The 72,089-nt window shown below is 37.7% G+C and overlaps 1 protein-coding gene across 1 annotated transcript; it reads right to left on the minus strand.

Annotated features, from left to right (window-relative positions):
• Positions 1-39,124: 39,124 nt before the first annotated feature.
• Positions 39,125-49,529, minus strand: GALR1 (galanin receptor 1). Its single transcript, XM_085052406.1, has 3 exons — positions 48,667-49,529; positions 42,001-42,066; positions 39,125-39,776 (listed from the first exon to the last, which is right to left on the minus strand). The coding sequence occupies exons 1-3, from the start codon at positions 49,366-49,368 to the stop codon at positions 39,459-39,461; spliced, it is 1,086 nt and encodes a 361-aa protein (XP_084908532.1). The 5' UTR covers positions 49,369-49,529; the 3' UTR covers positions 39,125-39,458.
• Between the last annotated feature and the right edge of the window lie 22,560 nt (positions 49,530-72,089).

A 72,089-nucleotide genomic window follows, 5' to 3' on the forward strand; every position in this document is an offset into this window, starting at 1 on the left:
TTCAGCCTTGACAGTAGATATTGAAACAGAAAACTGCATCTGTTTTTCTAAAATATTGCTTGTTTTCACAAATTATTTATCATTGCTAGTGTATTAAATTACAACCCGAAATTGCCCTTCCCCATCTGTGTACAGAACCTCCCCAGGCAGACAAGCAGCATGCCCAGACTCCAGAGGGAGGAAAATATGAGCACTGGGTGAGTTATGTAGGATTGAGGAGATGCACAGTGTCTCACTGCCCGAAAAAAAAAAATATTTTCTCCAGAGCATACTGCAGGGAGATTTTAACAAAACCAAATGTATTTACTGACTCTCCCTCAGCGTTCTGAAGGAGGATTTCTTAAACCTGAGGCAGTTCTCAGCTGTGTGATCTTTTGGGACAGTGCTGCAATGGAGCAATGGAGAAGGATTACTGGCAACAGCAAGCAGTTGAGACAGGAAGGTGCAGGAGATATTCAGGTTTCTGCTTGCAGACACTCCTTACCTATTTGTCAAGCCAAACTCTCAATCTGAGTTGGTTTCTTGAAAGTGCAACAGATAACCATTTTCCATTTTTGAATTACGCTATGTGATTTGATTACTCTTGCTCCTTCAAGAACGTTCTTCTTGGATGACATAGGATGGGATGGTTTATTAAAAAAAAAAAAAATAGTCAATTTCTAAGCCAGAGCAAGACCAGATTGAAATTCAGTAAATCTGTCAGGTGTTTACTGAGGAATTTCAGAGTAACATAATATCAATTAGGAAAAAAAAAAAAAAAGGAGGGGTGAAGTTTTTGGTTATTGAATATGCAGCCGTAATGTTCTAATGTTAAACATTAGTATCCTCAGTGGTTTCATTTACAACTGAGCATGCTACTTTCAGTTCCAGCTGCTCAATATTATGACCAAATATTGATATCACAAAATCTGAAGAATAATTCTGTTCACTGTATTATTCAAACGAAGTATCTGGCTATCAATAATAAGTATAAAAAATAACCCCAAACTAATGCTAATAAAAATTCCATTAAATTTGTTTATTACAGAGAAGAGAGATCTAATTATTCTTTGCTGTATTCTTTCTATGAAGCTTTTTGCTTTTTGCTTTATAGCGATAGGACATCACTTGTTACAATGATTAACGTCAAGAGAGTTCTTCTGATATTAAATATAAAGCATCTCTTATGCCATGTAGGTAGTTCAGTATATCCAATAACCCAAAAACATTGTTTTGGTTTCCATGGTTACTCAGAGAATGCTAGCATTTTTCTTCAACACCATTGGTTGCCAAGAATACAACAAGTCATTAAAAAACACAGCAGTTACAAGTCCAGATTGCAGGGGTGTAGTTCTGTATTGGGAAATTGTATGTAGTAAATCTTGTTTGGTGCAACATTTGAATCCAGCATGTATTGTTGGCAGCATACTTCTTTGCATTAATCAAGATACTAAGACTGAAATAAGAAGCAAAAATCTTAGAATCCTTTATTCATAGAATGGTTTGGGTTGGAAGGGACCTTTGAGATCATCTAGTTCCAACCTCTCTGCCATGGGCAGGGACACCTTCTACCTGGAGGCTGCTCAGAGCCCCATCCAGCCTGGCCTTGAACACTTCCAGGGATGGGGCATCCACAGCTTCTCTGGGCTACTTTTTCCAGTGCCTCATCACCCTCACCGTAAAAACTTTTTCTTAATATCTAATCTAAACCCATCCTCTTTCAGTTTAAAGCCATTCCCCCTTCTCCTATCCCTGCATGCTTTTGTAAAAAGTCTCTCTCCAGATCTCTCATAGGCTCCCTTTCAATATTGGAAGATTGCTATAACTGAACTGTGTTCTGAAATAGAAATTCTTAAGGATCTGTATCAGATCATATACAAAAACTACATGCCAATTATTCCTAATGTTTTGCTTCAATATAGTCAAAACTAAAATAATTACTTTTCATTAGAACAAATGATGCCTAAAATTTAATTTTTTATCTAATTTAGAAGTGGAATAAGAGAACAGCTTTACTTTTCACACCCATGTAACCCAACACAACTTGCCAAACAAACACTTGCTGAAATAATTTCATATTGTGTAAAGACTAAACAATTTCTGCAATGGGCTATAGCACATGATACAGACCTAACACCACTAACATTTATTTTTGCAAAGACAAAGCAAAGTATAATTATAGGCAGGAACATAAATGCTGCTGTTGTCCAGAACTACAGATCACATATCTCAGGCATAATAAAACTTTGCTTAACTACCATGAAAGAAAAGCTTTTTTTTTTAAATGAAACTTCAGTCTTTTGCCTTTACAAAAAGTTGTAGAAGTGCTAAATATCATGTATCTAAAATAAAATCCTGAGCATTTTTCTGTTCTGGCTGGAGATTTTTTTGAACTGTGCTTGTCTTTGGATATCTCCTTAGGTCCTTTATAAGATAGCATATTTAAATCTCAGTTCGCGTTTTCAGTTCATTAGTCCATTAAAAATGCCTGTAGCCAGCTGATTAAAGAACTACATGAAAAGATCACAATACTTTATCTAGAACTGAACTAATTTTCAGCTGAAATTTATGCATTACTTTTGTTCTATTAACTGTAGTTGGGGATTGACTTCTTACGCTACCAGGGTAGCCTTTAAACCTAAGGCGTTAAAACAGCATCAGCAATTCATTAGACAATTGCAATATTTAGGTGGGAGCTGATCCCCAGCAGACCACAAACAAAGCAGAAAATGTTCTGGTAGTCCTATAGTGCTAATATAGAGGGTAGAGGTAAATTTTTGCTATCTCTAAGACTGTCCAGAACCTGGAAAACAGATCTGGATGTTTAGCTGTATTAGGACTACACCAGACTGCTTTCGAGACCAGGATTTTGTTGTGACCTATTATTTAAGAGCTGCCTGGAACCAGATTAATGGAAGAGTTGCACTCTATTTCATGAAACATGCTTTGTTGCACAGAAAATAGCTGCATAAACAATACAGTAAATATCACACACTGCAAAAACTCAGCAATATGGTGGAAAATTGTACAAAACAGGAAATTCTCCACAGTTCATGGTGTGATGTTTAAGACATTTCTGATGCCTTTTTTGAGTTATTTCTTTGAAAGTTCACCCTCCCTGTGCTATCAGCTATCAGTTTGTGTGGGTTTGCTGCTACCAGGCTTTGTACCTTCTTACCAAAGGATGGCATGGAAACACAGAACCAACCCTGCTATGAATTCACAGACACCACAACCAGCTCATGAACCCTCGGCCAAGCATGGCTCAATGCCAGGTAAATATTAAAGCTACAACACATAATTTTCCCTGGCCATCTGCTTTTGGCAGCTATATGGGACAGGATACTGCATCAGCTAAACTTTTGTTTTGACTGCACTTATGTAAGAAATATTTGAAATTTAATTGTAATGAGGAGGTCACCAACGTAAGAAAGGGCAAGAATGAGTTTGACATGAATGATTCTGCTCAAGATAAATTTATACTGTGAGATACAAAAACACCTGAAACTCTCTCTGGTTAGTTGTAAGTATCTTGTGTTTTCTTTTCTGGGCCCTCCATCACTCCCTATAACTATAAACAGTAATAAAATTAGTCAAAGTGAAGCAACTCCTGCTCTTAGGTCAGGCACCCTTCTTCCCTCCTGGCCTCAACAAGCAGCTCAGGCATATAATAAAAATATATTTAAACACAGCTCTTCATTATTTCTGACTGTTTGAAGGGCCAGCATATGACAGCATTTAAAATATTGCCATAATAATTTAAAGGAACTATTCTCAGCATGTCCAGAAAGCTTTTCAGCAGTAACACTGGGCTTAGGAACACCACCGTGAGCTCTCATGAAGGCTAAGCCAGAAGACTTACCACTTGATTTATTCAGTTGTGTTCCCAAATAACTGAAAGGTCATAAAATCCAAAGATACATATCACTTTTTATGGAAAACTCTCAAACATACCAGCAGAAGAGAGAGTATTTGGGGTGGTTGCTGTTGGTTTGGTTTTCTTTTTTTTCCTTTTTTGTTGGTTTTTCTTTTAATTTTGAAATGTTTTTATGTTTTCTCAGACTTGTAAGACAAATGCTGATGAAAAGAAAAGAAAAAACGTGGGTATAACCTCTCTTATAGTTTCCCACTTAGCCAAACTATATCCTTTTTTTTAATGCATGCTTGTATTTTACACAGTTCACCACACAGCATATCAGCAGGAAGTACTCCCTTAACCTAGGCGTGTTTTTACAGGAAGAACCTGATATTTGGTTCAGCTATTCCCCTCCCCCTCCCCTCATCCCATTTAAAGTGATTTGGAACATTTAAATGTTAAGTTGACTGCACTGAACCCTGTGGAAAAAACACTGTTTCCTTTGTTTTATTTCATCATGTAACAAACACTAACTCCATAAAAAGCTTTTTAAAAATAAACTAGACTTGCCAATACGGATCCTATTTTCCTAAGTTTAGGAGTGTTGACATTCAGAATTTCAATTCCTTGTAAAATTTAGTAGCAATCCTTCTGAAACTGGAAAATCACACTTGCATCAACAGAGTTCAGGTAAGGGTAAAAGTTCAGAACCTGGAGACAGTGTCCTTTCTCTATTTCTTCCCAAAGTGAAGAAATTTTAAAAATGAGAAGACTTTGTTTAGTTTTATCTGTATAAAGTAAATGAATTAGCAGTGTGCAGACTCCTATTTCATTTAAAGTCATAACGGGTTGAGCTCTTATCTCAATGTAAACAAACTACAACAGATTTTTTTAAAGTTTTCTCTTTCCCCCCTAATAAAAGTATGCTGTAAGCTCTTGACTTTTTCCATTATTATGACCTCTGTACACTCCCAATGATTAACTATTTAAGCAAATGTTTTTCATGTCTCAATCTGATAATGTTTGCAAAGTGCTGCTGCTGTGATAGATGAACAAACAACAATTTAATTGCAAAAATGACCACAATGACATTTCAAACATCTTTTTCGTGGAAAGCAAACAATTAGAACATCAGCTTTAGTCATTAAAACCATATTGTTTGTTTAGTACATTAACATCTTTTTTTTCTTTTTCCAGAAGAATAAAAATTAATATCATTATAGCAGTAGAAACCAGGAGGGTCTTACCTACCTAACAGCGTTGCCTTAGCCTTGGTCAGCAAACAAGTGTTCCTGCACAGAGTCTAAGGTGGGGACACTGCCAGGACAACACACCTTCTGCTTCTAAAGCTGGCTGAGCATTCGTGCTTTTGTTTACCTGATAAAGACACAAATTCATATCCTGCACATCTGAAAGCTGCAAGCTTTCACGATGAGGGTACTTGATTCTTGCACTAACAGTTCTGCAATATTTTAAAATTGCAGTTCCACATATTTTAAAATATTTAATACTACTTTCCTCTTTTCTTTTCAATACATATTTATAACTGTGAAATAATTTAATGCTTATTTAAGGCCTTCTATTACTTTATCTCAAATAGTTGAACCTTGAGTTGTGATTATCTCAGGGAAACAGGATAGTCGTATCAGAGCAATAACAAATTTTTCTGGACACTGCTTGATGGACACAAGCTTTTGAACAGCCAAAACCATCCTCCTTTTTTTCTTTGGGTTCCCCAAAGATATGAAGTTCATATTTTTTGAGATGCGTGAGCATTACATTAAGTAAAAATAATATTCTTGCCTCTGTACAAGCTTGAAATTATTTTTCTGTTGGTGTGGGACACCCTATAAGTAGATTGCAACTAGGAATTACTGTGAATATATAGAAGAAGAACAGATTTTATTAGATTTTGTTATTGACTGCTTATGTGTTACTTTCCCTACCAAATATGCCCCAAACCACTGGAATTATAAATAGATTACTTGAAATGTTATTTAGAAAAGATTGTGTTACTGCTTTCTCAAGCAAACCTGCATTGCTGGATACTTTCTATACATTTTCCCAATGTTTGTGACAAAACAAGGTGGCTGAGAATAGATTCTTTCATTGTAAGTATTACACAGAGTTGAACAGAAGAAATGGAGAACATATTTACTCATCAAAATACCTTTGTAATTTGCAAATTAATTATTTTGGAGTCATAGATTTTGTCATAGCCTACTTTAAAGAAATCCCTTGCTTCATAGCAACTTTCTTGCTATGTATGTTTTTTAATTCTTTACTCCCCGAAGAGTTTCAATTCTGTCTTTGCATAGCATTATAAAGCTACAAGAAAAAAAACAAAACATTGTTTTACACTTTTATTATTGCCTGATACCTGTGCATATATAAGTATGTGCATTTTTGTGTATACGGTCAGAAAACACTGAGCAATCCAAAATATCTTAATGAATTTGTAGCTGCATTTCCCTTCCCTTCCCTTCCCTTCCCTTCCCTTCCCTTCCCTTCCCTTCCCTTCCCTTCCCTTCCCTTCCCTTCCCTTCCCTTCCCTTCCCTTCCCGTCATAATAATGTAATTATTAAACATGTAATTATCAGATCCAATGGCTGGATCTGATGCAGTAATTTTTCAGTACTCTACCAGCAGCTACTAATGACTGAAAAATCATCATTTTGCTGTCTCATATACTGTGATAGACAAATGCTGATCCATTTTGACATTCCATTACTGGCTAGATTTTGTGGTTACATGCAGCCTGAATACCTCTTTGCCTGTGGCTGTGCCATGGTCAGAGACACTATGGCAATTTTCCATGCTCTGAGCTGCTGTATAACACAAGTCACTGTTATAGAACATAAAGTATCTGCTTGGGGGGAAAACTAAACCATGCCTTTCTCATCCCTAATTTCTCAGTAAGTATTAATCTAAAAAAAAGCCCTACTCTATCCTTCTTTAAGTAGTCACATTCATTTAGATGGGGTAAGATTGGATTGTGAACTTTAAAAAATTTATTTTTGTGTTGGTGGCAAATACAGTAAATCAACCATAAATCCTCTGTTTACCTACAAAAATGATTAATATTCTGTATGTTGAAAAGGACGTTCACTGAATTTTTTTTTTTGCTGTAAACATTGATTGCCCTGTAGGAAAGGGCAAGAACTTTCCGGTGCCCATTAATATAACATTTGCAGTCTAATGCTATTAACACAAATAAATTACATCCAGTTGTCCAGGAAGGCAGAGTGAGGGAGGGCTGAATTTAATAAAGCCTCCCACTACTTTACTGCTGCGTGCTGTGTTGCATTTTTGCATGAATGTATCTGGAGTTAAAGAAATCCAGTACTGCAATACCATTTCAGAGACTGAACCCTTTATACTCAAGGCTCTAATACTACTGAATACCTATTAAGTGGACAAAGAATTTCAGAATCAATGTGGTGATGCCAGAATGATTTTTGCTTTTATATTTCCTTCATGTATATTTGCAGTTCTGTAGACTATTGTTGTATAGTTATATAGCTCCTGGCTAGCTCCAGTACTTTTTCTTATTTTTTCCCTACTCTGGTAGGCAGAAAGACAAAACATATTCCAGAGGTTCCAAACCCTGGGCGTCAAAGGCCCCTATCCTATCTTGGTTATTCCTGGGAGCTAAGGCTGAAACCAGTGCTTTGAGACACATTTTCATAAAAAAAGTTTAGTTCCTATCTAAAGGGGAGCTCAAGAAGAGGTGGTACCAAAAGAGGGGAATTACTTCATCGCTTGTACCTCTAACTGGGGATTCTTGTCAATTATGCTAATTTGCTACACTTATAAAACTGTATTCACCCTATGCAGGGGTGGGCATTTTTCTGTATTTGCCCCTGGAAGCCTACAATGAAGACCAGTCTTTTTATTACCTCCTAGACTAATATTGTCTCAAAAGTGTGTAGTTTTATTTCTAGGTTTTTAAGGCATCCGTAGAAGCCTTCTTTTTCTCTCTATCTCATGTCTCCACTTACACGTTTCTATGATCTGCCACATCGACAAGATTACCTTTATAAATGTTAATGCACTTCTGGTTAGACACAGTGTTTGTTTGCAACAGCAGCCAAGACACTTAGGTAATTACATATATTCAAGAAATACTGTAGAGAAACTTTTCCAGTTTATAACTGGAAGGAGTACCATGGGTGATTCAAAAGTACATCTTGAAATATATTTCATCATATTCTTTTGCTGAAGTTTAATTGCCTCAAAACTTATGCAGTGCCTTTGAAGCTAGAGTTATCTAATGTGCCATATCTTGAATGTGGAAACCAAAATTTGTATACCTTACCAGGACAGAATGGAAAGTGTGAACATTAATTTTTGCATAGACTGAAACAGACCATGGAAAGATTAACTGTACTGAACCCCACAAGCAAGGAGGTTGTTTCTAGATGAACAGTCATGAATTTATGATTCAAGGTAATAACTAAACCAGAAGGTCTTTTGGCAGTCCTGCTTCTGCTCTTATCTATACCCAGTTCATACTGTAATTATAAAAATAAATATTTCTTCATCTGTCAGATCCAGACAATATCATGAGGATCATTATTGGTCATTTGCTGAATGTGGAAAAGAGAAATTTCACTAATCCAGTTTTTTCTGAACCACTGACCAAAGAGCTTAAATGTAAACAGATGGAAACCTGCAATGTTAATTTTTAAAAGACCTTTTCAGGGGAAAATCCATAATGAACTAATGAAGGAAGTATTCAGCAAGGCTAATAATTCAAAACACATTTTCAATAGCCATAGGAGAATTTCCCCATATAGAACTCAGTAACAGAGAGAAAGTGTTTCTGTAGGAAGACCTCTTCATATTTAGATCAATAAGGACAAAATATTTCTTATAGTCAGGCTTCATTTATCTTGAGGTTTATTTCCTCCTGTGGGTAACCACTTAAGAAAAGTGTCAGCAAAACAAGCAAGACACAAAAATTTAGAAGGCAAGACAAAGTGAAGGACGACTTCTAGTAGATTAATCATGTCATGTCTGAACCTGCTTTTAAAACTGCTCAATACTAGGTCAATCATCAAATCTCCTGGTGGTGTTTTACCAGCCACCTATACCTCCTCAGGCTGGCGCCACTTCAAATTACATTAAATCTCACACTAAATCTTGCTGCAACTTTTTGCATGATAATTAACATTACTTTATTCATTTATCATGTGTGTGAAACTTGTATGACTTTGTCTTCTGTGCCATTTTGATGGTGAATAGTAACCAGATATTTAAAACTGACTTGAAAAAAGTCTGTAGTTGAATGCAAGACATTCTTTTACCAAACAGTCAAACACAGCAGGAAACATTTATCAACAGTACGACACCAATATTATAAGCAAGTATGATGCAAGATTTTTCCTCAGGTCAAATTTTACCAGTCAATTTGTCAAGATATAAATCTTTTTAACATGCTTCAGAACCTTTAATAGCAGTTTGTGCTGCAATGATGATATCTGAAATATTGTGTTATAATACGTTACTTACATTTTGCAAATATTTAAGTAGTTCCCATGTGTTCCTATCAGATTAGTAAATTTCTTCTGTCTATTGAAATGAGTCATGTGGACTAGGAAAGAAACACAAAATCTCTTAGAAAATCCTGTGAGAATCTACCACTATTTCTCATTCTAATTTACTGGGAAAAAATATGAATAGCAGTTGTGTGGCAATTACAGCAAAGAAAGTTGAATCTATTTGCACAGGACTGGTACTTGCAATCACTTTAAGTTCTGTGTAAATTTGGAGAAGGAATATTTAAACCACAACTTAAATTGTTTTTCACAACAAAAACTAATTGTCTTTTGCAGCCTGAAGAAATTCTTTTTAGTAAATACTTAACAGCATTGTCTAAAAAAGGACAAAATTAAATTAAAAACAAAACTAAAATTTAAAGAAAAATTAAAATAGTAAAATTAATAAACTGTGCCTAATAGTGTGAATAATTATTTGGTGGAGAAATCAACCCATAAATTTGAGTGGCCTCTTTCTTACATATGCCAATTATTCTTAAAAAAACCCCTGCATTTTTTAATGTTTGGAAATTGCCATCTCATTGATTCAATTAATATTTAAAAATTATAACATCAGTGAAATTAAAACATTTTAGTTCTTGGGGATAAAAAGAGATTTGGGCTAGATCCCTAGTTTGTAATATTTTTCCCCGTGTCCAATGAAAGACAAAATATGTGGGAAAAAAAATCTTAGCTCCAGTTGAATACAATTCCCATCAATTACTTGAAATTTAACTGTAGAATGACATTATAATAGATGGGATAGTCATTAATAAATTTTGTACTGCTGCTTTATATGTCACATTGACAGTGTCTTATGAATAGTGAAGCTACAGCTAAGAAGAATTTGTCTACAACCAAAACATTTTAAATTAAAATGGTTATTGTTAAGAAAATCATACTCAGCATGTTAGATTGGAAAGAGTTCTGTCAGGGTTAGTTTCAGGACACTACACATAAAACAAGTAGGAAATTGTTCTGTCAAGTGCTAACCCATCAAAGTTTGGAATACATCAGAGGCACAGTGGCGCAGTTCCTATCCTGAGGAAGTCCTTGATGTACTAGAAATCTGTCTTTACTACATGTCTAAGATTATTCTTACCAAGCCAAACTTATCTCCACTTGATAGATTTGGAGATAGCCTTTGGAGACAACTTTCAGTAAAATGTTTCTTAAGATAATTTGAACATTCACATTGAAGATAATGAAATAACTCTATACAAATCTGCCTGAATCTTGAAATGAGCTTAACATTCTTATGAACAAAGTGTCTTTAAAGATATTACCATAAACACATGACTTTTAAGATTTATATAAAAAATCGGGATTTGTTTAATGGAAAATTTTATAAAGTACTTCTTTGATGAAGACAATCTTTTTTACAATTGCAGCAGTTACTTGCAGCCAGATTCTACTTCCAGTGTCATGAATGACTACCATAAATCTTAAGTACAAACAAAATTGTGGTTCCATGAGTTGTAGTTTCTTCTTTCACATAGAATGGAACCCACAGAAGAATATGAAGTTTTAAAAAGGAGTAGATGTGAAGGGAAATCCTATCTAATGCCTTAAAAAGGAGATGGGAAGAATAGCCTGTTACAGTAGTTTGAAAGATTTTTGTTTTGTACTAAGCATATTGAACAAAAGCAGGAAGTAAGGTGGAAAAGTGAACAGAAAATTATAATTAAATTTTAACAGAACCTGGAAAAGCAAAGTATTGTGAAGACAAAGACTGAAATAGAATAATAGGTAAAGTGGGATAGGATAATCAGATAAAAGAATAAAATATCTTAATGCATTTTCATATTGGAAAGGTTGCATTAGAATTAATTTCCCAAAATACTTAATAAGTGAATATATATTCATGAACAAATTATTCACACTTTAAAGTGAATGTAATATACCTTATTAATAACTTAGCCTTTTAATAGTGTGAAATTTAAATTTCCAAATGTTTGCATATTTATGATGCCAGAGGATAATTATAGATCTTTGATCCATTTTAAACTATACATGAATGCTTGCTGACAAGCATTCTTGCTGCTTGCTGACAAGAGTGCCCTTTTTATCTGTACAGAGGACAACCTCCTACTAAATCACTCCAATAATCCAGCTTTTAACATTGTTCATAAAAATCAGAACATGAATTAGTCTTAATTGCACCAACAATTCAATTTTGTTAAGAATAAGATCAGCCAAGTAGTTAGTTAGAACAATGTTTTACAGACTTATGAAGATATTAATATTGGAGCTGCAGAATTTATGTACTTACAAGATGGAATTTCAGGCAGCCACTAGCTCTCGAGGTACTAATTCTTGTGACAATGTTCATCTAGGCTAAGATACAAGTCAGTGTATTCAGTGTTCAAAATCCATAACAGCACTTGCTTTTGAAAAATGATTAAAAAGAAGAAGGTGCTGGCTTGGCTGTGAAGAAAACCAAAATGTTAGAAGCTCAGTTTTTCAGTTTGTGCAGGCATACCTGTCTATGGACTGCCTTTCGTTAGAAACTCCATTTGCCTACCCACCGCGAACTCAAATAAATGCACTAGTTCAAACAGAAATGTAAAGAAAAACTAACGGGAACTCAAGCTTTGAAAAATAATCCCATAAAACAATCCAGTGGCTGGATAAATGGAAATATTGGAAAGTAAATGTCACATTTCCAATGAGGTTTTTGTGTTCTTGTCTTTCAAACAGTGCTGCAAAGGTCACTTCATTGAAATTTCATGCCTGAAAAGTCTATGTGGATTTTTTCCTCTTATGTTCTAGAAACAGTTTTCCCAGTGGCCATCATCAAAATATCTTAAGCAGTACAACAAATCAAACTAACTGGAAGTATGTTTTATACTGTTGTAAAATACAGTAAATTTAAAATAAATATTTACAGTTGATGCAAAATTCAAGCCTTTTGAGTGAATGTACCAAACAAGATCAGTACTTATGGACACAACAGAGAGTTCACATCAAATATATTCTCCTTTTGAAGAGAAATACATCAGTAAATAAATCCAAGACTACAGAGAGAGTGCTGAAACCTTAATCCACAACTTGAATTCATGTATCGAGGGGATGATCTTAATTCTGTTCCTTTTTCAGAGGGAGGGTCAGCTACCTTGCTCCCTCTATGCCTACTTTAACTATACAGGAGAAAACAAGGGACAACATCCACCCAAGACAGTAAAATACTTAAAATGCATAAAATTAATGATAAAAATACACTTTTCATCTCTTCTAGAGATGTAGCTCAGATAAAAAATAAATTGAAAATGTTACAGATTATGAAGAAATTCTTTGTTTGATGAACAGTAGCTTTCACCCTCAGAGGAAAAATTAGATAATTGGAACATGCTGTGCAGCCAGGATGAGCAGAAGAGTGAATATTCACTGAGCATTTTCTTATTTGTGTGGTGTTGTAGCCTAGACATTGAACTGGAGAATGGTGTGTTGAAATGTGGTACTTGCTGCAAGGTATTTGTGCAGAGTAAGGCTTTCATAAGCCTTATAATAACCTTGTAATTTCAAACAGATGCCAGGCTCCTCTTGAGGAGCACCAAAGAATGGGTCACTACCTAACAAACACGATCCCAAAGAGGCTGACTAAATAACTCTAATGGAGGCTGAATGTTTGCTGCCTGCTACAGCAGCGTTAAAGGAGAGGAGGAAATTGCCTCAAATATTATAATACCTTGCCTTACTAAGGAGCAAAGGGGCCATTTGTAGCACTATGATGATAGGTACCTGCCTTCTGCAGGAGTCCTTTCGACAGATGCTGGAGAGAGCACTGTTACTCATCTTCAACAATGCCACCTGTCTCAATTTCTTTTTTTTTCCTCAAAGAAACCCTTTTGCATAGAAAGAGGCAAGGCAAGAACAAACATTTCCGTGTTACTGTGCTTTTTAAAAGGAAGGGATGGAGATAAACCCTTCTTGTTGCTAAATAAACCATTCAGATTAGTCTTCTGAGAAAGCCTGAGTATACCTCAGTTATCTGAAATTAGTTTAGCTTCCAAGTTAGATATATATAGAGCACTCGGTCCTTGGCAGAGCAACTCTCTACATCAGAGTATTTTATGCCTGTCTCAACTTGGTTTCATTATCTTTTGTGATCGTCTGCTGCTCCCACAGCAAAAGTATCTGCCAAAGCTCAGTAGTATTCATGAGGGAAGGAGATAGTTCTCTAAAAGTCAAGAAAGAGCAAACCATGTCTCTGAGTTCCAGATCTGAAGCTTCCACTTTCTCTTTTGCAATGAGCTATTCTGCCAGCAGTATTTTTTATTACACTTCAAAGTGTTGTTTCATTCACTATCTGAAGTTCTCTGAGTTTCCCAAAGATACCATTTTCAACAGCCTTAGGGTGAAGTATAGTCTGTCTGCCTTCATACAGGCTTGTATCATCTACTTCTACAACTAGAAAAAAAGGGGTTGACATTCTTTCTGCATAGCTACACATGCTTTTGATCCAGGAGGTGTTTTTAACGTTATTGCTGGAAAAAGAAATGTTGAAATATTCAGGAAAGGAAAAGATATGAATCCCAAACTTCGTGGGTTTTGTTGTTACCAGGAAGTGTATTCCAACATCGAATCATATAGTTTGGACATTACTGTATCAATATAAATCAAGTATATCGATAGTTACATATATAAAGATGTAAAAATATAAATTATGGAATTTATATAGACTACATTTCTAGGAAGGATTAGGAAGAAAGTAACTGAACAAAAGCTAAAAAATATTTAGATTTTTATGATTGAGAATGGTCTTTGGTCTTGACCATTTTCAAAAAAAAAAACTGATAAAAAAGATGTATCAGCTCCTAGAAAGTCAGAAGTGTTAGGTGGCATTTCTTATAAAACAGAGGTGGCTAGAAGAAGTGTTTCTGTAGATTATTGATAGTGGAATTGTTTTTCTTGTGCACTGCAGGGAATCATGCCTTTGTTTACAGAGCAGAAAGGAACTGTTTAACATGTACTGCACGTTCTCCACTGGTGTTGATAAGCATGCTGCGCTGGAAATGTAACAAAATCTTCCTTTTGGAACTAATCATAGAAACTTCTTTTCCCCCACCCTTTTTCTTCTGCTCTCCTTGTTCCCTTTCTTCCTTGAACACTTCCAGTTCATCTCTGTTAAACATGACTGAAAGAATTCATGACCAGCTATTTCAGAAGAAATTATGATACCATGCCAAAAAAAAAAGCTTTTTATACAGGAATCAGAAATTAATTGTGCCAACATAAGAAAATCCCAGTATGTCTACTGTGGCAGAAATATGATGTTTCAGGAACGTCAGGAAGCAACACCTATAACTCATTGCTGCGAGCTCTTTGATAGAAGCCTCATAGGTTTCTTTCCACTGATCTGCTGGTTTTTTGTGGGTTTTTTCATCATTATTATTTTATCATTGAGTATTGCCTGGCTCTTATTCAAGTAGAGGAATACACTTGCAGCTCTAAACATTGGATAAGGCCGTATAACATTCAAACACATAAATGAACTGCAAAAGAGTATTCTACCTCTTGAAAAGGGGTAAGCTTTAATGTAATTTACACCTAGAGCTAGAGGGAATCATATTTATCTATTCACTATTAACCTGTGATTTCAAACACTCATGTAAGTTTGTACACAGTAAAATCCAGTCTTACAGACAATGAGGGTTAATCTCTGAACTGAAAGCCAATGGAAAAGACACCCTATAATCTGCCTTATACGTACTCTGAGCAGAAAAAAGGTTTGAACTGTTTCATTCACTTAGTTTTGAATATAGCTCCATGTTTGATTTAAAAAGGGAAGGGAAGGGAAGGGAAGGGAAGGGAAGGGAAGGGAAGGGAAGGGAAGGAAGGGAAGGGAAGGAAGGGAAGGGAAGGGAAGGGAAGGGAAGGGAAGGGAAGGGAAGGGAAGGGAAGGGAAGGGAAGGGAAGGGAAGGGAAGGGAAGGGAAGGGAAGGGAAGGGAAGGGAAGGGAAGGGAAGGGAAGGGAAGGGAAGGGAAGGAGTTCTGAAATTCACTGAAGAGATTTTGAAACTTCAAATAATCTTCAGGTTATGGAGATGCCAAACAGATGTGTCTTAAAATTTTCCCTGCTTTTGTTCTGTATCCTCCTATTAAAGATGAACAACGACACACATAACGACAATGCACACAGTGCAAATTAAACAGCAACAGCTTCAGTGAAGAAAAGCAGCCCTTTCTTTCTTTTCAGGCTCTATGCAACCACCCTAAGAAATGAAATGCAATGCTAGTATGTGCAGCAGCATAGAAACAGACAAGAAGTCTGTTTGTCTGATAAAAAACTTTTATTGTCTAATTTATGCGGAAATATATTTCCAGCTGAGGAACTACATCCATTAATACCCAAGGTAATATTATCCTTTGGTCATTTGCTGTGGCAAAGATCAGTTTCATAAAAGCAAGCATTACATTAAATTAATAGCTGTGTTTTCCTTTTCAAAATCTGATTAGAAAAAGAAATAAAACTGTGGTTGTCCATCCTTTGAAATACTGCTTTTAAATACATCCTGAAAAATGCTTCTGTTTCTGGATGAAAAATAAATACTGATAAATCCGACTTTCTCCAGAGTGAAATTTTCCAAAGAGGCAGAGGCAGACACGTCACTGAGGCAAACAGTGAGACTATTCCCAAAGGCAGACGATAAGAGATTGATGAACGCCTGACAACCTGCAGTGTGGAGAACACATGACTGGTTTGGAATACTTTTGGTTTTACTATAGACTCCACTACATGCAGTATTACAGATGTGCCTGTTTTCAGTGCTGGTTGAGTGCTTCTGTGTTGGTCAGATATATGGATCCTATCCAGGCTGCTCTTGGAACCAGGGAGTACGGAAAAGGAAGGCTGCCTCACTAGAAGAGCCTTACTTGAAAAACCACACCTCTGAGAGTCACGATCTGGTCTTGTGACTGCCCTAGCGAGGGGTGATGTATGCAAAGTTTGACAGACTAACAGCTGCTGGATTTAACACCTACCACGAGGATTTCCCATCTTATTCCCATTTCCAATCTCAGCAAGATCACTCTCCAAGACAATCTAGTTAGGCCATCAGCTCTTCAAAATAACTAACTTTCATTACTTTACCATGTACAAGACTCAAATAAAACTTCCTGACTGTAGTAATACATGTCATCTAAATTATCTGCTTCAGAGTCTGAAAAAGTTTTAATTGTACTAATTGTTTAGTACCTACCTCTGTGAAGTAGATTAATTACTGAATGTATATTCTGTAGCATTTAATAACTAATTAAAAAAATATTACAAAGAATTCAATCACACTTTTTTTTTTCCTATCAAAAGCTTCACTTTTCAGCAGCTAATAGAATATTTTGGATATTCAGTGCAGAGAGACAGTAAGTAAGGCGGAGAGGAGAGAGGGCAGTGCTAGCCCAAGAACTGTGCAGACTATGTGAGACACGCTGTAGATGTACCATGGCAGGAGATGAAAAATAATTCACATCTAATAGAGCTGTCTTGGTCCATCTGGCATGGTCACCTATGTACTCAGCAAAGCTTAAGGGAGACACGTTCTAAAGAATGACATAAATGACTACTTTGCAGCCCTCCTATAATCATTCTTAACCAAGTGCTCGCTTCCAGGTCACAAAGATAAGCAGCTTCTTCAACAGTGAAAAAACTCAGAGTAATTACCAACCTGTCTTCAGCTCTGCATCTTCCTGTCATTCACACAGTCAAAATTTCTCTGAGACTATTTCTGTGGTACGAGGAAGAGTGACAGACTACTAGACCCTTATGTCTGGCAACCATACTATCCGTGTATTTGCCATTTCCTGATTAAAAAGCAGCTGATATCACGAAAGAATTCAGCATAAAACCCACTTGTGATCTCTATGGTCTCTCAATACAAAGATAGCTTGTCAAAATATGAGAGAAAAAGTCTGAATTCTTCAGTGCCATGGAAACTAAAGTATTAATGAATGCACTTTTATTTCTTCACTTCAGCTGGAACTGCACTTGAGACAGTCTTTTTGTAGAAAACTGTTAAACAGTCCCTGTAATTTCAGTAGTGGTGAAGTGAAGTGGGTTGAAAAATACAGAAAAGAGGATTTTTTTGGAACAGAGCATCAGTCAGAAGAAGCAGGGCAAATGACTCAGGGAAAGATGTGGGCTTGGACAGCATTTTTAGGCCAGAAGGATCAGTAAGCTGACACATCAGGGGGTTTAATTACCAGTAACATTTCTATTATTCAGGAGTATATAGAAAAGACTGTGACACAGGGGAAGATGCTAGGAACCATAAACAAGTTTTTCTGTGAGGGTTTTTCCTCAAAAATCACTGTCTTTTCCTTTGGCACAGTATAGTACATTAATGCAGCTTGTGCTTCACAGACCTCTGAAATAACACCAATGGGGCAGCTTCTTGCATCGATACTCCTCAGCATCACTGACAGCAGCTTCTGGGGATGCTTCTTTGATGTAAACGGAACGAAGGGCTTTCTGCTTTATTTGCCATATTTCCAGTCCTGCACTGTATTATTCCAAGATGAAGAAAGCCTGCAGAACACAGCTCTGTGACACAGGACCAGCCCTGCTGCCTCTGAGCACCTTTTGAGCTTTACCAAGTCTGCACTGCTGCAGCATATTGAGCTTTGCCACTGCCCTGCTGTCTTGGAGAATAATATAGCAAATGCATCCCTGTTTTATTGAACCTGTTTCTGGTACTTTGCTATTTGAGGAACTCCAGAGGGCTAAAGCCTGAAAGACTGAAGATTCAGTAGCCTTTGCAATCCAGCAAATATGCTGGAGGAAAAGTTGTTGTGCATTACAAAGTGTTTGAAAACCCCATCCAACTCTTGAGTCCCTGAACTAAAATAGGACAAGGATGCAAGATTATCAGAAAGAATGACCATATAACCTGTCCTGATGGTTTTATTATTTATTAAGACTTAACTTTAGATCACTGTTGAAAATGGGATAGGAGGCTAAAGTTGCCTTTGATCTCATGAAGAACAGTCAGACTTCCATCTCCACCTTAGCTGCTGGTGCTGCTGGGGCATTTGTTGAGGCCAGCCCACAGGAGCAAACACCTGCCCAAACCCAGTACATTTGTACTGATCACGACCCTACTAAGGAAATATTTAAACTCTTCTGGCAGGCAGCAGTTTGCCAGCCACTGTGGCTAATTAGAAAGCTTATAGAGGGTTAGGTAGGGCTCAGAAAGTTTTGTAAGCTTCTCCTCAGTTCTCACAGTTGCTACTAATTCAGGCTAATTTCACAGCAGAGTACAGGAAAAAAATCTGCAACTGGGAATTCAACTAAGTGATTGCTTTAAAATCTCAGATTCTTCACATATAAATTTTATTATTGCCGAGACTTTTTGCTTTATTAATCAGTAGTGAAAATATGAGTAGCCACATTTCTAAAAAGCAGGTTTTTTCCTTATCTGTGAAGTATGAAAGAACTTACAGCATATATTTTTCTTCCTTCTTGTGTTTTCTAGGTTTTCGTTATAATGGATGTCAGACAAGTTGATAAATTCAATACCTTTTCCACTCCCTCTGCTATCATAAAGGCAACATTTATCTCTGTGGACAACATCTTCTTCAAATCCATCTTATATAACTATTTTATAGGAAGATAGAAGACTGACAGGCTCCAATTTATCTCAGCACAATATTGCTATTCAGGTACTCTAGATCTATTTGTATGTTCATAGTAATAGGCAATTCATACTACTACAGAACTATTTTTCCCCCTTTCAGGAAACACTGAGCTTACAAACAATGTTTACGGAGTCTTCTGTATTTTGTTTTTAGCCTTACTGAGGTAGTGGAAACCTCCAGTGGTCAGTGTTGACAATAAGAAGCAGTAGTTCATACCTGTACTAAAACAATTAATTTAAATTCCCAGCTTTCTATTCTATGCCTACACAGGACAGTACATTCCTCACCCTTGTCCAAGCCATACAAACAGTACAGATATTTATGCTGCCTCTGTTTTGTAGGATTATCTCATTTGAAACTCATTTTGATGTTATCCCACAGCTTTGCAGTTTATATTGTAGACTGTTCTGTCACTATGCAACAAAATGTTCGAACACAGGCCTAAATTCTAATAAATACCTTATGAGCAGGCATTTAGTAACAGTAAATTTACAAGATTCAACTTCAGATTTATGTTTTATTGCATTCTGCAGGAGCAAGTTAAAACTGCTGCCTGTACACATATAATTACTAGTGGAACTTGGCAAGATTATGTTATCCTCGTGGCTGTCTTATAAGAGTTGCAGTTACTTGTGAGTTACTGACATTTTATTGTCTCATACTAGTAAAACAACAACAACATCTATATTTTTCACAACCAAGCTTAATCATAAGTACATCTGTCAAGATCTCAAAATACACTGCAGACTCTTCTGCTTCATGCATGGCTTTTCCTAGCTCTTCCTTCCCATTCTGCCCTTTCCCAAGTGACATTTAAAGATCCACTTTCCTCCCAGATCTATACCTGAAAAGCAATGAACTGGTCCTCCAAGCATCTGACACATGCTTTTTTGTACCCGTTGTTAATTTTAAAGATGCTGCGGTTCACAATTCCTTTGACATTTTCTCTAGATTGTGCTCCTGAATACATTTGTGTAATTTATTTATCCCCAGTTGTTTCTGAAACCCCGATAAAGGCAGAACCTGATCATTAGAAGATATTTTCCTGAGTGTTTGTTAACTGCTTTGAGTATCCCTATGCTTCTTGCACCACTTCTGCAATTACTATGGCACTTCAGCCAGACCTGAATGCTTAATAATCTTTAATATGCCTTCAGTGTGCTGAAATAGAGACAGATAAAAAAGGATGGCATCCACATGTATAAAATACATCAAGAATGAACATATGTCTTTTTATTTAGTACATCTCTAATATGCACCAAGATGCTTGCAGCTTAATATAATCAAGTTAAACAGGAGATTTTAAAAAATCCAACTACCCAAACACAATGTCAGTCACAGGAAAATCTTTCAGATGTAAACATTACAGTGAATGAGAAAAAAACCCTTCCAGATTATGCAAATAAAAAGAGTGTGAGAGTGAGCTGGGGAAGGGAAAAGAGGGACAGAGACCCTGAGTGAGTGACTGAGTGAGTGAGTGAGCAAGTGAGTGAGTGCCTGCCTGACTGAAAAATCAGAATGGTGGAAGAGATTTCGAGCTAAAAGCCTGTGGTGTATAAGCAGGAAAAAGGGCACTGCATGTCTCCATTTCTAGTAGCAAATAGGCAGACTCAAGCTGCCTATAGCAGTGTGATGATATTAACCCATTTCCTCTCTGAAAACCAGAAAACCACAGCGACCTCAGAATCCAGCAGTGGCATGATAATATCTTAGCTTCTGGCAGCAGAGGACCTAAACCAATAAAGTACATAAAATATTCATGAAAGGGCAGATAAATTCAGATGGTTATTTAAATCTATAAAAAGCAAAAAACCTGAAAACAAATATACTTTTTTCTAATCTTTCTGCATGAAAATCCCCCCAAAACCCTACAATTTTAAATTATATAGGTTCAGAGAAAGATCCGGCTTGGAAAGAACATCTAAATATCATCTAGTCTGACCCTTCTGCCATAAGTAGGGGCACCTCCTACTAGCCCATGTTTCTGGAAGTCTCATCCAATGTGGCCTTGAACAGGGGCAGGACCTTGCACTCAGCCTTGATGAATATCATAGAGTTATATAAAAATAAGCTTTGAACATCCTAAAGATCATGCTAAACTTCTACTAAAATATTAAATAGTTGTTTAGAGGCATGAATTAATAATGCAAATTTAAAATAAGTGAAATACCATTCTTTAATATTTATAAAATGTTGAATGTGTATAGAAATCGGAAGTCCAATTAAGTTCATATTAATCATTCAAAATTCTTTGTTAGTAATATAAAACTACCTAGTATATAACACACATCAGAAAAATAGAAACTATCAGTAGTATGTATTTTAACCTGACCAAATTGATTTCACTAGATGCAATTAATACAAAATTAGGATTTTTAAATCTAGTCCTAGTTGCTAATCAAAAATACTGTAAATTTTTATTACAATTTTCTTTCAGCAATTTAAATGGAGACAGGCTCTAGTTCAGAGGTTAGATTTTCTTTAAAACATCAGTGTTAATTATCTATCATGAAGAAATGCCTTTAAAATTACCAGGAAATCTGACTTATTTTAACTTAACTGTAACCAAATCAAAACTTAATAAATCAAAATTTCTGTTTTAACTTTCAATAAGCTGCAAAACCTGTTAAATTCCAATGTAAATGCATATATTTTCTGTATTTCATTGTATGTATATTGCTCAAAATTAAGTCTGTAACTGGAAAATGGTGGAGTTGTGAAATGGCCTGGTGGTGAGTCTTTGGATATATGGGCAAGTAAAGTCCATAAGTAAAGTAAAGTGACAGGTTTTTGTAATATACTCTAGAAGGTGTCTGAAGTTAGGAGACGACTTAGTATATGAATTGTACCTACATTTTTGTTTGGTTTTATAATCTGAATTTTGAGCAGGATTTGGAAGTAACATAAAATGATTTTAGCAAATTTTCCATGATAAGTGGAAAGGTGTTTAAACACTCATGGGTGCACTCTAAACCAAGACACAGCAGACAGCAAATTGCTTTCTCACCCTGAGCCAACCAGCTATTCCTGACAAGTCTCTGCAACAGCTCCAGCCCCTAAATGTAATCCATCTTTACACCTGCCCACATTTTCAGTGTGATTTTCCTGTTTCAGGCTTGCCCCTCTGAAGATAATACTAAAAACATTGTGTACCACAGGCTTGTCCAGCTTTGTCAAAATTATCACTTTCACTCAAGTCATACATGTCAAGTGATACAATAGCTAGGCTACTTTGTTTTTCTAAGGTCAAATAAAAATCAGGCAGAAAGGGGAAAGAAATTAAGTCCTTTTCCCACAGAACATGAAATAATGGAAAAATACAACATGCCCATCAGAATGCATACCCACATGAAGCACTTTCCATCCGCTGTGATTAGCTTCAAATATCCACAAAAGAAGCACACTAGTTATTGGATTTGCAGTACACTTGATGCCAGTACTTTCTTCTCATCTGATCTAGGAGCAAGGTATGAGTATTTACATTCTGCCCCACAAATCTGGCAAACCAGACTCTGGCCTGAGCTCATTGCTATGCTGGCAGTTTGCCCCCAGGTAAGAAGAAAAGTTTCATTAGACACATCCTTTTGCTGAGATAAATAAATGCAAAAAAAAAAAGACTGGAAATGCTCTTGCTGAAGGCTAAGGAACCCTTGGTCTGAATACATGAAATGTCAGTTGGGAAATGGATTGGAAATGGATGGAAATTGTTCTTTCTGCAGCACAGAGGAGAGGGTAGTGAGGTGGCATAGAACTGATTGTTGCTGGAGTGGAATGGGAATGAGATGGGCTATTTTCATTTAGAATTTTAAGGTCTGAGGATATAAGCAAAGCAGTCTCTTGGGTTTAATGAGGGATAGACATGCTTTCTATCTAATGCAGACAAGGAATGTAAGAAAAAAGTCATCATGAGCTAGGGAGATTTAATGTTAATCATTGCCTTTGCTAGTGGACATTTCTAAGATATCTCTTAAATCTAATGACAAGTGGTAATTTCACAACTGCCTTGCAATGACATAAAGCAGGCACAGCTGTCAAAAAACCCAGCCTATCTCCTGCCTGCAAGTGCTCACCCTCTGCCTCTCTCATCCCATCTTCTACTGCCACAAGTTGCATTCAGGTAGTTATATCCTAAAGCTCATGAAGAGTCTGATTAAGGATGTGCTGGTTTAAGGTGGCCATGAAACTCCCGTTACAGTTTTGACTGAAAGAGAACTTGGAGAGAAAATACCAAAATGAAATGTGCCTGTAGCAAGTTCCTGCCCTTTCCCTGAGAAACCTGTAGCTGAGGTAGATGAAATTTTGCCTGTGTCATTAAGGAGATCTGTCAAAAGAAAATGACAGCTCCCCTCTGAGCTCAAAATGTACCCAACTATAATTAGCTATAATTAACTGTACACAATAACAAATGTTATATTCAATCAAAACTATATTATCTAACAATGCTGTATCTGATAACAAATGCATGACTTTAGTCATTATTAAAATGCTGGTACCTTCCTTCTTCCTCTTGATAACTGTAGATTGATATCAACAGTTTAGTAGTAAACAAAGCTGGTCCTTTCCTTTCAAGGACCTCTCATTCTCACACAATAGGATAATAAAGAATGTTTGATTGTAATTGCATCCTGGCAAGGAAAGAGGGAAAACAAGGAGCTCTGTCAAAACAAAACCAGTTTCAAATATCAAAACTTCAGTATCAAAAGCTTGGGAATATTCCACATACTCATATTTTTCACTAAGTAGATCTAGAAACCTGACTTACCTAGCTACAATTTTGTTTATTTTTAAAATTAGATCTGTAGGGGTGCTTTTTTCTTTTCCTACATGTTAACTGTAATTTTGCAAGGTAGTATCTGTAATCTTGGAGAGAGACATGCAAACAGGCAATGCAAAAAAAGCGTGGTATGCAAGCCACTTAATGGAAGATGCACGGTTTTGTCCCTTAATAGATTGTCCACACAGCATTTGAAATCACTAGGATTGGCATTACCATCAAGCAAATATAAAATACCATACAAGCTTAGGGCATCATCAGGCATTAATTATGCAATTTATGGAAGATTTAACTCTCACATAATTTGGATTCTTGTTTGTGAATTGCCATGTCCATCAACTAAGACAACAAAATTTTAACAGTTTTAGTGTGCAAAGCATAAGAGCTTTAGCCACTGTTTTACTTTGTTAAGTTTTCTTTATTAGATCATGCTGTCTTCAGTTAATCAGTAGAATTTGCAAAGAATTTTGTTGCTGTGAGCTCTTCTGTTTTGAAGAGGCAATATTTCTGCTTTTTGCTTTCTTTTAAGCCACTCCCTGGAGGTGTGACTTATCATTTACCTCTGGGCACCATTCAATCACTCAGCAACACAGTTTGATCCCTGTTATCACTACTGCAAATCTGTTGGAGTACACAATATGCAGTTCGTGTCAGCTTGTATATTTATGTGTCTTTTACATTGTTTGCAGGACGTTATCCAGCACAAAGCTTTCTGGTAATGACTTACCAGTCAGCTTTTTCTGAAGCAGAGCTGAAAAATGAGCTTATATCATATCAGTGCTTCATACTATGAGGCTGGGGACTTTCTGCTTTTGGGACTATGAGCCTAGCAACAGATCTGGTCATTGGAACCCATGGCTATTTTATCAGCTGGCCTCATTTTTACATATTTTTTGCTTACCATAACATGCAACCTTCTAAACAGCTCATTCCAATTGCAAGCTAAATTCCTAAGATAAAAAATATGTATGTAGAGCAATAGAAATTCAAATCACTGCTGTTATAAAAGCAGTGTGATGTTTTCACATGGTGTGTAAGTCATCATTGCAGATAAATATAATACACTGTGAAACCCAAATTCTTACTATTATCTGCACCTGAGTAGAAAAGTAGATGCATAGCAACCTATTGGCTCTTTAGAGGTCTAGCTCTATTAATAATCTTATTATATTTCACTCAGACTGATAAAATATTAATGATCCATAATGCTCTCATATTAACATTATTTAACTTTTATTGCTTCCTATAGTCCTGCAAACAAACAAAAACCTTGCAAAGATGATTAGGCAAATACTTTCTTCAGAACCATGTCCTTAGGCTGACCTAGTGGATAATTATATAGCCTGGTACGTTGTGCAAGAACAGACATAATTTTACAGTATACCTATATTTATGTACTGCATGGAAAATACTGCCTTGTAGGATATAGCATCTTTTTTTGTCCATTATATGCTACAGCTGTGAAATATTTTTGTCCTACCTATTCAAATCCCTAAAGATTATTTCTCAGGCCCTAGTAAACAATGAGCTTTTGAAATTTTAGATGGAATAAATACATAATAATATCTGTCTGAATACACCATCCTTACCTGCTCTGTCACCACTGCACAGGGTTTATACAGCATTCCTCCAAAGTTTTGCAGTCAGCTCTGCATCATTAGCACAAGCTAATTTCAGGCTCCATCTTCTGGTTGAAGTGTTGATGAGTTTGTAAACAAAAATGCTGTTTATTTATCTCAGGGTCCCAAGAGCATCCACAGCCCTGCCTGTCCCTGCCCAAGCCCTGGGGCTGCCCTCACCCACCCATGGCCCAGGCTCCCATCTCAGCCCCAGGGCTGGCAGTCCATCCCAGGGATGCTGCACCAGCTCCAGTCTGCAGCTCTCCACAGCCTGATCCTGCCTGTCCAGGGACCCTGAGCCATGATCTCCCAGACTCAGCTTGGCACCATCCCTACAGCCCTTCCTGGCCATGGCTGATGGCTGAAGCTGCTGCAGTTGCCCACCCTGGGCACACAGGAGGGGTCTGTGCCTGGCTGGTGACACAAAGCAGGTTTCCCTGGGGTCTCCCACACTGCTGTGCTGTCACCACTAACCCAAGGTCCTCAGAGGAGCAGCACTTTCCCCTGAGAATACACAGGAGGAATAAGGTGCCTTCACCATATTCCAGGGAATAGCTTCAGCAGAGGTCTTATTTAAAGGAAAAAGTGCAAAAAATGACATTTTGAGGTATGTCTGACTCCAGTATTGTTTGGTACTGCTGTAATATTTATTTTCCATGATTACCAGGCTATCATTTTAATTCTCTTCTGTGATTTTAGAGCTACTACAATTTGGGTCATAGGAGCCTCTGGACATCTGCATTTGGCTGAAGACAGGAAGAGTGAGTTAAGATTAAATGTACTATATTTGGGAAAGCAAAAGATATGAGTCAATTAGATTTAAGAAGGAACGGGTCTATTTAATTTAACTATTGAGGGTTTCACATAAATTATTATAAAATACATTTTTGGCCCACAGAATTGTTAGAAAGCTGTGGAGATCTTTTCCACACTGAGCTGATATTTGCACCACAGAGATATTGTATTCTTCAAGCACTCTTCTCTCTATCCCAACCCAATCAATCCTGATCTCATTTTGTGTTTTCTTTTTACAAGTTCCCAAAATATTTTCCTCCAAAACATATTTTCAGTCATCTGACTCTGTAACTTAGCTGCTAAGCTCATAAATGTTAGCAGGTAGCCTAGCAAGGCAATAAATAATTTTGCATTTGTTGAAAATACCAAACGACTTGCTGATGTATGAAATAACAATTGCACTGCTAATCCTTTCCATTATTTCTTACCCAACATTCTTAGGTTTGATGGCCTTGATTTAAGCAGCGTATGGGAGAACATGTTGTTTTCCTCCAAGACAGGACTGTGGAAACCTGCTTTGGGATTTCAGGAGCACCTCTCCAATAAAATTAACAGAATGCATCAAGCATGCTGTTTAGGATGTGCTCTGAGCTAAACCTGTACAGAAGAAAAAATCAAGGCACCCCAAAATTTTCAAGGTATGTCAAAAATAATGGGAGTGATGAAGAACTGGCCTGCATCAGGTATTTGTGATCAGTCACTCACAAAAGTCTCCCAAAGCTGCTGCATCAGAAGATACCATTCCAGCACCAGGCACATGAGATTATGCAGGACCTCAATGACAGTTTGTGTTGTCAGAGCTCTGTCTCCAGGAGCCTGGGAAAAAGGCAAGTGAGACACACCTCATGGGTCCCTTAGAGGACAGCAGCACTGTGTCTCAGTGACAGTGACAAGTGTCAGATGATGCTGGGGACATGTCATATCCAAGGGCATGTGGATCCTGGTCTGCTGGTGCTGGTCTATTGCACTACTTACACCACCATTTTCTTGCTATTTTTAATCCTACTGAAAGCAATCACAGAATAGCTTGGGTTGGAAGGGACCTTTAGAGGTCACCTAGTTGTACATCCTGCAATGAGCATCTTCAGCTTGGTCAGGTTGTGATAAAGACAGCCCAGCCCAACCTTAAATGTTTACGGGGATGGAACATCCACCACTAGAAAGAATACTCCCTTTAACATCAATAAAAACAGGTTCAGACAAACAAATATCAGTTAAAATACAAAGCAATAACAAAATGAAAACCTCTTGAAGAAAGCTATACCAAAATAAACTTTCAGAATGCAGCAGGCACCTGCTTCCAGTGATTTAACCAAAGCAGACTTGCAACTGCAGCCACAGAGCTCTTGGAGGCAAAACCTTGTAATACAATTAATGTCACGAAAAACCTCATTAGAAGCAATGAGGATCAGGCTTGACCAAGAACAGTAAACACACAGAGCTACATAATGTTTTAGACACCTAGTCCAGCCTGCCTGCTCTCGGTTTAATGGAACAGAATACCTCAGAGCTCCTAATGAGATAATGCTTGCACAAGGGGAGGTTCTGGCAACATCTGTTTGGTGTCTCTGTGCAAACTTTATTTGACTTAGGCTGGTCACTTAAATTTGAAAAAAGTGATAGTTTCTCTTGTTTACACAGTGCTGCAGCTCATGACCACTTCGACAGAATTTAGGGGCAGGTGCAAGAGATTGTGTCTATTGCTATTAATGCTGCATGTAAAAGTATACTTTCTAATACAAAATAATTATATCAGGCCTATAAATGACTAGTTCTGTAAAACTGTGATTTTGATTTTTTAAATAAATTATGATTCATACAGGGAAAGCAAAATAAGCAGAAAATACATATTAAAACCAGAAGGAATACTAAGATAAAATACAGAAAACAGGGAGAAGACAACATATGTCCTCCACTTTCTGCAATTAGACAAAAGGGTCTGATTAATATGTGTTGGCTGCCACTCTAAGAGGCTTTTTAATAATTCTTTAACAGGTAACAACCAAGGGTTTTTTGGATGAATCCTTTTATCTCTTTTTTTAGAATTAACTATTCTTATATTAAGCAATAAGATAGAAGGTTTATGCATCATCTAGATATTTCTGAATTGTTCCACAAATCCATGGCATATAAAACAAAAGAGATTTATCTTTCCATTTTTGTTTTTGAAGTAGTAGGACTTCCTGGGAATTTCCAGGGATGAACTTAAGCCCTTGATTTTGTATTGTTTAAGAAATATCAAACGGAGTCAAGTCTCACACTGCAGCTTTCTTGACATAAAGATCAGATTTCATGACATTAAAGGCTAATCAGGGGATTTTCTTCCTTGGAGAATACTTCATTTTCTGGCTTCACAAGAACACTGTTCTGTAGCAGGGAGAAAGACTGAAGAAACAGCAATTTGAACACTATTTTGTAGTAGGAGAAAGCCAGATCTGATTTCCACCGAAATAATTAGAAAGCCTCTCTAACTTCCTGGGAAGTTAAACCAGATTAGAAAAATAACAGCAAAATCAATTACAAATCATAACAGAACTATGGCTGGCAGGAAAACTTACTGACCTGCTAAATCATATAGTGATCCATTCCCAAAACTGCATGCTGGAGAACTTTCCAAATGCACTGCAACAGCTGGAATCCCCAGTATGCCACTTATTTCTTTCAAGATCTTTTACATATTCATGGTTTTATCTTTTGCTTTCCTTCCCTGAAGTCCAGATGATTAATTAAGCAGTCACTTTGATTTTGCTCAGGTGGAATACATAAAGAGCTACAACACAATGAGAATGATAACAGAATAGAATTAGGGCAATAGGAACAGTTTCCATTGTTTCTTCTGATGGATGCACAAGGGATGTACTTGACTTAATCATCTACATAAATATCAAGCAGTAATACATCAGTTTCACCCTTATTTGCACTTTGATAACTTACCTTTTTGCCTCTTAAAACCATGTGTAATACAGTTCTTGGCTTTAGAAATACAATCTGATTGTATTTCTAAATATTCTCCCTCTTCTTTCTCTCTTGTGCATTAATTGTTGGAAGGATAAAAGCCATGTAAAAGCAGTATATTTTTCAGTAACAATGAGGGGTTTTTACAGATAAGAAATGCAGGACATGAACAGGTATTCAGTGCCATGAGCTTTAATTTGATTAGTACACACACTTTTTTAGAAATTTGAGTCACCAAGCAGATAACATGATCTGTTTGCATCTTTTTAGTTAGACAGAATGATATACAGCAAATAACATTCATACATAAGAACCATTTCTTCCAATTACAATGTCTAAGTCAAATTTTATAAACAAAATAATGTGCACAGCATAGTTCCTCCTATAATAATTTCTTTTTTATCAGCCATGAAGTAGCCATTCTATTACCAATTTCTTTTACACTGATGGAAGTGATTTCAACTGACAAGAAAATCAGTATTCATCAATGAAAAGTAAGAAAAGTCTCCAAATAGTATATATAGGAGTGGGAAATACCATAAGATACAGAGTAGAAGTAGGAAAGATGGTTTATTTCCATTTGTACTGAACTAAATCATTGATAATGGTGTCATCTTACATAAAGAGGAAGAAACTTTTGCCCTTACAAATTAATTAAATTTACTGAAAAAATAATCTAAATACAAGGTTCTAGTTCAATTGACATTATAAAAAGCTTCTGGATGTGACAAAACTAGCAAAACTGCAAACTCTCCACATTTTAATGAGATGTCTGGGATTAAAAATATCCTAAATATCCACCTATTATTTCATCCATAGCAAAATTATCATGAGCCCTTTTTATGAATAATATTTTAAGCCATATTCATGGTACAGTTCTGCATTACTTTTACGCAAAGAGTTTTTCCAGCATGGGATCACAGTATAAGTATTCTTTCCAATCATGTTTCACACACTATTATCAGTGTAATACAGCAGTGAAAGTTAAGTCCATATTTGAACATCCTTGCTGTGTCTCACTTTGCCCCGAGAAGAATTTCAAGTGCCACTAAGCTATTTCTCTGGATATTTAGTAGTGATTTATACATAAATTGTACCTTGTGGCCAGGTGTCTGCAGAATTGGAGGTAAAATAAACTCTTTTATTTTAATATCATTACAGGAGTTAAAAAGAATATTTAAATCTTCATCCATATGAATGCAAGGAAATCTGAAAACACATCTCAGGGTAACACTTTAGAGCAGTAAGGGACAACCTAACGGAAATATGATCCTGCAAGAGATAAATAAATTTAAAAAAATTAAATTACTCAAGTCCAGAGGATTCTGCATTCCTTATAGTGACAAACTGCCTAAAAACTAAGTGTTGCCTACGTAGAGGTTGAAATTTGGGACCATAAATAATTCCACTCACACACACTGCTGTTCAACATTTACTCCCTCTACTCCTACCCTTCCTTCTCCTCCTCTGATGTTAGTAATTAGATATCATTTTTCAGTTAGTGCATGAGGCTGTACTATCAGGATATCCTTAAATCTGTAGCAATTTATTTTCCCTTTACAGATCTAGAACTGTGGGAGCAACTTATTTGTATAACTAGAACAAGATGAATTTCACTTAAGGTGGCAAACGACAGAAGATCAGGAGAAGGAAGCAAAAATGTTCCCTGTGGCCACTGTGATACTGCAGTATCACAGATTTCAGGGTTGAAAGCACAGAAGAGGTTTTCTTGCTGCTCAAGATCCAGTTAGGCTTACTTATGAAGGAAAACTAAATCTCTCTGCTCCTCCCTTGTAGCACAGAGTGTAGGAGAAAACAAAACAAAATATAACACAGCATAAATCATGCTCTGCATGTATTTGAGTAAGGAGAAAGCAGAAGTTTTGGAAACAGCAAAGCCCACATTCAACCTTCCCACCTACAACTCTGTTGGGAGCTTTGCATGACAGGCAAGCTGGGAAGCAGCTATAAGTGGGATGAGGTGTTGGCCTGGCCATGTAGCATGCTCAGCAAAGGCTGACTGCTGACACCAGGTTAGGGGCCACCCCTCCAAAGGGACACGGTGCCATGACCAGAGTGTTGTGCAACTACTGCAAGTGAGCAGAATTCATGACAGGAGCAATTTTGTAGCTATTATTCCTAGAATTCGCATAGGACACCCATAGATAATCAGCTTTATCTATCACACAACCTGCACAAATCTACCAAAAAATGTTGACTGCTCTGTCAGAAACACCATGGCAGATTATGTTTGTTCAATAAAGTATTAGCTTTTATAATATTTCATTTCAGCAAGGTGGAATTGAAAATTTTACTGTCAGAAGTTCTAGCTTGTAAAGATTTCCAGTAGTTTCACAACAGCTTGGTAAAAATCTTAGACAAAAATTTATGGAGGGAAATGCAGGTAAAATTTGTAATGGACCAGCAACCATCAGCTCAGAGTTCCCATGGAAACAATAAATTGCTATGCAGGAGTAATGGAGAGTGATTACATTTAGAGTTATTATGGCAAAAAGTAATTAAGCAAGATGAGAAGAACATACAGCATCGTTTGCCTTCTCCCTCTACCAACCAACGGCAATCCATACGTGAGAGTTTTGAATCAGATTTCTTAATCATCAAAAGACCTTTCCAGGATGTAGACCACTTGGAGAGTCATTCTTTATACATCTTCAGATGATCACTAATTGACAGAATAATGCCTGAGTTTTGTCATGGGTTTTTTTCATATCTGCATAGTAATCATACTATTAATCACAGAAATAAGAGTGCAGACAAAGGCCAGAAGGGGCCACTGTGATCATCAGGTCTACATATGTGTTATATAAGATGCACTTTCTTCCTCACAGCAGTGTTGTCACCCAGTCCATATTTTGAGATTTAAATACATAAAATCTTTCAAGACATACCCAGATGTGATTTGAAGCAAGAGGAATATATTACACTTGCTCATTTAGCATTCTAGGGTTATTTGTACCCATGGCTAAGGTAAAGGCTTCCTCTGAATTAACTGTTACATCTTAATTTCACTGTATGTAACCTTGAGAACCCATCCACAGTTTTGGAGATGCAGAGCACCAGGTGTTTCTGTGCCTGGATACAGAGCTATGAGATGTCATATGGGCACTTCTTAACAATTGCCCTCTGCACTGGGTTTTTGTGACATGGCTTTGGTAGCAGGGGGGCTGCAGGGGTGGCTGCTGTGACAAGGTGCCAGGAGCTGTGTGACAGAGCCAGTGCCAGCCAGCTCCATGGCAGTCTCGCTGTTGGCCAAGGCCGAGAGCGACAGTGATGGTGGTAGTGCCTCTGGGATAACATAGCCAAGGGGGGTGGGATGGGGTATGGAAACTGCACTGGGAGAAGGAAGTGAGGACACATGAGAGAAACAGCCCTGTAGACACCAAGGTCAGTGAAGAAGGAGGGGGAGGAGGTGCTCCAGCTGCTGGAGCAGAGATTCTCCTGCAGGCTGTGGTGCAGACCATGGTGAGGCAGCTGTGCCTCTGCAGCCCATGAAGGTCCATGGTGGAGCAGAGATCCACCTGCAGCCCATGGAATACCCCAAGCTGGAGCAGGTGGATGCCTGAAGGAGGCTGTGAACCCATGGGAAGCCTGGAGCAGGCTCCTGGCAGGCTCCTGGCAGGACCTGTGGCCCTGCAGAGAGAGGAGCTCACAGTGGAGCAGGTTGGCTGGCAGGACTTGTGACCCCATGGGGGACCCACTCTGGAGCAGCCTGTTCCTGAGGGACTGCACCCCATGGAAGGGACCCACCCTGGAGCAGTTTGTGAAGAACTCCAGCCCATGGGAAGGACTCATGTCAGAGAGGTTCATGGAGGACTCTCACTGTGAGAGGGACTCTACACTGCAGTAAGGGTAGAGTGTGAGGAGTCCTCCTCCTGAGGAGGAAAGATTAGCAGAGGCAATGTGGGATGAACTGACTGCAGCCCCCATTCCCTGTGCCCCTGTGCTGGTCAGGGTGCAGAGATAAACAAAACAGGATTTAAGGTGAGCCCAGGAAGAATGCAAGGGTGAGGGGAAGGTGTTTTTGAAATTTGGGTTTATTTCTCTTTATCCTATTCTGATTTGATTGTTAATGAATTAAACTAATTTCCCCAAGTTGAATTATTCTGCCCATGACAGTAACTTGTGAGTGATCTCTCCCTGTCCTTATCTTCACCAACGAGCCTTTCCTTATATTTGCTCTCCTGTGTCCAGTTAGAGGGGAGTTGGCTGAACTGCTTACAGATTTCAGCTAGGGTATTTGGGCTTTTTAAAGAAGTTCTAGGAAATGTCTTTGTGAAAGTCCTGCCCCTTGCAGTGGTACTTCCTGTAGCTCAACTCCAGCACCAAGATCCTCTGCATTCAGCATTCCAGGGGCTATGCAGGTCATTGCAGTTCCACAGAGTTGAAGGTCATGTTTAGTTAACTGGCAAATTCAGTCATCATTTTCCAGTACAATAATAAATTTTTAAAGTTTGCCTCATGTTCTTGATTCCTAAATGTACAAGTTTTCATTTTTGCTATATTAAAACTGCCATTTTACCTGTGCTACATTGTGAATTTCCATTTAAAGGAACTGTCACACCATCACTTCTACTGTAAATGTCACAACTACAAGACATTAGCAATAATTTCGTATTTTCTTTCAAAATCTTAGTATTAAACTTCAACAAGTTCATAAATTCTTGACAGGTATTGCTAGAAACATCTGTGTAGCTCAGATGATATATTACTAGAGGAGAGGTTTTATTTCTCTCAGCAAATTTTAGATGTGGTTAGATGTTTATGGAGGAATGGAATGACCATGCAATGGAAACTGTACAAAGTTTTCCAAGAGGAGAATGTTGCCCTTAAGGAAATACTTCTATAAAATGAGACCTCAGCCTTCATCCAGTAAATGTATCTGGCCAAGGTGCCCCAATGTATCTACAAATACCACACACAAAGGAGTCTTGATACTGCACAGTAAAATTGATAGTTTAAAGTGCTCATAATTTTAAATCCATGCTGTAGCACTTACTTTAAATTTAAAGGTTTTCATTAGGAGTAAAACTGATTGTATTTTGGTTTCATGCTCAACCAGTTATTTTTATTGTATTGAAATAGCCCTTGATCAATGTTAAAGCAAATATACACAAAATATGCACTGATTTGACTGCCTTCTTCCAAAAGTGGAGCCACAGGCTTTAATAAAATAGGTTTGGACTTCACATCACTGAAGAACTCACAGGTTTTTTCTCATATTCAAGTATATGACTCTAGCTCTATTTGTGTGTCTCTTAAACTATACATAAGTTACAGAGGTTTAAATTACACTAGAATAAGAAATATCAAAGAATTCCATAAATTTCAATAGATGACTTACCAGCCTGAATGGAGGACCATGCCTCCTGCATGTCCTGCAAGCACTTGAAAATCAAAGTATTTTTTATATCAGTTAAATTTTCAATGCCTAGTGACATCTAGCCATCAAACTCTTCAGCTTTGTTTACACTACTCTTTCTGGAAGTTTTCCCAAAGATGCTCCTTGGTTTTAAGTATTATGTAAACATTTTGTATGAAAAGCAGTTTGCATCTCATATGACAGAGCCAAGAAGAGATGGTACTGACCTATTGGAATCATCCCTTGAAAATTCATGCTAAGTACAGGATATCTCAGAACTAATTTACATGCATTATGCATTGAAACAAACACAGATTTTTACTTTTTTGGTCTTTGACATTTGTCCATGTACTGAATACAAAACAGCAACACAAGCTCTGTAAGCTACAAGCTGTCCTTTTCTCTCCTGTCCTCTTTTCTCAAAATACCACAAAAATCATTAGGTTCAATGTGTCACATCACACTGTGAAGCAACCATAAAAGATAACATTGTTTAAAATAATGTATTTACAAAATTATTCTATAAAGATATCCCTATCCTTCCCTACAATGGAAAATTTAAAGCAAAATTTATTTCACTGCAACATTAAATATATAAAGCTTAATGTTAATCTCTTGGAGATAGTGACATTATTTTTTGAAAATGAAGGTATAATCAATTATGAAAATAATAAAGTTAAGACTTGAAGAAAGAGATGCATACAAAGGAAAAGGCAATACAAAGCCTAAAGGACTGTAACTTAAACCACGTTGTTTAAATGCCCTATCTTGCCAAAGATTAAATGGTTTTAAAAATACACTTTTTTTCAATATTTAAATTCAGAAAAAATAATTCTGAAGAATTTTTAAATGATCATAGATCCAACTAATTACATAATATAATATATTGAAAGAATATTAGGATTGCAGATGCGAACACTCAACTACAAAATTTAAGTTTTCTCCTCATACAGTCATAATGTTTTTTATATATGATTTCAGTCAGTTTGGGTATATTTTTGTAATCTATTACAGCACTGTATTTTGTTACCAACCTTAGAGATATGAAAATTGTTAAGAAATTCTTCATTTTTGATACAAGAATTTTAGGCAATTATAGATGTTTACATTACTACATATCATGTTTGGTACATACTTGTGACAGAGAACAGTGGAGTTGAATGACTCAGAAGAGGCAATTAAGCGTCAGCTTCACTTGCAACTAATAAGATTCCTTTCTTCAAAATCAGTTAAGTGGATTATACAATTACCTGTGAAGTAGCATGGCTGAGCATAAAGTTAAGCAAGTTCCTTCATTTTTCTGTGTGTTTGCATATATTCAACAGTATGATGGCCAAGTGCCGTTTAATTGGCTTTTTTTAGCTATGGATCCTAAATCTGATTTATGTATAGCAGTGCACAGTGTGCAGCTGGGTCCACATGTATCTTGGCAATGTATTTTAGTCTTTATTAGTGGAAGAAAAGCACTGCTGTAATCTTTTGTATTATACCTCAAACACCCTACTCACAATCAGGCAGGGCAACCATGGCACTAAGAATCCTGGTAGAATAACTTCTTTACCTCTTTTAATGAGATTTCTGTATCTTTTTAAGGCAAAAATGGTGCAAAGCTGAAAATGTAATGTATACAATGCAAACTTGGTTAGAAACCTGCTTCAGCGTCTGAGAGAAATCTGAGTAAACATTCCTGTTGCCTATTTTGGTTTGTACAGCATAATATTTTCAAATTTGCACAACAGGGGGAAATTTAGTGTGATTATTTCCTCAGGCCTAGCCATGGTAACCTTTTATTTTTTCTCTTGCCTTTATTTCATGTACACTGAAATCAACCTTTCTGGTTAGAAAAATATGTAAAAAAGCATACTAAGCCAGTCAATGAGGCAAAACTTTTGCTTTGCTTTCCACCAGAAAAAAACAATCCCTGCCAACAAGCTCAGAACTTGGAAGCAAATACTAAGTTGTAGGGGATCTTAGCATCCATTCCCTGATTTTCTACCCAAATCAGCCATTTCTGTGGCAGGACACCTTCCTGACCAAGCTGCTCAGGGGTTGAACACAGTTCACAGCATGCATTAACACTGCTTTTATATTCACAACATTTGTGTCACAGCTGAGTATGACAAATCACACTAGAGACATGGGCCAACAAAAGCATGTTGCAGGCAGGAAAGTGAGTCTTGGAGTGTCAGCTGCTTCTTAAGGTTTCCCTGAAAAGCCAGGTGGAAGTTTTACTGATATTCACCAGGAATAAGGTGGGACCTTTCTAACTAGTTGTTACTGCAGTCCCCACACTTCCACTCCCTTATCCTAAAACTTTCAGACAGATGTAGCTCCATTACTATCAAGCAGCTAGGTTTAAAATTATGTAAATTAAGGAAAAAAATTCTTCGCTAGATGAAATAATATACTCAGCTTGTTATTATAATAATTTTTACAGTTATATATTTACATGGAAATTTTTATTAAAAATCATATAATAGCAGGTTTTTAAAATAAAAAATATAATTTTCAAAATTGTAGAATTTCCTAAACTGTTGTAGATTTAGCTGAAGTCTGACAATGCTTTAATAATTTGAATGTTTGAGGTGATGAGGATCGGAAAACTCAAAGGAACTTCTTTCTAGGGTGTTTCTGAACCTCAATTCCAACCTAGGAAGTAGTTTCCTGCATATATAAACCCTTATTTTCCAAATGATGTACAAAATATACATATGTATATATTTATATTTTGTATTCTTAGCAATATCATCAAATGGCCTCTTCATATGAAAGAATGGACACAAACACCATGCATGCAACAGCATGTCTTTGATATTATTTTACTGATTCCAAGCAGACAGTACTGACATATAAACATAGATATTTTTATGTGAGCTCACCCTCCACAGTTGATGTTCCACCACTCTGAATTATTATCTTTTTTAAAGTAAATCTCAGGAGAAAAAGGAATCTGAAAGAGCATCTGGCCAACACCAATTAGCATCTTCAAAAACCAGGAGAAGATTGCAGGACCCTCTCAGCAATTTTACATGATATCAAACTGAGGGGAGTGCTGCATATTCTGAAGAGCAGGCAGACCTTTTAAAGGGCCCTTGGTAAGCTGGAAATATGGAAGTAACAGCTATCAAATGCATGAAGATCAAGAAAGCCAAAAGCCAAGCCCTGAAACTTGGACTGGGACCCAATGGAATTCTGCAGAAAAGGACTCGAGTGCTTGCAAAGAAGAAATTAAATATAAGTCATCAGCATACACTTGCAGCCATAAATTAAGATAATACTGGGCTGTATCAGCAAGAACCAGCCAATGGGTCAAGGGAAGCAATTACTCTGCTCAGTGCTTGTGAGGCAACATCTGGAATACACTCTTCAGTTTTGAACACCTCAGTTCATGAGAGGGATGGCTATGCTGGGGGAAGGGCAGGGAAAAGCCACTGACCCAGCCAGGGAGCTGAGGAGAGACTGAGAGCAGCACATTGTCTCAGAAGAGAAGGCTGAGGGGAAATTCAATGGCCATCTTAAATTACAGGTAGATAAAAAACTTCAGTATGCAGCAAAAGGGCAGAAAGCAATGGGCACAAGACACATCAAGGGGAATCCCAGCTGTGGATAAGAAAAAATATTTTACTGAGGGTGTCAGGCACTAGCACAGGTTGCTCCAAAAATATTGTTGAATTTCCATCCTCAGAAATTTTTCAGAACTTGCCTAGACAAGGAAGTAATACAACTCTGAGGGTATCCCTGCCTTGAGAGGATGTCCAGAGGTTCCTTTAATTTGATTTACTCTAAGAGCCTATGGGTCATTAATAAAAAAGGTAAAATCATGTCTTATTCCAGCTAAAAGAATGTTTTCAAAAGAGTAAGTGTTCTTCCATTATTTCTTTAGTGGTTTACCACCTAAAGACATTTTAAGTAAATTTATAAAATTGTGGAAGCTACTAATTTTATTTAAGAATTTGCAGAATTGCACGATTTACCTTATGTACTTTGCACTAATTTAAATGCAACCTTCTGTATATTTCCAATTTTAAACTACATGATACCATGCTCCATCTACAACTTTTAAGAGAATGCTTTAAATCCCTCAACATTGTCTAGAGCTGCTTTATGGAACACAATCTTTTAAAACATGTGTATACACAGCACACTTAAAACTGTATCTCCATCTCAAAGTCTATGAAGTTAAGAAAACATACATACACATGCACATGCAGCACATGAAAAAAGCTTCCCTCAGAGACAAATCCTTATTTTGGTACAACTACATACAGGCTGTAAAAAACCCCTTATATAGTGCACACAAAAGTTCTGTGTATACAGTAAGGCAGCCAGATGAAGTGGAAAACCAGTCCATCCTTGCTCAGTAAGATACATTAAAACCAGATAAAGAGATAGAATTAACATTCCTCTCTGAAGCAATTGCTTCAAGTTGTGCACAACTTATTCCAGCTCCAAAGCAGAGCCCATCTTTACTTTGAAAAGAAAAAAGGCATTGTCAACACAATATGAAGTGAGAACAAAGCTTTCCTATGTGAAATTGTAGTAGTCCAGTATTTATTATCTGTAGGACAGAAAATTTATCCATTTTTCACTTTCATGGAGTAAGATGTCAGAAAGTTACCTGTCCACATCATCTTCTTGTACATTTTTATGCTCAGTAAATGAGAATACAGACATATAATCTCAACATTTTTATCCCTCAAATATCCATGAAAGGTCCAAGAGCTTTACTTGACAAAGCTAAGATGCAAAGGATCAGCTCAGGTTTCTTTCACATGAGTTTCGTAAACTTTGGCTACAAATGCAACTTCAGTACATTAAATACCAACTAGCTTTATCAAGATAAACCCAGGATAAAGCTCATTGTGCTTTTTCTTCTTGGTGTTTAGTTCACACAAAGGAAGAGCAAACATACAGGGCTTCTCGACATTCACACGTGGGTACAATTAGTAGAGGGTGGTGTATCTATCCGACTTTTATTTTCCTTAGCATCTTTCAGAGGTGACTCATTACCAATCTGGCATTTGAAGACCTGTTTGTAGGCTTTCCTAAAATTTTCAGATAGAAATGCATATATGATTGGGTTCACAGAAGAATTGCTGTAAGCCAGGCAGTGTGCAGTTACCCTGAAGAGAAAGGAGGCTTGAGTCAGTGGGAAAACTCCAAATTCAGCCCAGAGATGGATCACGTGATGAGGCAGCCAGGAGATGCCAAAAACCACCACCACCACCAACACAGTTTGTGCTGTCTGAGAAAAGGAAGGGAAAACACATATGTCTGATGAGCACTCAAAAAATCAGCTTTAAACTGCTTCAAAACTACTATTTGGGGGGAAAAAAAACCACAAAAAAGTATGCTGAGAGGGAACACACTGGAAAATTTGTTACTGATTTTACCCCATTACCTATATGGGCTTTATTTTCATAGTGAACTACTGCAAAGGAGAACCCCAGCCTTGGAAAATGTCACGCTAAAGAGCAAACACACAACTTTCCTCAAAGGTAAAGAATGATGCTCCTAACTCCCTACACAAAAGCTTAGCCTTTTCTGAAGGACTTAAGCCTGCTGTCAAATCATAACAACAGGGGTCTTTGGGAAATCTCATCCAGATCTAATGATCTATATTTTAGCACAGTGCACACGAATTTCTGATGAAAATTTCAAGAGCAATCCATTATACATGAAGGCAGCTGGTGGCCATAACTTTCTCAAGTTCCTACTGAAGGTGCAGGGGATTTTTTGAAAGTCTCTCCTTTATACACAGAATTTCCACAAGGAGAGTCATACAACAACTTTCTGGGATACAATTAGTGAAAAAAAAAAAAAAAGAGCAAGGACTTGAAATTTCTGGTCGTTGCACATTATCAAAACCAATCTGGAAATTAAAAGTTCACCACTAAACACTAAATTAAAAAATTGAACAAAAAGTATACTCAGTGCTGCTTCCACCCTCCACTTTCACTATTTGTGAGAGGATGAGCCATCAATTTCATTAGATCCATTCTGACAGCTGCAGAATCAGTTGGTACAGACCCTTCAGATACTGAAGGAATTCTGTCAAGGCACAGAGGAATTTGACTGTCAAAGTCTTCTTTAGCTTTCACTTACTTCAGAAACAGCAGTTAGTGCTTTGCAGTGGCCTAACTAATTAATAACTATTCCTCTGTCAAGTACCTTTTTCAACTAAATCTGTCTCCCAGTAAAAGTCTAATAATAATTCAAAAGCATATTATATTGTGGGCCATTATATTTACTATATTAACAGTTTATAACATATTTTGTCAGATAACTGAACTTCTTCTTCACAGCCAAAACTAACCCAGTGGCCTCAGTGTGATAAATATTTCAGCACAGAAAATATGTAGATTTTTTGCTAGCTTATTGAACTTCATTTATGCTTCTTGAACTGATTAATGCTCAGCAATAATTCAGGCTGACCTACCTAATGCAAAAGTATATATGTAAAGTGTTTTACAGAATCAGAGCCATAGTGCTTTTAATTCTAGGAATCAAAATCTATTGAGTAGGACATTTAAAAAAAAATAGAGAATGCATAAATAATAGAGTACTTATTCCTTGTTGAGTGCATGTATATCTCATTTACGTTGCAGACAGTCTGCATGGCCATATGAAAACTGTGATCAGATCAAATGAAAAGCTATAGCCTAAAGGGTTTTTCCTCCACATCCATAAAGAGAGAAGTTAGTCAAATGATTAATGTGGTCAAATCTGCTCAAAAATCACAACCACATTATATTAACTGACAAATTCTCTATATAAACACATCTTTCAAATATTGTTCTAAATCACAAAATTTATATTCTTCTTTAAAGACCTTTCATTATTTTATTTGCCTATGATTTACTTACTCTATATAGATTAAATATAGATTTATAAAGATTTATTTAATCTATGTCTTGAATGTAAGAGAAGAAAATGTGTGGAAAATCAACAGAATAATTGGAGAATAATTAAAAGTCTCTAATTAGACTCGTATTGGAAAGCACGATAAATTTCATTTTAAAGGTTCATCATATAACCTAGGAATTCTTTACTGAAACACTGCAAAATCAGCTAGTTAGAAAAAAATTAAAACCTCATGATTTACAAGCTGGGGGGAAATGCCTGTGAGAAAAAGAAAAAAAAAAAAAAAGAAAGGAAAAAAAAAAGAAAAAAAAAAAAAAGACAAAAAAAAAGACAGGTAGTCTACCTGTGCCTAAACTTCAGATGTTCCAAACTTCCAAATATGAGGATCTCAGGTAATGGCTTCATGCAATGTGATGGAAAACTTGGATTAGAAAAGATTCCAAACTACTAAATTCAGAGGGACACTGAATACTTCATTAAACACTTAATTTCAATTTCTTCTCTCTGTTACATCTTTAGCAACAAGCAATCTAATACCAAATTAGCTAAGCCATAAAACTGAAATGCAAACAAATGAGTATTAGTAGTTAATGAATGTAACATACCTTTTTCTTGGATGCTTCTGACTTCTTTGACATGTTTCTCAACTTCTTATGCAGATGATTAAGAACCTGAAAAGATTAATTTGCATCTCTTTATCACATTTCACCAATTTCCATTCAAACAAAATTCAAATGCCTAAGCCTTAGAGTACTCTCATGTTCTCCAGTACTGCATGATTTGCTCACAAGTGTCACTGAAGCAACTTACACATTTCAACCGTGCAGAGTAGGAAAACCAAGGGAATTACATTTCTGCATCTGTGTAAACCAATCAATATGAAGCAGACCACAACTGAATTCTTATATAAAAATTCAGATGTATTTCATATCAATTACATATCACAAATTAACAAGGAAACAGATGTAAACCTATCCTGCACATAGATTTAGCAATCTCCCTTCTTCCATAAAAAGTCAGACTGCTGGTTTAGAATGACCTTTACTGTGTGTAACCATAAAAAAAGTGTATGTTTTGAGTCAGAGCTTTTCTGAGTCACCTGCATAATTTGCTTTCTTCAGATGGATGCTTGATTATTATAATCAGAATGTTGGTGCTATTTGATCTTTGAAAGAAGCTTAGGCTTTCAAAAATAATTTATAATAAAATGAGGCATGACACACGAGGCATGACACGTGAGGCATGACCTTTATCAACAATGTGATGATACTTACCAGGCATCTTCCACTAGTAAATTTTAAAAATATGTCACAAAAAGGCTCATTATCCAAGAGCAGGGCCCAAACTTTAACATAATGATTTACATATAAAGTTTTGGATAATGGATGCATGGAGATCTGGAGGAGGGGAAAAGGGTCCAAATTCAGATTCTTTTCTATCATCTGGGGACATTTTCTCTGTTTTCTTTGGGATGCACAACTAACCACTACCAGGACAGACATAACTCAAGATGATCCAGAGACTTGATCCCACTCTGCCCTTTGAGTCTTAGAGACATATATATTGAATGAAAAGAAGTAAGATGGTATTTGTGAATAACCCTAGCTCCTCAGCAGATTCCATTTTTAGGCATCTACTCTTAGCTACCAGAGAACCACAAACAACAATACAAATGAGAAATTTCTTGTAACCACTTAATATTGTAAGTGCAGTTCATTTGCGCTTCTCTGTGCACTAACGTGACTCACCCTGTGTGCACTTCCTATTTGCAAACACTATCCAGGCCACTTCTGGGGCTAACCTGAGCTCAGAGAAAGCAGGAGAAAAAGAAATGAGCTTTTCCTGAGAAAGTCCCATCTTGTCTTCATTTCTTTCTTCTTCAGTATGAATCAGACCCAAAGGAAAGGACAGAACCCCAGCAGAAGACCAGGGAGATGAGTGTCTGGCTCAGACTTTTTATTCACCTGTCATCACCCTGTACAAACCAGCTGAATTGCTGAGTCCATCAGTGAAAAACATAAAACCAAAAAAAGGGCATGGGAAGAATCCAATTAAGTTCACTTCCCATCACTGCTGCTTCATCTTTCATGCTCCCTTCACATAACTTACCATGATGGGCTGTCTCTACTGGACCTTTGCGAATCCCATCACATGCCACCCAGTGACTGCTCTGTTCTGGGATTCTCCCTCACAGCCCAAAACCAAAGTCAAATAAACTCCTCCCAGAAATCAGAACTTCAAAATCTTAGATGCTGGAATTTCAAACATCTTTTCCTTCTGTTCTGCAATTTTTAGCACAAGTTTTTTGCATTGCATCTCTCTCCAGTTCAAAGAAAGATGCAATTGGCAAAACAGTCAGGTTGGATATTTGAGGGGGATGGGAGGTGGTGGTGGAGGGTTTTGTTGTCAATTTAGATTATAACCTTCAAATGAACCTTCTCAGCTTCCCCTCTTTCAGATTACATTCACATTTCATAAAATAAGTATTTGCAGTGAAAACATGTTGGCTCTATGTAGTATTGTACCAGACGGTGTGCAAACTAGTAGCAATAGAAATAGAAAAAATGCAATTGCTTTCCAACAGCAGTGGAACAGCTCTCAAAGACCTACACAGAATGCCATCGAGTACTAAAAAGAGCCATGTTTATGGACAAACACTACAAGGCAAACTGAAAACACTCTCCCCACTACCCTGTTCAAATTCCTCTCCTCTCCTCTCCTCTCCTCTCCTCTCCTCTCCTCTCCTCTCCTCTCCTCTCCTCTCCTCTCCTCTCCTCTCCTCTCCTCTCCTCTCCTCTCTCCTCAGCAATTGTGTAAGAGAGTGTAAGGAGACTTGTGGAATCATGGAAGTATAAGAAATAGTGGTCTGGTCCAGACTATATGAGCACAACTCCCACTCAAGACATTTGGGAGGCCCTTTGTTTTGCCTACAGACGATCCTTTTTTCTTTTTTTCTTTTTTCTTAATTTTGCCCCCTATTTTGAATTTTTTTTAATCATTCTTTTAAAAAATTATTTTTGCTATTCTTTTCCTCCAATTGTTCCATAAACTACATTCAAGATGGCTTGAGAGCCAGATGACTGAGGACTTTGACCAAATCAAGTTGAGAAAGAGATTTGTCCAAAATGGAAGTGAAGAAAATAACTTAAACCATCTGTGCCTATTCACATAAGTGTACCAAACATTGTGAAAGTTTGAAGTCTACACTATTAAAAACCATGTTTGCTGTCTGGCATTGCACTGACTACACCCTCGTGACCAACCATTGAAAATCACACAGAAGGAAAGCCTGCAGAAGGTAAGTAATGAACTGCTTATTTAACAGATAATGTAAGCATTACATTCTGAACCATCTTTGTAGTATGAACCTGATTTAAATTCAAGTGCCATTGCCTGCAATCCATGTTTTAAAGTAATGCTGCTACTTCTATTGTCACAAGAGATCCTTCATCCTCTTTCAATTAAGAGCATGTGACTAATGTGTCATACCTTTTATTTTTCCCTGTCTGTGCAGTTTAATAAAGTTTTCCCCTTGCTGCTCAGAAAAATTTAGGATATAATATCCAAAGCCAGATAACGTTATATTTTATGTTGAGGCTCTTGCTTTTTATGGCTTAGTTTTAACCAAGACTGTAAATCATACATGACATGAATTCAGAATGTTCAGAATGATAGATAAGAATGGAAACATTCTTAAGGCAAGACATATTTGTTTTAAAGAAAGCTTTTAACATTACACATCTATAAAAGGAAATGTTTGCTAATAATTAAAGGTGTCCAACCTAAACCTTTGATTGACAGAGGCCTGACTTTCAAGGACTGAATCCTTGAAAAACTGAGGTACCCAAAATTAGTTGTAACATTGCAAAATGCTGGCAGATCAACTGCTAGAAGCTGACTGGGAATCATTTATCACTTTACCCTTTAAGAACACATTAGTGAGCAAATGTTATAGCAGTGTTACAAAACACATACAAAAAGTCAGTATTCAGAAAAAGTACAGCAAGTAGAATGATAAGCAATAACCAAGTCAGAACTCAAGGTGTCTGTAAGTATGCTGTGCTGTGACTCAGCTGATCACTACATAATCACTGCTCCTCCCTCTGAAGTAGCAAGCTCCTTTTAAGAGTAGTTCTTGAAAGTGAGGCAACAAGAGCTGGCCTCCTATGGATTTGTGACTTCTTGACCGTGTTCCCAAAAAGATGTGTCTTCTCCATAGGTTGATGCTACGTAAGACCTCTTCCCTTATGGCTTGTCTGGTGTTTAACAGCTGAGTTAGAAGAGAGACCTCTTCTCCTTAGAGGGCATGACCTCATAAATCTCTGCCTGAAGACCATAGCACCTGAGATATTTTGGGAGGGCCCTGCTTTCAAATACCTGGTGTTACTTCAGCACTTCTATATACATTATAACAGCATTGTTATCCATGAGGAAAATACAAATCTCTGCTAATATGATATAAAAGCAAGTGAGAGAGAGGGAAAGAACTCGGCTCCCTATTAGAGTGCTTAAAAAATGAGACTTTAGAAACTGAAAGTTCAATTGCAATTTGTTTATGAAAGAACTGCCTTAAAGGAGTCTGGAAAAGGCAATATATTCAAATAGAGAAATGAGTCTCTTTTGTCTTAATTTACTGTATAAGAAGATTGCATTATTTCCCTGATCTGCAGTTCATGAAAACCAGTGAACTCTATAAGAAACTAATGCAGAGATTAATGTCTCCTGTGAAGACAGGCTGAGAGAGTTGGGGTTGCTCAGCCTGAGAAGAGGAAACTCTGGGGAGACCTTAGACCACTCTTCCATACATAAAGAGGGTCTGTGAGAGTGCTGGACCCTGTACAAGTGAATGATAGGACAAGGGGTCACAGTTTTAAGCTGAAGGAGGGTAGGTTTAGATTAGATATTTGGAAGAAATTCTTTACTATGAGGTTTGTGAAGTGCTAGAACAGGTTGCCCAGAGAAGCCCCATCCCTGAAACTGTTCAAGGCCAGGGGGTCCTGTGCAGCCTGGTCTAGTGGGAGGTGTCCCTGTCCATGGCAGGGAGGCTGGAACTAGATGATCTTTAAGGTCCTTTCCCATCCAAACCATTCCCTGATTCTATATTTATAGTATTTCTGAGGCTTTTACACAACAGCAATCCTCCAATCCTCTGTGCATTCAGAAGCCAAAATACTTCTTGTACAATATTTTAGTGAAATAAATAAAAGCTTGCAGTGAACAATATGCTTAAGATACACCAGAAAAGCAATGGCTTTGAGCAATCTAAAACTTCAGCTCTGACTTTCAACTACTATCGCCCTTCATTTCTCCCTCACCCTGCCCCATGTCCCAAAATATTGCTGTTGAAGATTTGTCAGTGGCTCCTAATGAGGGTAGGAATGACTCTTTACTTGCAGGGTACAAATACCTTCAACAACTTTGTACAAGTCATGGCATTTTTCAATTTCATTGACACTGATGGGAACACCAGCTACCCCTTAGGTATCTTCTAAAATTCGTTCCTTCAGGTCAGATCCTCCAGCCTGACACCATGGCAAGCAGGATAAAACATACAGGCTCAAAACATATCACAAAGCCAGGGTGAGATCCTGCCTTTAGGCACACGATTTTATTGTAACTTCAAGTGGCCTTGATTTCACGAACTTGTTCTTGGGCATGTTTTTCACAGGGAGTTGCTTTCTTTGGCTTGGGTGGTTTTTGTTGCTTTTTTTTTTTAACTACATATTCATACTAATACTGAGAGATTTACTTCTGTAGAGGTGCTTTGTAATTACACAGTGTGTTTTATTCACTATGCATGTATTTTGGTTAAGCATATTTGCTTTTTTCCTGCCTATACTGTGCAGGACTATGCTAATTTTGAAAGACTGCTTTTTAATCTTCTCTCATATAATTAGACTTTGGAGGCCAGTACTTTATGCTGAAACGGAAGATGCTTTGTCTTTGAAAAAGGAAAGAATTAGTAGCTGAAAGCTCCCTCTGCACACATTCTGTAACACTCTCTCTGCAATGTGTAATACTTTCTTCCAACTGAAGATCTGTCGCTACAGCTCAGTCATATTCACCACAGTAGATGAAATACCAGTGTATTCATTCAGGGAAAGCAGGATTCAGTTTATGTATGAAAACAAGTTTCTTCTTCATTTGCCATGAACAGCCATTTGGAAGTGTTGTCCTTTGTGTTCTGCATGCCTTGGTTTTATCAGAACTGGATGACATTATAATTTGCACATCAATTTGCACATCACAATTACCTGGTGTAATATATGTATAAAACTGAGCAGAACATAAAATTACTTGTTCAAATTAAATACTTCAGGTACATCTACTGAACTTGCCAGTTGAAAAACTGACTTCTCAACATTTATGCAGTTCTTATTTGCAAGAGCAGTCCTATTCTCTCAAATGTAAATCACCATTTAAGGAGAAATCCTGCAACTGAAGGCTGCTGGCACAGAAAGAGGAGGATCCATGCCTAACTCAGCAGGTAGCAACTGGTGCTCCAGATCCTGTTCAGCAGCGAGAAGAGGATCATACGGTGAAGGCTGCAGTTGTTACTCACAGAAAAATGTGACACTTTGCTTAAGCAGAAAAGTGCCTCAATACCCATATTCAGGCACACTTACTCATTGCTTTTTCCTGCCTTGGTCCTCATGCCCTGCTCCCCAGGATGACCTGCCTTTGCTGAAGTCAGAGGTAAATCTCTCATCAGCTTCAGCTGGGGCAAGACATGACACAACAGGGATGAGGCAGCACGACGCACATTTTACTCTTAACATGTTAACCAGGATCAGACTAAACAGGTCCTTGTGACATTTTTAAGTACACTTCACATTTTAAAGAGCCACAGTGTTTAATCTGAAGCCTGAACATCTTGTTGCTTTGTTGTACTTTATTGACTCAAACTCCTTGTACAGCATTGCAAGGAATGAAAAGAATTATGGTGACAGAGCTAGTAGCAGAGCACTGGGGCTACTTAGCATTCTGCCACAAGGAAATCTGACAGAGAGACCCCAGTAATTGCCACAACATCCCCCCACTCACCCCACGCAATCCCTGCTCTGACCTCTCTGTGCCACGGCACATACATTGTTCCCCCTCAGACACCCCTGAGCTTAAACACCTGCCCTCTCCCCTTGTGCAACAAACTCACCCCTGCTCCTTTTTCTCCCAACAGTGCCAAGTCCCTCCACATACCCAGAAATGGCCCTACAGCTCATGGACACCTTTTCCACCACTGTGTCCCCCCCACTCTTTTACATTTGCCCCACCTTGGCATAGCAGAAGGAGATGAGCAGCAGCGGGAGCAGATATCCGAAGACGAATGTGCAAACCACGTAGACCTTCTTGTGGCGTGGGTTGGGCCAGAGCTCCCAGCAGAAGGTCTGGTTGGTGGTCTCACGGTGGAAGATGCGCTGGTGGTGAGCCACAGGCGAGGCCATGGCGAAGGAGAGTGCCCAGATGAGCCCCACACCCAGCATTGCGTTGCGGGGAACGCGCAAGGCTGAGGAGCGCCGGGAGTGCACGATGGCCACGTAGCGGTCCACAGACATGGCCGAGAGCGTGAAGATGCTCACCAGCATGGAGATGGTGAAGAAGTAGTGGATGAACTTGCAGATGAAGGCGCCCAGCACCCAGGTGGGGAGCACGTAGACCGTGGACTGGAAGGGGATGCAGAAGAGCAGGTAGGCCAGGTCGGCGATGCTCAGGTTGAGGATGAAGATGTTGGTGGTGCTTCGGCGCTTGCCCGGCTTGCTCCTCGCCAGCACCGTGATCACCAGGGTGTTGCCCAACACGCCCAGGGCGAAGATCAAACCGAAGACGATCAAGGTGATGAAGTTCTCGATGCCGATGCCGAAGAGGGGTTTCCCCTCAGCCTCCGGCAGCCCGGAGAGGTTGAACTCCCCGCGGAGCGTCTCTGCCGTGGCTCGGGACAGGTTGACGGGCTCCGCCGCGGGTTCCCCGGGCTCCATCCTTCCCCCTGCGCGCCGGGCAAAGTTTCCGCGGGCGGAACGCGGAGCCGCCGCTTCCCGGCACCGCGAACCGCGGCGAGCCCGGGGCGGCAGCCCCACCAGCGCCGGGGGGCGCCGGGGAGGGGAGAGGAGGGCAGAGGTGCCGCCGCGCTGGGCGCAGCTTGCGCCGGCGGGAGCGGAGCGGGCTTGGCAGCCCCGCCGCCCCCCGCAGCAGCGCTCCGCCCGCCTCGGCCGCGGAGCCCCGAGCCCCGCTGTGCCCCCGCTGCGCCCCCGCCGCCGGGGAGGCGTTCCGGCCGCGCCCGTGCCCGCCCCGCCGAGCCCAGCCCAGCCGCGGAGCCGCTGCTTCGGCAGACTGAGCTCCCCGGGAGCGTCCCTTCGGTGAAAGGGGAGGTGGGGTTTTCTCGCCCTCTTTATTTCCCCCCACCGCCTTTTGTTCCCTCCCTCCAGCTGGCAGGTGCTCCCCCAGGGGGCAGCCGGAATCCCAGTCCCCTCCCAGAAAACTTCTCTCGGTGCCTCCGCTCCGGCGGAGGTTCAGCAGCTCTCAGCAGGGCTAGGCGGCGCTCGGCAGGTCCGGCTGGGCTTAAATGAACTCGCTAGGAAAGAGAGAAATAATGACGCGCCTGCGTGAACCCACCTCAACAGGTAGCCGGCAGCAGGAGTTGCTCCGCACTCAGCACCGCCTGTGCTCAGTGCTCTCACCTCCTTCACAGGTTTCCATTAATCAGTCCGTAGCTCGGACAAAAGGAGGCAGACATTGTCACGCCTTCCTATTAAAAAAACTAAAGCAAAGCAAAAAAAAATGACTAGGATGTCTAGCAGCTTTCCACTGCCAAATCACGACTCGGTGTTTGAGATCTCCGCCGCGGCAGGAGAGCATCCCTGCAGCCGGGCAGCCGCAGGCAGAGCTACACGGAGCCCAAACGGGAGCTCCTGGAAAGCCAGTGCTTTCTGAACGGGGCAGAATACAAAACTTCCTTCAGCACACGGATGCGGGTTCATGTGAATATTCTCATCCGCACATACACCTTGTGAAAGAAACAGATTTGCTTGAGGGTCCTTACCCATTGGTTTCCGAATTAGCAGTCAGTGAGCTACAGCTGGCGGCAGCAGTGACCAACGCAGCTGCCCAGATGTGCTGTTGGAGGCAGCGAGCTTTTGGTTGCCTATTTTACAGTCTGCAGTTTGACGGGGTTTTTTTCTACCTTTTTGCTACTTACATTGAAGCATCACAGCAGCTGCACATCAGCTGGCGGCAAAGTCATCGACTTCTGCAGATCTAGATTTTAATTAAACTAATGTATGGTCTGCTCCATTACATCCAACAAACACATCATGGGAGAGCACAATTCAGTTTATATAGATCTGAGAAACTTTTATTTGGATTGAGCTGGTTTCTACATCTGTTGTAACTCATTTAAGATGTTACAAATATTTCAAGCAAAAATTAGCTAGTAAGGATCCCTGAAAGATTTAGTTTTGGATTTTTTTCTAATGTGCATTCTTTATAATTTTGTTGACATGTTTGATTACTGTGCAAATCTACTAGTCTCTGTGTGTGCAAGGGATTTGAGAAAGAACACTGTTAAACATTTTTAGGAATACTAGATACCACGCACTTTTTGGAAGCACTCTAAGAATATTGTTAAAATGGGCAGAAGCCTATAGATTTTCCTAGTGTTGCTGATCCCTGTGTTTGCGTGTGAACTCCTTCATGTGGTGAGATGTTTTGCTTTTGAATCATGTCATGTTGCCAGACATCTCTCCTTTTCCAGGATGTCTGGAGTGCAGCCCTGGTTTTGATGAAGTCAATGCAGCTCTCCATCTGAAATGCTGCTGGTCTTCACCACTCACCCTTCTGTTTTCTTTCTCAAAATAATGTCTTTTGAACAGAATAGTCTGAAAGGTTAGACCTAAGGATATTAGCCTTAACAGAAAAGTTAGCAGGAAAAGTGGCTATAGAAACAAAATCAGTTTTAGGGGAAATCAACCTGAAAATCACATTAGTGATTTGGATGGGACAGTTGTCTATTGGTTTCCTTTGGATATTGACAGTTTTGTAGTTCAAGCTTTGCTTTTTTGCTACATATCTATTGTAAAGCATATAGTTCATATAAGACTCCCCTGAGCATTACGGGAAAAAAACCTCTAAAATCACAACTATATTGTGACTTTTCTGTCAGGTCTTAAGGCTCCAGCTTTTCCATGAGTGAAGAAAAGTTACCACACTGACAACACTCATGATTGCTGTTAAGATTGTTGTAAACAAACAGGTATTGGCATTTTAAACCACTGTTCTTCTTATCTAGACTGAGTCAAAATTTTCATGCAAAAGAAAGTTGAGATGGAAAAGCTGATATGAATTCAGTACAAATAAACATATAGTTAAATACACTAATTAGTTGAAAAACTGTGAGGAGGAGAAAAAGAAGCAGTAAAAATATTGCATTGCACTTTAAGAAAATAAATTTCATATCCTTGCAAAATGATCTCTTAGGTATGTGCCTCACACATTTCCTTGGATCTAGTTTTATTGAATCTAGTACTAAACAATTTTTGGCAGGAAAAGATCCACTAAAACTAAAATAGCCTATGAATTTCAGAAAGAGCAAAAAACTACATGCAGTGTTCTTCTGTCTGTGACTAGAATCCACAGTTGTCTTTACCAGATGATAACTCACCTCCAAAAATTTGCTTGGATCCAAAATATTCCATACCAATCACTGGAGAAAATATTAAGAAAAATGTCTAAAAGGAATGGGAACCTACCTGTTAAGTCTAGGCCTATGTCTTTACTCCTCAGTGGCTTAATACAGAAGATATTGCTGTAAAAACATACAAGGATGCCTTTCCTTTTCCTCACTCCATTGGTTGGGTATGTTATTTTTATATGGTTCTAATAATAAAAGTACTTGACTTACACTGGTACATTTTTTGCAGGAAGGAGAAATCCAGTTTTAATTGATTTAAAGTATTAATTACTACTAAGCTCTTTGTTCTTATTTAATGCAACTATGTATGTATAATAAACACATAATCAATATAATGTCAGTAAAATGCATTTATATTTTAAAATGAACATTTAATTAGCATCTCAGAAACAATAAACAATGCACTCTTTAGCTACTGTCCCACTTTTGATTACACTGAATAACCAAGGCACAAAAATTAGCATCTGATTATACAAATACATACATAGATATATATCTTTATGCATTTTATCCTTCCACAAGAATAAAATACTAGGACATACAACTTCTTCAGAGAAGAGTTTTACTAAAACTGTAAAACCGTTAATTTACTGTATAAATTCTTCTGGGGTCTTTTGGGAGGGTTTTCAGGCTATTTTATGTAGTGAAGTTAAAGCTGGAGTTGAGGTTCAGAGATATCAACTGGACCTCAGTGTCAATAAAGAGAAACCATTTAAAGTGTATTTCTATTAAAGCATATGAGTAGCCCCAACTTTTAGAAATCTTTTGGTAGCCCAGCCCTTAGCTGATTGACCAGTTTTCTTTGCTGCAAAAAATATCCTCCAGACTTGGTCATATTTTGTTTATAAAACACAAGACTGAAAACAGGTTTATTTTGAAGGCTGACTCTTTTAATTTATTTGTGAAACAAAATCAGATGCAACAGTCACATCAGTCATACCCTATTATTTTTCTTTTGACAAGTTCCTGGAGTAGAACTTTGCATTTTAAAGGCAGATGTGAACTTTAAACAAAATTTAAAAGCCAAATAAAAAAGTTCATAATTCATAACTAACCTTTGATTCACCTTCTATAAAGTTATTAGTATGGAAAAGTCAAGCATTTATAACCATTAACTCCCATTCTATCTCTATTCTTGGGAATAATGTAACCCTCAGGTCACAGTTGTCACTACATTCAGATTTCCACAGTGGAGAAGTGTCACCAATAAACCAAAGTTTATTGCTTCCTACTGACATTTAGAAAGAAGTAAACATCTGCCCATATACATTTGAGAGCCATTGTCATTCCATTCTTGAGTTTGTGCTAATTTTTTTTCTCCTAGTTCTCTATTCCAGTTCTTAAAATTCAGATCTAAAAAAGCCTTAAAATGCAGGCAATCAAAAGAAGTAAATTTGAAGTTAAGTTTCCAAAATCCTATTCATACTTTGTATACTATTTAGTGCTTTAAAGTAATATGTTTTAGGCTTAAAAATCGAACATAAAACCATGTATCCATACCTTTTTCAATGCCCAGAAGTTTTCTCTGTAAAGATGCCAAAAGCTAAACACCATGGTCTAACAACATGAATTTGCTTTCTAGTTGTTGAGGAGAGTTGCTTGTTTCATTTTCCTTGATTTGTGACAATTACCCCAAGGGATGCTTTTTAATGTTGGCTGCGGAAGCAACTTGCCTGTGCATAAAAACACAGCTGTGTTTTGTCTAAAACAGAATCAAGTGTATTTTGATGAACACTTGTAATACAATATAGCATAATAGATCAGGTCTTACTAAGCTCAGGAGAATCCAGCAGGTACCCAAGTCATGGGCACAGCATCTGCAGAAGTCTTTAAAATGGACACTTATTCTACCTTCAAACAGCTTTGTAAAATGTGCATCTGACTAGGGTGAGGTCACAGGGCTTAAGAAAGGCTTAAGTTCTGTAAAATTAGTGTCATGTTTCTGTATAGGAAAATATAAATACAGCTTCAAGAAGTTACCTGGGTCATGATATTGGGAATCATCAAAATTATGAAGCATGAAAGAGATCACAGCGGAAAGAAGCACCTCGGAAAGCGTGACTCCTGCTGACACAGGTGTGTGCTGCTGGTGAAGCAACCAGGAGTTTGCAGGTTGCTTTGTCTGGGGTCAGCTCCAGGCACAGGCAGAGGCAGTGAACATCTGATGGAAGGCAAAAGGCCAGGACCTCACTGTCCAGCCCTGGAGACTTTGGTCACCAGGACATTTCTTTGGGCAAAGGGAGAAAACAGGTGGGCAGTGCAGAGCGGATGGACACCTATCCCAGATGTTACTGCTGCCTCAACACTCTCCTCCACCCTGGCAGCAGCAGAAGCAGCAATCTTGGCTCCTTCAGACTCTCCACAGCTGCTCAGAAAGAGCTTGTGTGTCAGCAGCACTCTGGACTTGGCTTGACACCAGTCTGCCTTGCTCAGGAGAAGCAAAATCGGCTTTGTACACTTTACCAAGGAGCATGGAGGTGACTCCAAATACTGCTCTGAAGGAAAAAAATGTGAGTGGCTTGCCATTTTCCTAAAGGGATCATGTTTAAAAAAGTGTGTAAATCATAATTTTTATGTTTCTTGGAAGGCTGATTTTTTTTAATAGGGATACCTGTGTAAGCAGAGATTTATAGTGTCTAGGAAAATGGTAAAAATATACCTCTATAGGTGTACAAAGGCCTTGTGAAGATATAGTAAAGAAAAACAGGATTTTTGTAGACAAAAACTGATAGTTCAGCATTTCTTTTAATTTTGTATGTCAGACTATCATCATATAAATTGTGAGTCAGGAAACGAAAACCCTAAGGCAGATTTCATAGTCTTAATTAGAATTACTATTGGAATTACCAGCAGAACATGTCTGCTTTACACAATGTCTCCTATCCTCTAGTTAAATAGCCTGACAAAATTGGTTCCAGTTACAAAGTTCTGGGGATGACTAGAAGATTTTTTTTTTAAATAGGTTTGTATGCTGCCCATCATTTTACTACCATTAGTATTTAGGCTGCATCAGAATTCAAGGAAAGGAAAGTCTTGCAGAAGCCAATTTTCGGTGCTGCTGCCAGCTCTCTGGGTTTTAGTGAATCCTTTTCCCAACTCTTGCAATTTTTTCTTTTTTTCTGACAGAACATAAACCAGTTTTACTTTCAGGTAATTAGTGAAACATTCCATGGCAGTGGATGGAGGTAGCTGAAGCTTGGTTTTGTTTGAGCCAGACATTTCTTCCTTATTGGTTCTAGTAACTGCCTGAGTTGGTGCTTATTGATTCAGGCTCAGTTGTGCAGTGTTTTAATTTGCTCTGGGAGAGGGCTTCATTCAGAGTCCAGATCATTAAACTGATCCTATTTTCCATTTTTCTGACATTTCCTGGGAGATGTTATTACTCCAGTTTTGTCTGAAGCTCACCATAAATATAGATGAGGTTGCTTTCCCTTCCCTCATCTCCTAAGCCTTGCTGGGCATATGCAGAATATGGAAGAGAGTTCTGCTGGAGGAGTTCCTAAGATAACTGCCCTGCATCTCAGAGGGCAAACAGAAATTAGAAGGAAGAACAATTAATTATGGGTAACCAATCTTCATAAATACCTGTTTATCCTAAAAACCAGCACTGATGGAACCCCCACCACCTTTGTAGACACTCTGTTTCATTGCTCAGCTATCCATTACAACCAGAAGTCTCTGTTACTCTTCACTTACATTCCTAGTGCAGCCAATTAAGCATGTTCCTCTCTCACCTCTGAGCATGGAAAACAGTGCATTATCTCTTCTTTTGCAGACACCTTTCACTATTTGAGGACAAGCAGCCCTTGCTGGAGACAGTTCAGATTCACACATGTCCATCTGGTGGATGACCTTGAAGTAAAAATTTCATCCAATATATGAAGATTCCTATGCTTTACCTCCTGGAAGGAAAACAGCAGCGTGCCTTGATGTGCAATGATAACTTTTGGTGAATCCAGAGGATTATATAAGCTATCCTGAAGAAGCATTGAAAGTAGACTTCATGGTGGAGCATCCATACTTTGTGCCTTTACATATCCAACTTTTCTGTCAGTCCTGTGTGCATCCCAGTCCTTCGTGTCAACAGCTCAGCATGACAAGCTTTGTCTGGTTTTGGTCATCCAATCCCCTCATGACAATGTTTTTGAGGTGTTTTGGCCCAAGGAATCCTGGAGTAACCTGTGTAAATCAACTTGCAAATAGGGAGGTTACATGTTTAATTAACCATAGTGACAAACTGAGTATCAGAAGAGAAATTATTCCTGTATTTTCTTTGATATTATTAAGAAATTGATTTTGAGTTTTAGTTTGGTTTTGATGTGAAAAAGAAGACACACTAACTCGTTTTAACTTGACTGAATTATGGCTATGTCTCTACTTTTTTTTCCCTTTTAAAACAATTCCAGAAACCACCCTCTGAAATTTCTATTTTTTAATAAAAAGTACATTTTTTTGAGTTCTAATTAAGTTTGGTTTCCACTGATATCTCACAAGTAATTGTCAAGAAACAAATCAATCACAGCATCAGGTTAGTAGATTATAGAATTGGCATAACTTGAATGTGTCAATCTGTTTATATTTTTTTTAACAATTAGGTTAAAGTGAACGTTTTGGTTCACTGGGTTTGAAACCTGTGCCGGATGACATTTGGCTTAGCTGGAACCTTGTCAGTTTGTATCAATTTTGTGTCAGGACTTTGATATTTTATAAAAAGTTATTTACTAAAGAAATCTTCAGCCTATATTAACATAACAGTTTAAGAATTTAATGTGATAACATAAATTAAAATGCAAACTTTTAAATTTTGTTACAGTAGTCTGATTTAATGTTTTTAAGGAAAAGCTGAAACACTCAAGGGAAAAAGTATGGCCACAGAAACTAAGGAGTAAAACCACTTTTCAATTATTTTAGTCATATTTCTCATATTTTTTTTTCTACATTTCTATTAAAGACTTTTAAAAGAAAAAATATTCAAAAGATACATCTGGAGTGAATTAATAGGTCATTTTATCCATCTGAGAATTTTCAATGAACTGTTTCAGTTGTGAAAGGATGACTTTATTCATGAATATGTTCTTTTGCTATTCTTACTCAAAACTATCATGTCAAGACCACTATCCATCAGTTGTATCTATCAATTGTTTTCTGGAGATAGAATTAATTCTGATTTTTTCCATGTAGTAAAAATAATCAATAGATAAAACATGTCTTGTGAGATGCATAGAACCTGGAATAGTGTTGTTAGATCCTCAGCAGAGCTTATCTAAATTGAATTTAATGAAATTGAAGTACTTTAGGGATTTTGTTTCATGAGCTTACTGCATTTCTTCCTATTATTTTGTATTGCAATTTTTTCTAAGAGCGAGATGTTTGCAATTACACTATTTCTTTGCAACACCATAGGAAAATATATGTGTCAAATAGAGGCACGATATTGCATAGTAATGATTGAAGACAATGGGTTTGTGTTTATATAGTCTTAGGATAAATCTGTGCAAGGCTCTTATGGTGCACATTTCCCTATAAAAATTCTGAAAGAAAATTACAATTTTTGAAATTTTTACTCTGTTAGGCTATTGAAAAGAAACCAGGAAATATTCATTAAAACACCATGGAAAACCTGATGTAGACAAACTTGAATCAACCAATACCAAACTAACTCATGGCCGCTTGCACAGTCATATAAGTAGCTTATTTTTTCTATTTATTAGCCATCGCTAAAATAGAAAGACTTCACATCAAAAATTGTGTAATGCATTTCATATTTTCTTCAACAGTTTAGCTATATTTATGCAAAGTAAAGAATAACATACTATTGACAAGGACTTAAAAAGAAGCTGAAACACCTTCAAGGCATTCTATACAGTCATTACTTCAGAGAAATTACATTCATAAGTTTCTGTTGGTAAAACACAGCTTTGTGCTCATGCACACAACCTTCACTGACCATCATAAACTTCAAGAAGGAGACTGTACATCAGCAGATTGTATACCTGGGCAGGGATGCGTCACTAGCAATGATGAGTTGAGCTGCCTAAAGGTTTTCCACAGGTTTGTTCTAACAGTTGAAATTTACCTGAGACCATTTTTTAATGGATCCATTGAAGAGCAGGCAGCTTCTTAGTGTTGAAAACATGAGCATAAAAATATGTGTTTATCACTCAGCATCTGTTTTTCATTATCTCTGTACTTAGCTGTTTCTTGGAAATGAAATACATGTATTTAAACTGTAGGAAGTTCTGAAAAGGCAGTAACTGTTAGAAGCTTGACCTCAGTGAAAAATTGTTTTGTCTTAATTCTGTTCATCTGCAAAGGTGATCCAGATAAAATAGACTTGTTGGGCATATGACTTGTGATCGGGGGCAGTCTTGTCCAAACTTTCTTTTGTTTCTTCATATTTCAAATAATTCTGGTTTAATAAAAAAATTACCATATAAAATTAATAATTCTGTTACTCTAATTAAAACCAAAACAAAATAAAACAAAAAAAACCCAACCCAACTTCTTTTTCTCGTGCCTTTAGAGGAGACTTTTCATTATATTGATTATGGAAATATTTTTAGAAGTCTATAGTAATTGGCTGGATATCTGCTCAAAAGAGGGCTGTGTCTACTGGGATTTGATCCAGAAATTCTCCCATGCTAGTTTGCAATATCCTGGGGATCAAAAGAAAATCTGCATCCACACCTGAGGTAGGAGAAAATACTGCCAGCTAAGAGAAAGTATGACACATCCAGATTATTGGGGAATTTCGCCTGAGTAAAGAGAGATATTAAAAGCTGCTTACCTGAAATTTTAGATTTAGGTGTTTTATTTGGATCATTAGCATATTATCATTAGATAATATGGGTTATTATCCTGGTTAGTTTCATCTTCCATTTCTCACTTTTCAAACCTCAAAAGGATTTCAGGGGAAAAAGGAATGGTAACAGATTCTTCAAATACTTTTTTTAGCTCAGGAAGCATATTGTGATCCAGATTACACAAGCAGACTACGAAAAGCCTTATACTTTAACACACGGATAGTTTCTAAATTCCTGCTGGAGCAAGAAGTGGGAATTCAGCGGGTCTTTAACTCGTGGTTTTTATTGCGCGCTGTGGCCACCAGAGGGAGCTCTGCGCAGACGAACGGTGCTGAAAAGTGCCAAAGCGGAACCCGCGCTGGGAAAAACTGACGAAGGAAAACTGATCTCGCCTTTCTGCTGCTGTGCTCGAAGCTGCTGCACTAGCTGGTGTTTCCATCTATTTCGGTAATGAGGTCTGTATGGCTGAATGGTTTCCCTGACTGAAATCCTGCAATGAAGACAATGAAGACTAAGTGATGCATCTGTATTTCTTTAAACCATACGTAGAGATTATTTTTTTTCAATTAAGTTGTTAGTGGGGATTTCTGCACACAGTAGCTGAAGTGCTTAAAAAAAATCTAAATTGCCCTAAACTCTCGTAAGGGCTGTATTTAATTCACCAAACTAAACAAAATAAAGACATTAGATTTAAAGACTCGAAAATACAATTTCTTCTTTCAGTACTGATAATAAGTCTGCGATATCACTGTGGTAACTGGAAAAACCAAGGTAGCACAGCTGTGTAAATGGAATTAGAACATTCATATTCTTTCTGAATATAATTTTTGAGGTTAAAAATGGTTCAATGTCAAAACCAGTTAATGTATGGAATGGCATAACTGCAAAAAGTTTTAGTTCAGACATGTCCTTCTCAGTAATTTCTTTAGTTACTTGAATTTTAGAATAAAGATTACACTGAATAAACTTGCAGACACTGTTGTTGTCAACACATTCAATAGCAAGCTTAGAAACCAAAAGGATCTGAGAAAAACTGAACACCAATGGCACTTCCTTTGGGGCAGAATAGCATCTACACACATTCAAGTGAGGAGCACCAGGTGAGGCAGAGGTGCTGCAGAAAAAGATCTCGGGGCTTTAGTGGATTTTAGGCTGGACCATGGCTGAACGACATGATGTTATAACAAAAAGGGCAAATGCATACTGGGAAATAAAACCAAAACTGTCCTAAAATGCTTGGCTGAAACAGAACAAGATGTTATTTAATTTTACAGCGCACTTTGTGAACTACTGAAAATAAGTTAATAGAAGAAATTAATTTCTGGGAACCCACTAGCTGATTGACTTAATGGGAAGCAGAAGCTGTTTTATATGGCTGGGGTCACATGCATTTAAAATAAAGTTTAGGTAACAAATTTTAAGTGGTTGCTAATAGTGAAATGTTTACTAAAACAAGGATAAAAATAATTTGACTTTTGAAGGCACTTAAAAAAACCACCAGAACTAAATTTAGAATCTGAAGTCTTAAAATTTTCATCAGTGCATGTGGACAACTCTGTTTTGAAAACAGTTAGGATTCGAATGTTTTTAATGGGATATACGTTTCTAAATTTAAATGGCAGTTAAACACTGTATTTTTTTTAGCCTTTTCTCATAGTAATAGATGAAATATGTTATTATAATTGGAATGAATGCTCCTTGTAGGAGGTGATTTCCTAAGATGACAGTCTAAAGAATTCAGCAATACCACAGGCAGGTCCAGATCCTTCTGTGTAAGGACATGGGTTCACTTTCCAGCAAGACGAGTTTTAACACCTCCTCATAAAATTAGTGCTGGCCCTTTCTGTATTTTTAAGCAGTATAAAGTGAATCAAGTTTTTCAACTTCTAATACTTGTAAGGAAAAATGAGAACTGTCTAACTTTCTTACTGCACTAATTGTGGAAATTGCACAAAAAATAATTTTGTTTTTCTTGTTTCAGTCATTTATAGTTGCATTCTGACTGTGGTATTATTAAATAATATTTTAATTGCATAGTAACTCATCAGTAAATCAGCATTCTAGACCACTGATTTGAGAATTTGAATACAATACATTTAACATCAGATCAAGTACTATTTTAATTGTAGATGTAGCTAATGCAGTGAAAATACCCCACAAGAGCATCCAGTGATTAATGAATGGATGGGATGTGTTGGCCTTTTGACTGCTACTCAATAGCTGGACTCCATAAAACTTGCATGACATGGGAAATATTGCAATTATCAGAAGAATCATACTTGCTTCCTCTCAGAGGTCAAAGTTGGCTTTCTTGTGGTACTGTGTCCTCAGTGCCCAACATCTGATAGAACATTTACACCTTATCCTCTGAAATGTACTGTAAAGGAACAATATACAGTGTTACCTGTGTGGTAGCTTCTCTGTGGCAATTTCTCTGTGTGATAATGGGTTCTGAATAATGAGTAACATGCTGAAACAAGCCTCAGAAATTTTGGGCAGAAACCCAGCTCCTGTTTGCTAAGCCTCCCACTCTCTGTGTTACGGTACAGCCTCTCTGATTCACAACTTGTTTTGCAATATGACAATCTCCAGTCATGAAGGATGGCAGATTGTCACGGGAGCAGAAGGGAATGAGTGTTTCTCTGTGGTTGGAGTTTCTGCACTTCCACTAAAAAATAGGAGGAAATTGTAGGAATTCCCTTTGTTTGAAGTTGCTGTTCCTGACCAGATTTTTAAAAAGGACAGAAAAGAGAAAGACAGCCCATTTTACATTTTAGCACTATTGATTGATTCTTCAGCTTTGATATTTGTAAACCAAAAAAAGAAACCAGCTATCTCTGGGAAAAGCTTACAGCTGGAAGACTAGGTCTGAGAGCTGTAGACTCAGTTTTTTCCATGACCATTTTTAATGCTATATACTGAGCAAGTATCAGATTTAATTTATTTTCCCTCGCTTGCCATTAGTAAATTCCCAGGGAGTTTTTCATTGTTGCTTGGGTACATTACTGGCCAGAGATGTATGAATACCTAATGAGAAACCAGTCCCAATATAATTCTCCTTTCTGGACCTGATGGCCACAGGTGAAGTGAACCGTGTATCCCTTTGCTCATGTTTGTGTCTTATCATCTCTCTAAAAACAACCAAGCAACAGGAATTGTTTTCTTATCTGTTCCACAAAGTGAAAGTGAGTCAATTAGTGACAAGAATAGAAACCTTGTACTCTAATTCAAACATGCAGCTGTTTGATCTTCCTAAACAATTGCCTCTTACCATCAATTTGGGAAATTCTTCTGGGTTTTATTTGTCCTTAACCAAAAAAATATCCTTCAGCTTTTAAATAATGCTAATATTCCTAACATTTGACAAGTGTCCATGATCAAACAGTACCTAATTATGTCATATGTTTAAAGGAAATGCAAAACCAGCTGCTACTAAGACAACCATATGGAAAATGCCTGTAAGTAGCTATATGGCTTCTGTAGATAGGAGTATCATAGGATATATTACTGATTTTTTTAGGACTAGCAGAATAGCTAATCATGTGCTTAAGTGGTAGTACAACCAAAACGACTAAAGACATTTTGTTAAAGCATTCCTAGATCTAAAGCCAGATAACCAGTTCTTAAGATCAAAAGGTTTTAATTCTCCTTTTTCTTCCCTTCCTAACAATTTACTATAAATAGGATGCTATTGCTGCCATAAAAAAAGAAAAAAAATTCCTTTCAATCAGTCCACTTTTATCACTAATGACAGTTAAACCACTGGAACTGGAGTTCTTGTCTGCTTGGGAAGATTTATAAAAGAGCACTTGCTACCTTTCATGATTGGAAAAGCAAAAGCATTACCTCCCACTCCAAGATGAAGATTGAGCTGAGGTCAATTCTTACAGCAGAGAGCATTAGTTGCCTGCATTGTATATGACATTATGACCTGCCAGAGAAATAAAAAAAAAAAAAAGGGAAAAAAGGAAAGAAAAAAAGGAATAGAAAAAAGCAGAACATAAAAATTAGAAGTGGGAGAGACCAGAGGACAGCTCCCTGATGACAGCTGTGCACTCGCTGCCTGAAATCTTTCAGCCTAGGGAAAATTTATGGTTGAATTACATATTTAGTACAATACAAATCCCTTCAATAATGCTGTCTTGTGGGAGATCTTCAAACACAAACATGAAATGGCAATACAATAAACGTGGTTTAAATTTTAACTCAAGGACCATACAAACAACAGAAAATAAGCTTGTAAGGAAACAACTAGCATCTCAAAAATAATTTTAAAGGAAATTAGACAAAAATTTATTAATGGAGTGATCTCTAGTTTATCAATTATCTTGAACTATTTTGTAAGGTCCTGACAGGGGATATTGCCTGTATAAATAAAGCATTATTACTGCAAAAGAGAAAATTTAATTCTGCAGTATTGAAGTCAAAGGAAAAGTTTACCATCAGGTAGCTTGGAAAAAGACTCAGATGCCAAATTTGGTTTATCATGGTTTCCACTTTTTCTGTGAATAAGCTTAAATTATAATAGATAGGGAATGATGTTTAGTAGGACTGGTAAAGCTGATTATTTTGTAGCAAGGGATTTTTATACTTGAGCTACCAACTTTATGCTCAAACTCATGGTGTGTTGATCAAGAAAATCATAGTGTAATGAGATGTAATTTCCTGGGAAAATTCTAATTTTAGAGTAATATTTCCGTAAATATCTGTTTCTTTAGGGATTTCCTTCACTAGTATAAAGAAAATTGATATGCTGCTTCTCTGGGATAAAGTTTTTCTAAGCACTTATTACTCAAAAGAGATCATGTCTGTATTGAAAGAGAAGCATCATTGATTATTATTTCAAAGGCAACATTAAATCTTATGAAAAAGCAGCAAGAACTCTAAAAGGATGAAGGAAATTGCTTTACATTATTTATCCTATAATGATATTAAAAACTTCACTGGTATTAATTATTTGGTATAATGCAGGGATGCATGGAGAGGCAGCAGTAAGATCTGCAAGAGCAGCAGATGAAATGAGGCTGTGAGCTGCAACACCAGAGGCATGAGAAGCTGAGTTTAGAGGTGTTAAGCACCCACAGTGACATCTCCCTCTTTGGATTCTTCACATTACTTAAACTGCCATGATCAGGATCAAATCCCTGTACTGTCAAGACAAGATCCTTTCCATTTGAAGAACCCACCTGCTTCCACATCAGTGGAACCTGCTGAACTAAAAGCCAAACTAGTCATTAAAACTTGTGTTAGAAACATTCATTCCTATCACAAACTATGCTAAGAATAGTTTTAATAACTTTTTTATTTACAAGATTTATTAGATTTAACACTGAGTCTAAGAAATACCCCACAATTAATGTGTCTTGGTTCGACTGTCTCCTGAGCTTGTGCATTCTCATTTGAGAATTAGAATCAACTTTTATACAAAGCTATGCTAAATGATACTGAATTCTTACAGGTTCAGGTCAGTGCAGAAATAGTTGAAGGATAAAATTACCTTTCTTGATTAATCATCTTTAACTGACATGGGGAAATGCCTGTTATTTTTCACCATGAATTAAAAGACAGATGATCACTGAAGGGCTTCTCCTTTTAAATGTATTTTTTAAGGACTAAGTATTCCCTACTTTTCATGCCGACCATACTATAAAATATTTCACTCTAAGACATTTAAATTCAAATTTGCTGTCTAGATTCAGATTTCAGATTTTTCTCACACACACACCAAGAAAGAAATAGTCATTAATTTGAACAGAATTGGAGGTACAGATCCATACAGAATAGTTAAATCTCTGCAAATGAACTGGCTTCTGTATTTATTTTAAAGGCTAATTATCCCTTGAATTACAACGAGGAGGTAATCTGCTGGAAGGGCAAAACAGTGAGTTTAAACATAATAAAAAATTTGATAAAGAATTATGGACAAAGAACAATCCCTGAATTAGTGGAAGGTAGTGTATCCAAATAGCTTTGGATAAGGTAATTTCCCTTAGAGTTACCAGTGCTGTTCATCCACAGATTTAAACCTGCATAAATTAGGCTCTGGAGATTTATTCCCAATAAATCTTGCCTAAATTCTCATCAAGGACAGAAGTGAAGGACACGGAAAACAGATAAATTAGGGCTGAATGAGAGGAAACTCAAGGATTCACTCAGGCCATATCTACATATTAAGGCTATATCTAGCATACTAATTTTGTTAAGGAGTGTGTTTTTGAAGCAAATCCCCAGCTGACACTTGTTCCTGTAATTCAGTTCTTCCCACTCAGGCTGAGCCTCAAGGCTGCCTTACAGCTGCAGCTGAGCTGGGGATATGATACCCTCCAGAGTATGCATCAAGTGCTGCAGCAGCAGGTGGATTCTAGTGCCTCAAGCAGACTGAGTGGGGTTAGGGTAAAACAGCTGGAAATGTGTTTATTGTGGAGTTTGGGTTCCCAGCATCAACTGTGTGGTTTGACCAACCAGCTCCCCTTGTGCAGTGCTACTTGGTCCCATAACAGCAAAAATGCAGCTCTTGCCTGAAGGCAGGATGAAAATCATCTCTTAAGAACAGTAATCACAGGTTAAATAATTTGCTGAATTTGGGCCAAAGTCAGTCCTTTATAGTAAATGTGGGTATGTTTTATACTAAGCAGATTAATTGGAAGAGGTTTTGTTGCTGTGCTTGGTGTGAACAAGAATTAAGTCAGTCACTTAGCAGCAGCTGTTTACAGCTGACATTTCAGTGGCCTGGCTATCCCTTCTCAATGGGTTTGCTTGGGGTGATGAGAGTTACACTTGGCAGTGGATCTGCCCTGGTATCTCCTTTACTGAGAGTAATGGCAAATAGTGAAAAAACATTGGAAAAACAAAGAAGTATTTGCACAAATAATTTGTAACTTCCATATTCAGTTGATGACACTGTTATTTGAAATAATAATAATAATAGTAATAATAATAGATAGCCACATTAAACCATTCTAGTCTTTAATAATAAATTCAGTTGCATAATAGTAATCTTAGTGACTGGAAGTGGTGTTTAGAAGGGAATTCATAAGAGCAACAGATTTGAACAGTACTTGACTGAGTCTTTTTATTAATCATCCTTCAAATTGGCTTAAGAGTATGCCAAAGAAATACATCTCAATGGGAAATAATGGTCTTTAACTTCTTGCATTGCTAGATTTGCTTTTATTAAATAGCTGTTACAAGTCAGAGCCTTTTATATTGAACTTTATTAATCACATAAATATAGTTATATTAATAAATGGAGACACTGGTGTTGGCTGAGATAGAGTTCATTTTCTTCTTGCCCGGTGGTACAGTGCCACATTCTGGATTTAGACCGATAATAATGTTGATAACATGCTCATGTTTTGGTTGTTGCTACGTGGTGCTTGCCTTAAGTCAAGGACTTTTCAGTGTCCCCTGCTCGGCCAGTGAGCAGGTGCACAAGGAGCTGGTGGGGAGCACAGCCAGGACAGCTGATCCAAACTGGGCAAAGAACCACAGAATGTTATTTCAGTCCATAAACTGGGGGAAGTTGGTCAGGTCCTGCTAATCGCTGCTCAGGAATGGGCTGGGCATTGGTCAGTGAGTGGTAAGCAATTGAGCTGTGCATCAGTTGTTTCTCTTGGGTTTTATTACTCTGCCTCTCTCCTTTTAATTAAAAATAGTATGATTATTGTTATTATTCAAGTAAGTGTTATTAGTGTATTTGAGTTCATTTCAGTCATTGAACTGTTATCTCATCCCACGAGGTTTACTTTTTTTCCCCAGTTCTCCTCCCCATAGGGGGTGGAGGAATACTTAGAGACTGATTGAGGTTAAATCACAACAATATGATTTACTTCAAACTCATAATGGCTTGCAGTAACCTTTGTTCTCTGAAAATTAATAATCAGCTGAAGCTGTGGGTTTGCTTGTTAAAAAATGTCCAATATTTTCTCTCTTTCTTTCACACGAAACATACAAATGCTGTAAAGATGTTTCCAAATAACAAACAAAATTGAAAATTATCCTAATTAATTTCTTTGCCAGCTACATATAAAGAAAAACAGGTCCAGAAAGGACCTTCTAGGTCAGTGAATTGCAGGCAAGCACTGTAGAAAGAGGAGGTACAGTCCACTCAGTGTCATGGAACAGCAGGAATTCCATCATTATTATTGAAGCACTGCTTCAAGAATTGGAGAACATCCAATTTTATTTGCCTTTTGATTAGTCCCTTGTTCTATGAGAATGGTGATTTAAAAAAATCCCAACACACTTTTAATCTTAGAGAGCACCTAAAGAATATAAATAGGATATGTTAAATCAGTTCTACCTAAACTTTGACATTTCTCGTTTCATATGGTTATTTTCCTTACTGGTGTTTTGTGGGTGGGGAGCTGTTTCTGTATATTTTTGAGTCCAGGGAAACAGAAAGGTTTCAGATCACATTAGGCATTATGACAAAAATATCTTAGTAAGTTTTTAGACAGTATAAAATCAAATAAATATAAAAAGAACTTTAAAAAATAAATCTGAGTAACCAAAAACCATAGAGGTCTGGCTGGATTTCCAAGATTCTTATCCAGAACTCAATCCCCAAGTGAAACATTCACTGAATACTTAACCTTACTTGTCAGCTGCTCACCAGGCTAGACATGGCCTGTTTAATTTCCCAATTAATCAATAAAGATATTCTGTATTTTTATGACTTTAGTTTTAAGAACATGAGACTTGAGAATGAAAATTTCATCAGTTCAGGCACCCAATCTCCTATTTGCAAGGTTCTCTTTCACATGATTTTTCAAATTCTCACATCAAGTTGACTTTCCTTCTCAAGGATTTTAAACACTGACCATGAGGGGCATTCTTTGGAGCTGCACATAGGGCACAAATCAGCAGCAAAGGATGCCATTCTTTATATACCACCTCATTACTCATATGAGTCAGTCTAACAGGTAAAATGGGTTAAAAAAACAAACTCTTTCCAGACATTTCTTTCAAAGAGCTTCCCAGTAATTTCTATGAATGGGGGTCTTGCCCTGGAGTACACTCACATGTACAAGTCTATGTTCTGCTGCTCATTCTATTTATTTTATAGGAATCAGTCATTAAAAATAAGATCACCAGATAAAGCTGCTTTAAAGCTCTTGCTGACTTGCTCACCTTGGCAGAAAAATACGGAAAGCAAATTCTGATGAAGATCTACACTTACTTATGAGATCGATATACACTGATGAAATTTTAATGATAAGGCATTTTTTTAATGCTCAGAAATGACCTGATTTATGATGTGCCTTCACTCAGAAATCTAAGCTCCACAAGTAAACAGCAATGATGAATACAAGTACTCTGAAATGGCCTCCAGAGGTCAACTCTCTCTGCTGACTACCAAGGAAAACTAGACTGCCCAGCCATGTCAGAGCTCTGCAGCACCTGATGGAATGAGCCGTACTGAGAAGTACAAACATAAATAGAAATAAGAGCCTCTCAAGATCCCATAGGTTAAAACCACTGATCAACCCAATTGCTCTCACATATGTCAAAAGGCAGTGACAGTTTCTTGTAAACACACAGTCTACTGGAAAGATGACACACAAGTTATAATTAGAGCATGTTACATGGATAGATTCCAGACTACTTACCTACTCCGTGTGCTTGCCTCCCGTAATGTGATGTCTGAAAATTAATGGAGCTATCTTTGAGATGAGTCTTTTTAGGTTATTTACCAGAAAAATATATTTCTGTAGGACAACTCCAAAGTCATCACTTTATACAACCGTGAGAACTCAGTTTTTCTGTCAGTGTGAATGTGAAAGGAATTGTCTTTACATTTTTTCAGTCTGACTCTGTAGAGCTATGTGGAGGTGTGTGGAAGATATTTCACAAAAGCTACGGTAAAGTGTTTGGAGCATTAACACAAAACTGGTAAAAATTCCTGCAAAAAACCTCGTGATTAGCTCATCTATTTTTTTTCCCTTAATCATGCATTATCTACTTTATTCAAGCAAAACATTTGTGTGTGTAAACATTGCTGCATGGGTGTCTAACACCAGTGTTTGCTTGTGGTTTGCTTGCCAATTCATCGACTGAGGCCCTGTGAGCAGATGTGTGATTGCTACTTGTGAGTTCAGTGCTTTCAGCAGCAGTTTGCAGAAGATACTGGAATTATTTCTTCTTCATATTAGTACTGTCTTCTAGCACCACTGGCTTTCACCTGGCTTTTTAGCTGGCTTTCACCTACCTAACTGAAAGCAAAATTGGACCAAAGGTGGCATTTTGATGACATTCTTCCTCATCATGCCATCTTCTCAGATTGTAAAGGGTTAAGTTTTTTAAGGGCTCATACCTAATTTGCCTCTGCTGCTTCCAGTTTAAAGAATTTTTCATGCACATGAATTATAGCAGCAGCAACAGTTCCAGCTGCAACACAACGAGTTTCAGTTTGATCTCATCTTGATAATTACTTTCACCCTGTCTTTTTTGTTGGGATGTAATTGCATTATTAATATGCTGATGCTGATCCCTTGCACTGCCTACTGGGCTGCCTTCTCTCCTCACACAGGATTTATTTTAAAATCAGTGTGTTCCCCTCACTGATACCCTGTGAGGAAAAGACAAATTTCTTATTTGAAACACAAATTCAGTGGTGATGCTAACACACCCAGTGGTTTAGGTGCACTGCAGAAAACTGTGGCACCAGTGAGCTAATTCCTCAAAGAAGCTCCATAAGCAGGAGTAGTTGTTCTCCTAAAACAGAACACTTGTTCTTCTCAAACTTTTGTCTCCATTTGTTAAGCTTTAATAATAACTCAACTGAGGCAAAGGTCATCGTTGCTTTTTGGTGTTTTGGTTATTTTTTTTGAGTAAGCTCCTTCTCCTTGCATAAATGGGCTCACAGATTTGCATGCATACGTTGCTCAGCATAAAAAAAGCCAGCAGTCCAGCATAGGATTGTAGGTTCTGGAATCTAAACCTAACAATAAATGTTAATTCCAAAGGTAAATTCAAAAGAATTTGAAAATACAACACATCTGTGGTGTCTGAAGTTTTGTGAATCTGTTATAATCAAAGCACTTGTGGCTGCCTTCTTGCTAGAAGTGGTCTGTCAAGATCTGTCAAGACAGCTCTTGATATGTTTGCATGGTAGTGAGTGATTTGAAAACCAGGCACTTGGAAAGGATATTTTTTAGAGATATAATTGACTTTCTTTTGTAATCTTTGAAGAGGGCACTTAAAAAAAATGCATAACCATTGAGGAAATACTAATTACACCTAGGAATGTCTATGTAGTTTGGAATCTTGGTTCCTTTTAAATCCTGCTGACCTCCAAGTAAGTGATTGCACTGACTGTAGTGGGGTCTTGGGTCAGTTATTTGAGGAAGCATCTTCCCCTTCCCTCTCAGTGTCATAATACAGCACTCAGCAGTCCTGATTACCTCTCTGTAAGCAGAGAGCTGCTTACACAGAACCACTTGTTCCATCAAGCAGGGTGCTCTTGGCAGCACATTCCAACTAGGAGTACTTTAATTTACTAGAAGTCTTTTGCTCTGAGTTTCTTAATCTCTTAATTTCGCTGGTGAACTGCATGGGGGAGTGTGGGAGGTATACTTAAAACAATTTTACTGAGCCTGTTGTAAAAAGGTTCTTTATGGAGCAGGGAGAGAAGAGGGAAGGGAAAAGAGGAAGAGGAAGAGGAAAGGAAAAAGAAGGTTGGAGAGAGAACTTATAAGCATCAGTTCACTGCATTCAAAGTTGGTCACTATGAGCCCTCTCTTAAATCTTACTCCCTGTGGAGATATATGATTTGATTGATCTGAAAAACCTGTAATCACTTATTGAGCTAATATTGTTTAAGAAATGTTCATTATATGAGTTATTTCTGCTCTGAGTTATAGATACCAAAAATGTCCCTTTCTGGCTATGATTTTCAAAGTGTGATGCTTTCTACAGTGATTCATTAAAGTAAATTTCTTTGCATATCTAAAGAAGGAAATTCAAAAGACATAGCTTACATATCCTGTCACCAGATATTTTTAGAGTTCTGTATATCTTAGTTATCTCCTAGAGACATGAAAAAGACATGATAGCATTTTTTTGCTATTTACTTAGTTGAATATTCTTGCATATCTTGCATGATTAAGAATTGGACAGCACTTTTGAAGAAGTTTTGTACAATTATTCATAGGAGATAAGGTCATTATCTTCATAGCCACCTGAAAAAAAAAAGTGATAGTGCATTTCTCCTTTATTAACTATCCATTTCTCTAAAATCTCAATGATGGTAAAAAACACTTTTGTATGATTTAGATAAAAAAGACCTGCTGAGCAAATCTTGCCCTCTAGGGAGAGGCTAAGCTATTAAAGTCAGCATAACTATTTTCCCCCACACCTGAGTATTGGGGCCCCTGTTAGCTGATACTGGAAATGTGCCATCCTTGGCTAGACATGCAAAAGAGGGGTTTGTAGAAAGAAGTAGCCTAGCTTCTAGAGACAGAGGAGAAGCGACTATTGATTTTCCTTGTGAGCCTTTCTAAGATTTATTTCAGGACCAGCAGAAGCATCCCTAGTGAGAGGGAGAGGAAGACGGAGCTCCTAGCAGGAGCTGTAGTGATGGCCACTATTAAAGCATGAGAATGAAATGGTTTAAATAGATAGGCAGTGAATTTCAGGGGATTTTGTCAGGTTTCCTTCTAGAAATTCAGGAAAATAATCCTTTGTTGATACTGTTTAATTGGCAGAACTATTCCAAAGAGGTTTATTTTTAACCAAATACAGTTCTCTTGTTTGCACACTCACACAAATCCTGTGCATTTGTCGACACTGAACCGTTCTCTGAGCCTTTACAACAAATGACGAAGCATGCAATTTTTTATGCAACGGGGTATTTTAATCCTTATTTGCTGACAGGAGTAAGCTGTCAGAATAAAATAATCTGAACACTCAGCACGTTGAAAAAGGTCCCCAAACCAATTTGACATCAATGTGTTCTTTACCTGGTAATTTCAGATGTGTCTTGTTTTTACAACATGATGAAGGAGCACTCTTACAGATGTGGTTGTCTACAGCTTGGCCACTTTGGAGTCAGTTCTGGTTTGCATCTCAGAACTCCAAGGGCCACATGACTGCTTTATTTTCTCTTGAAGTCAGAGCTGGCTCAAGCGTTAACTCCAGATCAATAGGCTATGTGAACAGCTGCAGGTCTGATAGATAGATAGATAGATGATAGATAGATAGATAGATA

The sequence above is a fragment of the Lichenostomus cassidix genome, chromosome 2 (genome assembly GCF_008360975.1).
Source record: "Lichenostomus cassidix isolate B80296 chromosome 2, HeHo_3.0, whole genome shotgun sequence".
NCBI classification, from domain to species: domain Eukaryota; kingdom Metazoa; phylum Chordata; class Aves; order Passeriformes; family Meliphagidae; genus Lichenostomus; species Lichenostomus cassidix.

Excerpts from the sequence above, each read along its gene's own strand:
- GALR1 (XM_085052406.1), bottom strand. The coding sequence starts at position 49,368 with ATGGAGCCCGGGGAACCCGCGGCGGAGCCCGTCAACCTGTCCCGAGCC. Across the intron at positions 42,067-48,666 it reads TCTCCTTCTGCTATGCCAAG|GTTCTTAATCATCTGCATAA; the intron begins GTGGGGCAAATG and ends TAATCTTTTCAG. Across the intron at positions 39,777-42,000 it reads CAGAAGCATCCAAGAAAAAG|ACAGCACAAACTGTGTTGGT; the intron begins GTATGTTACATT and ends TCCTTTTCTCAG.